Below are 71,686 nucleotides of genomic sequence, written 5' to 3'. Positions count from 1 at the left end.
CTTCGCAGTCAGCGAAGGATCTACACTGACGTGGGGACGGAGATGATGGATCTGATTGACAAGTGGTTCCGCGCCGGCTGGTTGCTCCCGTCATGGCGCACCCCACGCCCACCCAGTTCTCTATCACAGCACGCCTTGCACCAATCGCCCACCGATGCTTCCGTCTTGCCGTTGCCCCGCATCCGCTACTGCTCGCCTCGCTTTGGCCATCAGGAGGGATAGAGGGAGGAGAGGAGAGGGGATGAGAGATGAGGCGGAGGTGTAGGGATTAGGAAGAGAAGCCGAGAGAGAGAGGCACTGAGTGAGGGTGATTTAAAAAGGAAATAAAGCAAAGGATGTGTCCTTGAAAGGATTTTCGCATACAGATCTCTTACTAGACCTGACTAGAGACATGTATGTGAAAAATAGGTTCATTTTTGCTGATGAATTGTTACTGGACACGATCCAAATCATACTATAAACAAATGTTCTATTAGCCTCCCTGCAATCTATTAGAGGTGTCCGTAAAAATTGTTTTTCTAGTGTAGTAAGTATAGGAATAAGTTCACTTAAGGTCGCTTATCTTATTACAAACCACCTAATTAAGATTGGTGTTCTTTTTCTCAAATACATACTATACCTTACTTTTCTTTAGCATGTTTTTCATACTAAACGTGTTTCGTGTGAAAATATGATGCATAGAAATTGTTTTAAAATATTAGATAATTTTATTTTTCAATTTTATAAAAATTAAAATTTAATTAATCATGTGCTAATGACTTTTTCTTTTCGTTTATGCCCTCTTTTTTTATTAAAGAGGAACACTTGCTAATGCAAGCAAGATTTTACGAACCGACAGCTTAGATAGCGTCCACCCATATTTAAGTATGCTTCATAATATAATAATTTTTAAAGTTCTAAATTAATATGTACGGAGTAGTACTCAGTTTCTTCGTTTATCAATTATTGCGCTTCAGATTATTAGCCTGAAGTTTGCCACCAGCAGTATAGCCAACCCTACCCTTATCTTGTGTGTTTTTGCTAACATTAAAATGTCTAGTAATCATATGCAAAACTTTTTAGGTTTTACGATCGAAATCCTTACAATTTTCAGGAAAAATATCTTTTTTTCTTTTTTTCCATAATAGGATACACACCCATTTGTCAAAGTTAAATAATGCAGCTTCCACTCAACAAATTTATTAACAAATCATAAATTACCATCCTACTGTGGTTTGTCTTAAAAAACCGACAAGCACAACACTAAAATCCACTATAATATATATATGTTGCTTTGAAAGTATGGTTTCTGTTGGAATTAAATTAGCTAAGAATGTTTATAGTCAATCTATGTATTTATCTAACCATGATCGATCAAACAGGTACAAAATAGCCAAGGACATTGGATCGGGTCTGCTCTACCTACATCACGAGTGCGACCCACATATCCTGCATAGAGACATCAAACCAGGCAATGTACTCTTGGATGAAAATTTCAACGCCAAGCTCGTCGACTTTGGCCTATCGAGGATGGCAAACCAAGACAATGCGACGTTGCTGACAACTGCTATAGGCTCGGAAGGGTGCCTTGATCCACAGTGTCTGAAACATGGTAAGGTCCCGTTCAAGCGTAGCTCAGACGTGTACAGCTTCGGCATTGCCCTTCTCGAGATCGCCTGCGCAAGGAGGCACAGGGAGCAAATCTGGGACCTATACCGAAGAGGTGGCAATATCGTCGAGGCGGCGGATACAAGGTTAACCATGGGTGGTGGCCTTGATATGAGGGAGATAGAGCGTGTCATCGTTTTGGGGCTCTGGTGCTCTGCTTTGCAGACTCAACACCGACCTTCTATGCGGCAAGCTATGGATGTCCTGGAGCGTGACGGACCGTTGCCTGACCTTAACAGCTTGATCGTCGTCAACACTACTTTGGCATCAACGACAGAGGAAGACGCCTCCAGTGCGCCGGCGGCGGGCAATCGCTATGACTGTGATGAGGCACCACTGCTGATTCCAGGGTAGCAGGGTGAGTGTTATGCTTGTCACGATCGACTGAGTTGGGACACAATACAATGAGCCATGCATGACCAGCACTTCGACAATATCTCGTAAGAAAGCACGCATGCATGCTTGGTTCTTACAAGAGCTGCTGATCATCGAGTGCTGAGTGCACATTCTCATGTTGTCACTTTATCATGTAATTGCCTTTTTTTTAAAAGAAAAAAACTTGCCAAGTAACCTGTGCACTTAGGAGAATACTTCAGATCGGTACGGTTCAACTGATCCAATGCAAGTTGAAAAAAAATCGAACGCTCACCTACTCTACTCTCTGTTCTCTTTTTCTCTCTTCACACGTGCAGCGTGCGCTAGCTAGCGTGCTTCTCTCTTTCATGTTGCGTATGTTCTCTCTTTGCAGTTAAGCTATTTACAGTGCACTGAGGTGTCATTCAGCCTCAACCGGCCAACTCGTAGATGCCCCTCCACCTCAGCACATTTGGTTGCTTCACCAAACACGGAAAGCCAAAATATGCTACTTGTTCCTCGTCAAAACTACTGCTCTGGGCCCACACAATTTCGTGTCCCGTGTCCTCTGGGAAGAGAGAGAGGACTGAAGGAGGAGAGGAACAACAATTGATCTTCTCCCCTTTCCCCTTTCCCCTTGCTACAGTAAATCTCCAAAATCCTCCCCTCCGGCCCCTCTTCCACCTTCGATTCCAGCGGTTCGCCGCCGGAATCGGATGGAGGAGGGGTCTGGCCACCTTTACCTACTAGTATAGTGTTGTTAGATTAGTTCCTTGTTGTCAGGTTCTTCCTATAAGTAGGGTGTTTTCCATGTTAAGTTTTTGCCGGCTAGGTCCCATGGTTGCCGGAGTTGGTGATGGTGACTGTGCTGGTTGGGGCCAGGTTTCAGCTGACGTCAGCGTCGGCCTGAAGCTTGAGGACGAGGTTGACAAGTTAGATCCGAAGTCTGATGAGGAGTGGTGGTAGGAGCAGTCCTGCTGACACTGTTGTCACGCCCAGAAATTTAACCCAAATTTACAGACTATTATGTGTATTAAATCTCTATCCAGGACCAACCAGGGTACACAAAATGACAAGTGATAAACAGATCCAAATGTAAATAAAGCGTAAATACATACAGAAGAGGCACTGGTGACGGGGTGCTCGGGTGAGGGGGATGCGGGGCTGCGGTGAGGCGCTGCGATGCTATAGGTGGCGGTGGCGCGGTGCGGGGTCGACCGGAGAGGCGGCGTCGCGCGGCTGGAGGCAACGAACACGGCGGCGGCCTCGGGTGCACGGTGGAAACGGTGCTGCGAGGATAGTTTAGGGAGGCGGTGGGGCAGCCGGTGTGCGGCATGGAGTGGCGAACCCAGAGGTGGCCTCGGCGCAACGCGGGGGCGGCGGAAGCGGCGACGGCGCGCAGCTAGGGAGCTCCGGCGGGCGGCGGCGGCTCGGCTTGGTGAGGGGAGAGCGGGAGAGGGCGCGGGGAGGTTGGGAAAATTGGGGAAATGTGAGAGGAGAGCATGGGGAGGCCGGGGAGTGGCGGTTTTGGGGCGGCAACGGCCGGCAATGTGGGCGACATCGTGGGTGAAATGGAGCTCGATCCCGGCGCAATTTTTGGGGGAAACGTGGGGAGAGTGTGGAGGAGGTGGAGGGGTTGCGGTTGCTCTCGGTTTGGATGCGAGGGCGCGAGCGAGAGGTCGCGAAAACGGCGGCGTCGTGGGCGGCATGGCGGCATGGCGTGGTTGGGCTTGGGATGGCTGGGGATTGGGGATGATAGGTGGGGCCCACGGGTCCCACCTATCGGCCTGAGGAGAGGAGAGGCCGGTTTGAGGGGGGGAGGGAAATAGACTTGGAGGGGGGAGCGAGCTGGGCTGGCCCGAGAGAAGGAAGCGCGCGGGCCGCGGGAGAGAGAAGGAAGGCTTGGGCTGAAAATTGCCCAAGGGAGGAAGGAGAGATTTATTTGGTTTTCTTTATATTTTAATTGATTAAATAAACTTTGTGCTATTAAAATTACTTCTTGAGCTGCGAAAATTCGCGGGAAATTTCAGAGAGTATATTAGGGCACAAAGAATATTACAAAATATTCCCGGCCAATGATTTTTAAAGGAAATTTTAATTTCCTCAATAATTCACTTGATTAAATTGGTTTAATTTTTATTTAATTTCTAGAAAATGCATTATTAAATGATTTTTAATCCCGAACAAAAATCGGGGTGTTACAGCTGCCGGGGATGCAAGCTCTCGCGTACCTCAGAGACTAGCGTGGAGGATGAGAAGGAGGCCAAGCTATAGGAGGCCCGTGTGGAGGAGGTTTGATCCACTTGCGGTTCGGGCGGCTTGGGACGGTGGCGACGTTCTTGCAGCTCGCCGCCCCCTGTGACGATGCCTGTTGTGGCTCGGGTCGCCCTGTGCTGTGACGATGTCATTGTTGACCCCACCGCTGATACGCCCAGAGCTCAACCTCCGCCACCCATCTCCTCAAGATTTGGTGGTTGATAGTCCTCCCAAGCCAGATTCCTCAAGCCCTCTTTTGCAGGTCTCCTCTTCCCCAACCTTGCCCGTTGACCCAAGAAGACAACAGTTCTTTCACCATTGGTTGAACTTTTCACTTCCTTTGAGTGGCTGGATTTTGGTTCCTTCACTCGTTGTTTCTTTTTGTAGTAGTTTCCATGGAGGGTTTATTGTTCGGGTTGAGCTCAAGCTCCTCAGATTCAACCGCGAACTCCGTGGTGAATTCTGGTTGAGCCCGATGAAGCCTACACCAAAATCTATGACTCAACATCAAATCTCCAATTTGTGCAGTTTCTGTGGAGGCGACCGAAGGGGATTACAGGTTTGTCAAGCAGTCTGCACGCCAAAGGAAACCGAAGGTTGCAATCGTCACGGCTTTGCGCAGCTCCCTGTCGATTTGCACCTCCTCTGCTACTTAGTTTCAATAGGAAGTTTGTGATATTAATGCAGTCTTCTCTACTGCGGTTTTTGTTGGCGTTGTACAGGGGCTTGCCTCCTTGATACGTTGCTTTAATATATGTTTAAGTTTCAAAAAAAAAGATGGAGGAGAGGCATGCACACCACTGAGCTCATCGGAAAGAGAGAGAAAGAGGACCGGGCCAGCGCTGGCGATGGCGGCGCAGCCATCGCGGACGAGGATCGGACCGACGCCGGCGATGGCGATGCTGCCACCGCGGACGAGGACCGGAAAGGGTGAAGAAGGGGGGAGGGGGAGACGGGAGCTCGAGGTCGATCAGCGCCACCGCTTGGGCCACGCCGCCGCCGCGGTCATTGGGGATGAAGGAGAGGGTGTCGGCGAATATAGGAGAGGGGAGAGGGAGAGTAGCTCGAGGTCGAGGCTGCGCTCTCGATCGATCCACGGCACCGGAGGAGGAGGAGGAGGAGGAGGAGGGGAGGCACGGCGGAGGTGGTGCTCCGACCCAGACAGCCGCCGGCTGACCTCGCCGTCCAACGGTACTACGCCGCTGAGCTTCGGTTAGGGGAGGGGGAGGAGGAGGAGGAGGGGTGGTGTTCCAGCGAGTGCTAGGCCGCACCGCCGTCGCCGCTCGGCCCGGCGCCATCTCCGCCCGGCTCTTTGTGGTGGGGAAAATTTGGAAAGGAAGAGGGGAGAGAGAGGAAAGGGGAAAAGTGAGAAGTAAAGTAGTACTAGTGGGACCACTATAAGGAACTTGCACTGTGGAACATGTGGCTAACATTGTTCTTGGTCTAGGTGGCATGTGAAGTCCACCAAAACTTTGTGACATGCTATGAAAGCCCTTAGGACTTTGCTATGTGTAAAAGATAGTTTTATTAGCAAGTTTTAAATACTTTTTTCTCTGAAATTACTCATCCAATCTTCAATCTACTTACACCACCAAACTCATTGTAATAAAATCTCCACAACAATATCTTACATCATTATATTCCGACCAAAAGAATATATGTTTCAGTTGGAATCCACTTACGTTGCACATTTTAACTTTTTATGTTCTAATGAATTTTTATCAAATGTTGCATGTGGTGTGTTACGTGGATGTGACTTAGTCCGATGTTTTATTGATTCATTTGAAAATGTTGCACATTGTATTATATGAATGTTTCAGTAAATATTACGTAATGTTTCAACCATCGCACCTCGATGTTTTATATAGTATATAAAAGTATTTTACTTAAAAATATAAGCATTTTTATTCATAATATGATCACGCAGGATCTTGTTATAAGGATTTAATTACAATAAATATAATGGTATAATCGGATTGTAAATTAGATCAATAATTTAGGAGAAATATCATTTAAAAATTGATAAAAGAGATTGCAGGTATGTGCGTCAAACCTACGCATGAGAGAGAAGACAGGAGAGAGAGAGAACAAGGAGTGCAGCATGCATGCATGCAGAGACGGCTACACCAAATAGATATTGCAGCACGGAGAAGGGCACTCGAGTTTTTCAATTTTATCAGGCACCCGACCCGTAGTCTCGTCGGTACATTTATGCGGGTATTTGGGTATCATACTGTACGATGAGTTTTTGACATTTATAAATATGGTGTATTAACCAGACAACACCTACCACACTTCAAAAGTATTTGTCCACAATTATTTTTTATCAGGATTGTTTCTATAATTTTCTAACATATTACTTAGCTTTATAGTATATCGTACTTAATTCATCCTTATAACTTTAATTATTTATAATCTTTTTCCCTGCAAATTTTTTTTTTAATCTTTTCATCATCTAAAAAGGGGTAAAATATTTTTGTTTAAAAAGCATTTTATATCAGTAGTGGCAGAGTCCTTTCAAGCCCTAAAACAGGAACTCATTCTAGCTCCTGTACTAGCTATGCCCTAAGCCTTATTTTTCTCAGTTGTTTGTGGTTGAGACAGATGCATCCCATAAGGATATTGCAGCTGTGCTGATGCAAAACGACCATCTTATCGCCTTTCTGAGTCGCGCACTGGGTCCACGACATCAGGGCTTGTGTCTACTTATGAAAATAAGAGCTTAGCTATCATGTTGGTGATTGAACATTACCGTCTTTATCTCCAGCATGATGAGTCTATGAGCCAGAATGCATCGAGGAGGTCCAGGAGGAGTATTTTTGTCGATTTTTAGATCGGCAATAACAGAAGGGGTAGCACAGAGATAATGAGTTAGAGTATTCGGAGCAAGTGTGTGCCCTCAACCTCGCCGTCGAGCACATAGAGGCCTCCCAACGCGTGCCACTTCCCCAAACGAACGCCTTCTCTAGCTCGGCGTCGCACACATGCAAAATGGCTGCCCACCGCCCGGGGACAATGACACGCACTTCCACATTTATACCTTCCTGGCACATCCCACCGGCGCTGATGGTGACACCGCTATCGACAATAACTTCCTGCCCCACACCAAATTGGAGTTCCCGACGTACAACGGCAAGGGTGATTCGCTCCCGTCGCTCAACCGCTGCGATAGGTTCTTCCGCGGCCAACAAACACTGGAGAATCGCAAGGTTTGATACGTGTTGTTGTATCTAACTGGGGATGCCTAGTTGTGGTATTACAGGCTTGAGCTCAACTCCGGAGCCCCATCTTGGCGGCGATTTGTCCAATTGGTGCACACCCGTTTTGGCCTAGCGATGATAGATGCCCCCCTCAGCGAACTCATGGCGTTGTGGCGCACTGGCATGGTAGAGGATTACATCAATAGCTTCCTCGCGCTGGTGTACCGTGACGCTATGGTCTCGGAGAATCAACACGTTCAACTTTTCACGGCAGGCCTCGTGAACCCGCTCGAGACGGATGTCGCGCTCTACCGGCTTCGCTCCCTGGAATACGCCATCATGCTAGCCTGGGCCTATGAACAACGCGTCCACACTTATCCCATTCCCACACGGGTGGGCCGCGCACCACGCTTGCACTCCCTGCGGTGCCCGTGGCTGTGCCTGTGGCGATCGCGCCAACCGACGCATCGTCCTCTGCCCACATCGGCAAGCAACCCTTGGTGACTGCCCTCCCTCATAAGCGTCTCTCCCTAGCAGGGATGGCCCAGTGCCGCTCTGAGGGCCTCTACTACAATTGCGTCAAGAAGTACGTTGCCAGACATCGCTGCTAGAAGTCCTTCGTCATCGAGTTCATCACGATGGGTGAACCGAGCATATCGTTGCATGCCTTGACTGGCATGCACTCGCCCAAGTTAAACACGATCAAGTTCCTTGCTCGCACTGGTGCGACGGATCTCGTTGCCCTCTTGGACTTCAGCTCCACCCACAACTTCATAAGCAACACCACGGCATGACGGGCGAACGTTCTGCTCCACCCCTATCTCAGCCTCAGTGTCGCCATGGTGAATGGAGACCACGTGACGTCGCCTGGTCGGTGTCCGTCCTAGCGCGTCAAAATTAACAGTTGTCCTAGGTGCACCTTCGACATCGATTTCTACGTGCTGCCACTAGGGGCTATGACAACGTTCTGGTTGCACAATGGTTCGGTACGCTCGGGTCATCTTGTGGGATTCTCCTGCTAATTGCTCGCCTTTAGCCCAGTCGACAACCGCGTCACATAGGTGAGCATCGACACTCTGCCACCACCCGTCCACTCCATGGCCATCGACGGCACCTCTGGCGAACTCATGAACAAACTACTCAATGACTTTATCAACATCTTCGCCGAACCACAAGGCCTAATGTTAGAACAACACATGTGCCACAGCATCCGCCTGGAGCACATGGAGTTCGCCGTCGTCGTGCACCCGTACCAGTACACCCACATCCAAAAGGACGATCTGGAGCGTCAATGCAACGAGATGCTCCTCCAACGTGTGATCCGTCCAAGTGCATCGGAGTTCTCTTTGCTGGCCATGATGATCAAGAAGTGCGACAATTCATGGCGATTTCGCGTCGACTACCGTGTGCTGAACGACAAGATGATCAAGGACAAGTTCCTGATCCCGGTGGCGCAAGAACTTTTCGACGAACTGCGCAGCACCAAATTCTTCACCAAGCTCAACATGCATGAGCTTCGGCTACCACCAGGTGGTCATGCACCCTGACAATGTCCACAAAACGATGTTCTGCATGCAACTGGGTCTCTTCGAGTTCTTGGTCATGGCGTTCAGCCTCACCAGTGCCTCTGCCACCATCTAGACGCTCATGAACGACATACTCCATCCGTTCCTTCGATGGTTCATGCTGGTTTTTTATGACATCCTAATCTACAGCTCGACATGGTCCAAACCCTACAGGATCATCATACCCACCTCGAACGCTCCAAGTACAAATTCGGCCTCACCTCCATTGCCTGCCTTGGCCATGTCATCTCAAGCTCCGGTGTGCCGATGGACCACCAGAAAATCCAGGCCTTCTAGGATTGGCTAATCCCCAAGATGGTGTGGGCGGTGCGCGGCTTCCTCAGGCTTGTAGGCTACTACCGTCACTTCATCCGCAACTTTGGCTCCATCGCCACGCAACTCACAACACTACTCCGCAAGGAGGTCTGTAGCTGGCAACAGGCGGCGGAACGGTGTTCCATGCACTACAGGAAGCCCAAATGGCCACCCTAGTGCTTCAACTACAAGACTTCAACATGGACTTCATCGTCGAGAGAGACTTCGAGAACATACATGGGCCCTGTGCTCCAGGAAGGTAGCAGACCAGTAGTGTTCTTCAGCAAGCCGATCGTCCGAAGGCGCGCCACTGGGTGTGTGGTTTCCACTTTACCAGCTCTCGCGCAAGCTGCTGTATATATATATTTCGTTGGACATATGTTGTCATTTAGTAACACTTTAGAGCGACACCTTCTAAAAATATATTGATAGCACGACAAGGTAGTTACAGTATGTTTTAAGTCAACTCTGAACTTAACTGAAATTTTGAGAAAAATATATTATACATAAGGATGACCTCTATAATACCCAATAAATATATTATCAAAACATATTCAATTATGGATTTTAATTAACCTAATTTAATGGTTTAGATGTTATTGTATTTTACTATACACTTAGTCAATTACCCTAAGTATGATTTAGGACATAACAAAAACATCTTACAATATAAAAATGGAGGGAGTACTTTATATATCCAGCCAAAAAATATTTAGCTTTTAAATCTTTGATAATTAATTTTGTATTATAACAAACTTATAACATTATGACAGTATTTTCAACTTAGATTCAAGCCTTTTTATTTATTAATAGAAAATTTTTAATAAATTATGGATTGACAAAGTTTTCAAATTTTAAGGAAATATTAATCTTTAGCGCTTGCATTCTCTTTTCAAACATCGCTCAGAGCTCACGAAACTTTATTTTGATTTGATTTAAAAAAAATTGCTACTAGAATGTTCCTCTTTCCTTTCAGGGAACAACAAGTGTTTTAGCTCCAAAAAAAAACGAGCATTTTAGCTAATGATGCAAGGCTGGCCGGTTCTAGATTCAGTATTTCATTAATGTGATGTTGTTTGCAGTTAAGCCGAGGTGCGATGGCTGCAGAACTAGCTAGCTTTGGAAAGAGTGGCAAATCCAAATACTAGTCATCCTAGGCTGCGCTCTACAAGTTATCGTCCTCCGCTTGTCATGTATCCGTCGGCGCAAAGGTTACACACTGCGAAGGATCCTCCTCTGGCTTTGCTATGTATCTGCTGCTCCACTGCAATCTGCATGCTTGGCCGGCTATCCATCACCACGAGCAGCAGCTCAGGTGAGAACCAGCTGATTGCATCCTGGACAACATTCCTATTGCTTCACCTGGGTGGCCCAGACAACACCACAGATTATTCCTAGAAGGACAATAGGCTCTGGTTGTGCCACCTGCTAACTTTCATTATGCAAGTTCTGGGTGCTGCTTGTGTTCTCTACCTTGGTCGAGGCCATCGTCCTCATGTTTGAGCGCTCAAGTGCTCGCCATCGTTATCTTGAGCTGGACAGAAAAGAGAAGCGGCACGCAGTCTGTGTCGTCCATTGACTCTTCTCTATTCGCAGATCTAGGGAATGTTCTGTTGGGCACTCATTACCTGTTCAATGTTTGCAAGAGCCTCTTCGTAGATGATCAAGCATAAGATATAATTCAAATCCCTAGGTGCATGCATTATTGTATTAGAAGATTGAACATACCCATTAACAAAGGGGATGGCCAAAAATTTTATAACCACCAGCATGGGGACCAATGTCAATAAATTAGCAACACACATTCTTTTCCTTCTAACCGGGTTAATCCAACTTTCGGTGTACTCACCTTATTGGTCTAGCACTTTTTATATATACGACTTCTTTGCCTACTAGATTCTATGCATGCCCATATTTGTTAACAGTTGCAAAGAACATAGATGATGAGCACCGACAGCGAGTACCCGAATATGTCCCTCTTTCATGGTACCAATAGCAATTAAACAAGTTACCTTTTTAAAATTGTCAGGCAGCGTGAAATCAGTAACTCAACGAATTAAATCAGACTTGTCTATATAAATAGAATTCAGCAGCAAACAAATCAAATAATCCAGAGCTACGCTTACAATAGTTGAACATCAAATCCTAGATAAAATAATCTTCTACCCGTGCTTTCTAACATGATCAGAAGAGAGGGCACTAACATTTACCAAGTAACAAGATCAAGGAAATATAGCTTCTTCTCGCACCTTCACGGCAACGGCAATAATCTCAATTCGTATATGGGATCACCATCAGCTTTTCTGGAGAACTCTCAACAGAATGACACCAAAAGAACCCTTCTGTTACACAGTCAATCAACCCTAATAAAGGGATCAGTTAGGGCCAGATGAAGTCTTTTTCGGACTCAACAAATAAAAAAATAAAATATACTAATTACTTTGATAATCTAGTCGCTAATAACCTTACTAATGACCTTTGGCTAGGTCATGTTCTTTTCTCCAACAAAAGTTGGATTAAATTTTGGATACTCGTGGCATGCTTTTCAAACTACTAAGCGGTACGTTTCGTACGAAAACTTTATATATGAAAGTTGTTCTAAAATATCAGATAAATCTATTTTTCAAGTTTAAAATAATTAAAACTCAATTAATCACACGTTATTACAACCTTGTTTTGCGTGAAACACTTAATCTTAATCTTCATCTTCATCTTCATCTTCAGGACATTCAAACACCACCAATGGTGGCCAGGCTAAGCTAACTCAACAAGAATAAATTAACCGACACAAATATACTTAACCTCCATGGTTTGCTTTTTACTGGGTTCTGTTCCACAGTTCTCGAAGTTTGACCATGTTCCATGCTTTGATGCACGACGACTGGTAAAACACCAACGAAACATATTAGTTTCTTCTTGCCCACGTTATCCTCCCTCCCTTGGAACAAAGCCATCCTTGGCTTTAGATTAATTTGAGGTAGTTCTTTCTTCTTCTTTTCAAAAGAAGTTCTTCTTCTTTACGATAGGAAATACTACTAACTTGATAGAACTATCATGTAATGGTTTCGGCAGATGTTTAACACAACTAGAAGAATAGTGATTACTTCGGCCCTCGAGTGCTGCATTATGATCAACATGCACGGTCTTCCTCTACTATATCAACATAGTTTCTGATAGAAAATGCAATTCTCAACTTATGAGTAATTTTCAGCGTGCCCTCTTGATTCGTCCATTGATTATAACACGGCATTGGAGGCCTCCACGTAGACAAAGATAAATTATGCACCAAATCTAAACTAATAGCATTAGTAAAACTACCACCATCAATTATTAATTTGCATATCTTCTGCTGAATTTTGCACTCTGACTGAAAAATATTGCAGTGTTGCCCTTTGCATCAATGTAAGAGCTATCTCATTGTATTGCACGTGCAGCCATAGATAAACCATTCTTCTGTTCAATACCATCATCCGTAGATAAATCATCAATATATCAATATATTGTAGTTAGAGTATGATCAAGCTATTCCCCTTTCTGAATTTTCTAATATACTGTAAAAAATATAACCTTCTCAAGTCATCAACACCCTTTTCTAATTAGGACAATCTCTCATATAATGTCCTCTTCTCCCACAAGCATAACACTTCACACATCGCGATTTAGAACCAAATGCAGTAGTAGATTCAATTTTAGATGTGGATTTACTCATCGAAATAGCAGAAGGTTTAGATACATCCCTAGATGGAGTAGTCGGCTTGAAATAGACCGACTTACTACCAACACATCCATTACTGTCCCACTGAAAATAACGGGAATGGCTAGTGTGACAACTTTTTAGTTGCTGCTTGCATCGTATTTTTTATATAATAATATGATATCTCACATCATCATTGAGACCATCAAGAAATAATAGCTTTGTCATTCTCTGTTACCAAAATACGGCTCATTAACAATTCCATCTCCTTATAATAAGCATCCACTCTAAAATCACCTTGTTTGAGTTGCTACAAGCGTGAATAAAATGATATAGTACAATGTTCAGGAACAAAATGGCGAGCCATAACCTCTTTCATATATTGCCAAGTATGTGGACAACCAACACGTACTAATAGATTCCACCAAGACAAAGCATAATATATGAATTCAATGGATGCATCACGTACCTGCTCATCCTCCGAAAGTTGTGACTATTAAAGATCTTATCGCAACGCATCTCCCATTCCAGACAATCCTTAGAATCACCAGAACCTGAGAAAGAAGACATGGAGATTTTCATCTTACAAAGCCCTTTATCTAATGGAACACGAGCAACATGATGATTCCGGTTGTCACGGTGAACATAACAAACCTTGTCCATAGAAGCGGGACCTTGGCAGAGAGGTTGTTGAGGACAGCGATGATAATCGTCTCCATCAGAATGGAGCCCCAAACTCTCATCCTCCGTATCATACCCATGATGTTCAGGTGGTGGACGCTGACCGTGTCTAGCATGTGCATGATGTCGTAGTGGGTGACGACCCACTCACATAGAAATCCTCCTCTCAAGCATCGTGAATTTGTGATTTATGCATTTATCCAAAATAATCACAAGCGCTTCCAATTCAACCTTATTTTCAGCAGGCAAATTAATATCAAAAACATGCATAGTAACTTTTTTCTCATCAGAACTATGGTGAAAACCATCAGTAATGTTAGAACATCAAGATGTAACTATGATATAAATTATGAAATTTTACAAAAAATAACTCAATAATAATGTGATAAACCACGCTCTGATACCACTTGGAGAGCACCCGGCAATGAGTACCTGAAACTGTCCCGATCTTTCATGCTACTAATAGCAATTAAACAAGTTAACTTTCTAAAATTGTCAGGCAGCGTGAAATCACCCCTAATTAATGCACACCTCCAGTAATAATCTCAATACTGGGTAACTTGATGCATTAAACCGGACTTGTATATATAAATTAAGTAGCAAAATAAACCAAATAATCAAGAGCTCGGCTTACAAATAGTTGAACACCGAACCCGAGATTCTACCCTGTTTTCTAACACGATCAGAAGAGAGGGCACTAACATTTACCAAGCAGCAAGAAAAAGAAAGTAATCTCCTGACCTAGTTTCCTCTCCAACCTTCGCAGATGGGATCACTCAACAGAACGACAAAAAAAAAAAAAGAACTCCGTTACACAGCCAATCAACCCTAATAAAGGGATCACGCAGGCCCACATGAAGTCTTTTTCGGACTCAACAAATAAAATAAATAAAATATACTAATTACTTTGATAATCTAGTCGCTAATAACTTTATTAATGACAGTTGGATAATTAACTCGAAACCAGGCTAATTTAACTCAGCTAGGATAAATTAATAACCGACACGAGGGGTTCTCCGGTGCTTGGAAGTTATATGGTCCATTAATCAACTAAAATCTAATGGTCCACAGAGAAAGGTATCTTCCGAGAAAGGTAGTAAAAAGTGGGCCAAGGTACTTAATCCGTAAATTAGGTGGAAGGTTAAATAGGTAATTATCTTGATTTGACAACGATCAGACTGAGAGAGGGTAATTAAATCATGGCGTGGCGTGATCGGCAGGGAGCCTAATGCGCCACTAACCTCGCGATTAGTAATTGTGTAATTAATGATAAAACTGAGAAACTAATTGATAATAATCGTGTACATATTTTCCTTTAATCTATATGGTCATATTCTCATAGTATCTCAAAAAAGGGAAAAAAGATTCTCATATTGTTGTATTCCTACCGTTTCATATTATAAGTTGTTTTGACTTTTTTTCTAGTTAAGTTTTGATAAATTTGAACAAATTTGCATGAAAAAATTAGTAACATTTAAATATTAAATTAGTTTTAAAAAATCTAATATTAAATATATTTTGATAATATATTTGTTTCGTGTTAAAAATGTTATTATGTTTTTATATAAATTTAGTCAAATTTAAATAAGTTTGATTAGAAAAAAATCGAAATGACTTATCTTTACCTATTATAAAAATTAAAGATATTTTTGCCACAAATTTTCGTACGTCTTTCTAATCCGATTCTGTTTCTATTTTGCGGCTTCGTTTATTTTGTTTAGCCGTTTCGTTTATTAGCGAGAAGAAAAAAAAAGGGATTAGACCGGTATTGCAGGCGAGATGGACAGCGAAGGGGCTGACGTCCTCAATGCCTGCCTGGGCCTCAGCCCAAGTAACGTATCAGCCCATAATCTTCTAATTGTGATTGGCCATAGAGTATGCTATTTGATATTTTCTCTGTCTCAAAATTTAATAATTTTAACCTTTAGAATTTGTTCCCATTTAATTTCACAAATTTTCTTAATACTTGTGTCCAACTATAAAAACTTTTATATTTTGATCAGTACGGATGTAGTAATAAATAAATTAAACTGAATTTAAATTTGGCTTCCGTAGAATTTTTCGTCCATCGTCGCACACGCTCACGCTGTCCGATTCCATCACCTGGCATCGAACGCGCGTCTTCCGCATCCTGTGTAAAACACGTAAGGCCGACAATCGCAAGCAATCAAACCCACAAACCAAATATGAAACCCCCGTTTCAAAAGTTCCCAAATTAGAACTCTAAACTTTCAAATTAAGATGATGAAAAACACCAAATCAACATGAAAGGAAGTTGGATAAAATATATATTCAAACGAGTTCTCACAGTAGATTTCACCTAAACTAAAACGTATAACAATAATAAGATTAAAATAGCCTTCACGCGTTGCAACGTATGGGTATTTTTCTAGTAATATAAAATGGAGAGAGAACGTGCCTAAGTCACAACAAAATAGGAATTAATGATTGATATGGAAATTGAATGAGTCCCACGAACATGTATCAGAAGCACTACAGAAGCCACAGAAACAGATTAGAGACGGAAGCAGATTAGGAAGTTACAGTACTATCCATGTTTACAATATTTTTATTTCTAAACTGTCCTTGTTGAATCAATGGTGCGTGTTTATCCGAGAGGAGGTACTGGAGGTACCTCTCAAGCACCTTAAAAGACCTCGACCGACACATATATACTTAGCCTCCATGGTTAATTTGCTTTTTACCGGATTCTGTTCGGCGGTTCTCGTAGTTTGGCCATGTTCCATGACTAGAAGCACGACGACGGGTAAAACTCTTAACAAAAAATATTAGTTGCTTCTTGATCACATCAATACATATGGTCTGATGATCACTTGAATTAAAGCAGCAGGCACATGTTGGCACATACAAAGCTCACTTGGACAGTCATCTAGCCTTGCCTTGCGGACCTCTTATAACAAAGAAAGGATAATAAAGTGAGCGCATGCAGAGACTTATTGAACGCTCAAAGTTAAATTAGCTACTCTCTCCGTTTCAGGTCGTTATAAGATATTTTGATTTTAATTAAAATTAAAACTGCTTTAAGTTTAACCAAATTTATAGAAAAAAGTAGTAACATTTTCAACCCAAGACAAATTTATTATGAAAATGTATTCAATTCTTGATTTAATGACACTAATTTAGTATTACAAATATTACTATATTTGTCTATAAACTTAGTCAAACTTAAAATAGTTTAGCTTTGATCAAAGTCAAAACATCTTATAACCTGAAACAAAGGGAGCACCGATTTAAAATTTATTAATCCACCACTCCAGTATTAAGCCAAACATACTACTCTTCTTGCTTCCTTAGTGTCCAGTAGTGCCACTCCACTCCAGTATAATAAGAGCTTAATTGGGAGACAGTCAGTCAGTTCAAGCCAGAGGGACCGGTAAATTCATCGATTATTTTGGTACGTGTATATATTGCCTTCTTCTCGCCTCTCTTAGTTTCGTTTCACTTGATTTTTTGTCGAATGAACATTATATTCTACGGTTCTACTGTATATCTATAGCATGTTTGCAGTGATCGTTTGTAATGCGCTTGTGATCGGTTCTCTTATATTGTTGGATTCCAATTGGTGTTTCTCTGAATGTGCGATTCACCAACGTACGGACGATTTCTGTTTGGTTAAATTCGGTTAATTAGACCGGTGTAAATTGGGGGCTGGGGGCTGTTCAGGCCATGGTGAAAGACGAGTACAAATCAATCCTTGGATTATTCCCCACTGTGGTCTCTCTGATATTAGTACACATCAAGAGTGTGAGACACATCGGGGCAGGAAGCAGGATCTATTCAGATTTTACAACAATCGTTATACTTCGCTTGGCTACTACCAATGTGTGCATGGATTTTTTTTCCTTTTGAAAATAAAAAAATCATAGTACAAACGTAACCATTCATAACACATGCACACTCACTTCTAGGAATCCATATACGCACACCCTACTTCTATAAACATCTCAAGAGATTAGACCAATATATCTTTGAGAAATTTTCATATATACCAGATTGTTAACTTAGAACACAATTGCTCACACCCTGCAGTTGCATTTAATTTAGGTACTGCGAATTCCGATATGCTTCTGAAAGTAGGATTTGACATTGTGTTTGTGGTTTCCACTTTATCAGCTCTCGTGCAAGCTGCTGCCGTGCAGTGCTTTGTTTACCCCTATATATATTTGGTTCGACATGTTATTTAGTAACACCTATAGAACGACAAGGTAGTCAGCAGTTTATCTTGATATACTCCTCGTTTGGCATTTTCGTTATCTTTTAAGTCAACTTAAAACTTCCATGAAATTTAGAGAAATATATATTATACATAAGAACGACCTCTGTAATGCCCAATAAATATATTATCAAGACATATATAATCGTGGATTTTAATTAACCTACTTTGATATTTTAGATGTTGGTGTATTTTTTAAACTTAGTCAATTATCCTAAGTATGATTTAGAACATAACTAAAATATCTTACAGTATGAAAAAGGAGGGAGTACTTTATATACCCAGACAAAAAATATTTAACTTATAAATCCTTGATAACTAAATTTATATTATAATAATAAGCTTTTAATATTATGATAGTATTTTTGAGTTAGATGTTATCTTTCGCAAAATATTTTTGACGAAATATTTATCTTTAGCGCTTAAAGCTCGTAAAAAAATATTTTTTTCTACTAGAATGTTACTGAGTAACCATATTCCTCTTTCCTTTCAAGGAATAGTGAGCATTTTATGGAAGGGTATAGGGCTGACTGGTTTTAGATGGAGTATTTCATTAATTGATGTTGTTTGCAGTTGAGCCGAGGAGCAATGGCCGGAGGACTAGTTCAACTCTGGAAAGAGTGGCAAATTCAAATACTAGTCATCCTCAGCTTCACTCTACAAGTTATCCTCCACCTCTTGTCATGGATCCGTCGACACAAAGGTTACAAAGTGTTAAGGATCATCCTATGGCTTTCCTATCTATCTGCTGACTCCACTGCCATCTACACGCTTGGCCAGCTATCCATGACCACAAGCAGCAGCTCACGTGAGCACCTGCTGAATGCGTTCTGGGCAACATTCCTCTTACTTCACCTGGGTGGCCCGGATAACATCACAGCTTATTCCTTGGAGGACAACCAGCTCTGGTTGCGCCACCTGTTAACTTTCACAGTGCGGGTGTTGGGTGTTGCTTATGTTCTCTACAGATACATTGCCGGCAGTAGGACTTTGGTCGAGGCCATCATCCTAATGTTTGCCGTCGGTGTTGTCAAGTATGGGGAGAGGGTATGGGCATTCATGTGTGCTAACATGGACAGCATCCGAAGCTCTCTTGATTTTTTAGATGATTCAAGTGCTAACAATCCTTACCTTGAGCAGGCCAGAAAAGAGAGGATGAACAGAGATCTAGAGCAGGCTCTGTTGGGTGCTCATTACATGTTCGATTTTTGCAAGAGCCTATTCGTTGATGCTCTTTCGATGTCAGAGCCCCAAAGAAGTGCTGTCGAGCAAGCCAAGCAAATTGATGGTGGAAAGCACATGTACAGGTTAATCGAGATGGAGCTATCCCTCATGTATGACATTTTATACAGCAAGGCAGCGGTTATACACACCTGGTATGGCCGTTGCATTCGAGTCTTTTCACTACCTGCCACAGTTGCTGCACTGCTGCTATTCCATTTCAGTAGGAGAGATGCTTATCACATAGTTGATTCTGCCGTCACTTATGCTTTGTTGATCGGGGCTATCCTCCTTGAGATCACAACATTGCTGAGGACTGTAGGGTCTTCTTGGACATGTGCGTTCTTGCATACTAGGAAATGGGATTGGCCCTGCAATCTTGTAATGTTTACTCGTCAGATTGTGAAAGCAGGACGAAGTAGATTGTGGCTGGATTCTATTGGACAATATAACTTGCTAGATTTCTGTACCCGTGATACGACGGATCTGAGAGGCAGGATTGCCATGAAAGTGGGGCTTGAGAACTTTAATAAACTGCATTACTCAAGCACAACCTCAATTTCAAGTGATATCAAGGAGTTTGTGCTAAAAGAGATACAAAAGAGAGGCCGAGGGGACATCAGGAATGCACGGGGTATGTGCATCCTCTATGAGAATAAAATGGATGAGGAACTCAGCTGGAGCACGGTAGACATTGACTTTGAAAAAAGCATCCTTGTGTGGCATGTCGCAACCGATGTCTACTTATGTTGTTTCAAAGAAGAGGTGGAACATACAGAGAAACCTGTTGTAAAGGTGATCAAGGAGATCTCCAACTACATGTTGTACCTCCTTGTGCAGCACCCGGATATGCTACCTGGGCCAACTCGCATAGGTCTATACCCAGAGGTATGTGCAAGTTTGGTTGAACTCTGGCAGGAGCACTCCACCAGTAGCTCGGAGGGTGGAGACAACAACCGCTCAAAAAGCAAGAAACTAGCAAGCTTGTTGTTCCAAAAATTTGGCAGTGAGAGCACAGCTAATGAACACGGCCAGGTTTACCTTGATGGGGCTGCAGTCGCTGGGGACCTGCTTCGCAACGAATGCAATGTGCCCAACATGCTGGGGTTGATTGCTGGGGTGTGGTTCGAGATGTTGTGCTATGCGGCGCACCACTGCAGCAAGGAGTCACATGCCAGGCAGCTGAGCACTGGTGGTGAGTTCCTCACTGCTGTGTGGCTTCTTGTGGAGCACATCAAATTTCCCAAATCTGAGGATGATGGGGGACCTAGTTATGTGTCAACCGAGATATCTCAACAGCAGTTAGATAACGTAGTTTAATTAGATATCTCTATCTTGTATTCAGTAATTGTCTCATGTGGTAGATGATATCATATACTGGCTGGTTGTTTTGATTGGTTGGTGTATGCTTTCCTTGTAAGTCACGATGGAGGCTATTTCCATCCTATATTAACATGCAGGTGAACCGAGGGCAAGTTACCGCTTTCCTCTTTATTTTTCTAAATAGATCAGAGCAGGAAATAGTTTCTACCGATCCCCTACCATCTAATCTGTCGAGCAACGCCACTATGGCGAGTTCGTTCAAATCCTTGATCGTAAATCCTAGTAAGCCAAGCGGTCTCGGAGAAACTCAGCAAAGAAAACTAAGCCCTACGTAGGGCGCAGGTTCTCGCCATCATCAGAGAGGAATGCCTTGAGGGTTACCTCCCCGGAGCAAGTAAAGCCTCCACCACATCATCAAGATCAAGGAGGGCGCAATAGAAATCATGGTTTCCAGTCTCGACTAGGAAGAGTAGATAGCCAAAGATCAACAGGTACTAGGTTAGCTACTTTCTTCCATGTCTAGAGATATTCTAGTCCAGATTGTAGTATCTCTAGCAGCAGCAGCCACATGGTATATTGAGGAGGAAATGTTCTCTTCCAGGACACGCGCCGTGCTTAAAAAGGGAGATATGTCAATCACGACATACTTCGGGGAAACTGCACGCCCTCATCGACGACATGATCGCCTCTAAAAAGCATATAGATGACAATGACATCATCTCCTACATCATCGCTAGCCTCGATGAGGAGTTTGAACCCACTACAAGGAATTGGCCCACTAGTGACGAACGCTAGTGATGAAACCTTACTTCCTCACTAATAAGTGGTTTTATAGTGACAAACTATCTTGTTGTCACTATTTTCATGTAGAACTAGTGGGAAACTGTTTTTCCATCACTATTTCACCTATAATTAGTGAGAAAATATTTTGTCATCACAAAACACAATGTCAGTGACATCTCAATCGTGATAAGTCATAGTGTTGTCGCTATTTTATTAAAAAATTGTGACAACCTGGTGGATAAACACTAATTATGCCAATAGTCACGAGTGAACTGTGATGAGTTAATCTGCTCTCACTACTACTGTGCTCAATCCGTGATAAAATGTTAAGTCACCAAAAAACCTAAAAACAGTGACGGGTTGATTGTGATGAATTTACATATTATCATTTTTTTAATTTTTTATTAGTGATGCCATATTTTATCATCACTAAAATTATTATTAGTGATGAGATGGTTATCACAAAAAATAATTACAATTTATAAGGCAACTAAAATAAAGAAAAAAATAGCAGTAGATTGGGCTCGGCAAGTTTCAAACTCCCGACCACCAGGATACATAGGTAAGGCTGTTGACCAACCGGCCAAGATAAATCTTCTAAATTTCTCTTAATCTTTTATAGTAGTACTGTAAACTGGGAGGTCAACAGCCCGGTTGTCCTCCACTAAGCTCCACGCCACCACCCCTGCAGTGCTGTGGTAGTATGTGGTGGGAGTTGGAGAGCGGCCAGTGAGCTCGGCCCCATGACCGGGAGTGCTGCAAGGAGCGCGGCGAGCTCGACCTGCAGCAGCGCGAGAATGGTTAAGTCCCATTTGTTCTCTCATCGAGATACCCGTGTTCCTCTTGGCTGAAGGCAACTATCCCATTGGTGGAAAAATGGGGAATAGTTACGCTGAGTTTGTTGATGGGAAAATGGGAAATAGTACTGCTAGTTTGTTGATCTCAGATGCATATGTTACTTGTCCTCTTTGTCTCAAATTTCATCTATGATTAGCAGGCAGTGAACCCGAACGGTCCAATTGCTTGAGGAGCAGTGACTACATCGATCTGAGCATCTCTTACAGATCTGCAATTTTTGTTTTTGGATCGCACATGCCCATCCAATGGTTAGTTCAACTTAATTTTTATACTAAACTTTGTTCTAATTTTCTTCAGTGCAAGTCAATTTGGCATATCTGAATTGTTTACGAGCCATCACACATATACATAATTACCGACTAGTGCAAAATTTGGTGATGGCTGATGAGCTGTAGCTCCTCCATAAAAAATACCACCTGTATATTGCTTACATATGGTACGAATGTACTGAGCAAAAGAGTATAAATATGTAATAAGAATTAATCAACTATTTTAGTAAGTTTAAATTTGCATGAACCTAAAAAAATTTGTATATTAACTATCATCTGTATCTTCATCACTTTCTGTGCTATTGTCGTCATCTGTATCCATATACTCAGCACCGTCACTTTCAGAATCTTCTTCATCTTTATCAGAATCTTCTTCCTCTTCTTCATTATTTTGTTCTTCAGAATGTGTTATCGGATCTGCTTCGATAGTATCACTCTCAACTTCATTTCTGTCCAAAACCATGACAATATCATCATCGATTCTACTTTCATTAAGTGCCACTGTGATATCTTCGTTCTCTTGGCATGCTTCAGAAGTAGACTTTTTTTTGTTAACGATGGATCATTTTCTTCTTCTTCTGTAGGAGGAAAGTCGTACAGATCACGTGGCTTTGTCTTCACCACGACAAGCCATTTAGGATCTCGAGTATCTTTGACATAATATATTTGCTCAGCTTGTGTGGCCAAAATATATGGATCATCAATTCGCAAGGTGCGAGAAGTATCTATCAAGGTAAATCTGTACTTGTCCTGTTTTACTCCCCTTCCTTGGGCGTGTACATCCCACCATTCACATTTGAACAGTACAAAATTGAAAGTACCATATGTGAGCTTGATAATATCTGTCAAGACACCAAAATAATCTTTGCTTCCACTGGCTTCATCACCTTTAACAAACACTCCACTATTTTGTGATTGAACTAGCATGTCTCGGTCTTTGGTGTTGAATCTCCACCCGTTAATCATATAACTTGTGAAATGGTTTACTCGAGCATCAGGTCCTCTTGCTAGAGCAAATAATTCATCTGTAACAGATGGAGATCCTTTGGAATACAACTCAAATATCTGGGTAAAATTCAGGGTCAAAAAAATATTTGGGTAAAATAATATAATTATTTGTAAAATTTAATATGGAAGTAATATGATGTGGTATATTAGAATACATACATGATTCTTGAACCATTGAAAAAACTCTTTGTCGTGGCGCTTATCCACACCTATATTGCTCTGGTTGCTTAGTTGGTCCTTGTGAATGCTGCAACATAATTAAATATATGTTAATTTTCTGTAATATTACCATCTTAGAAAAAAAAAGACAGTGAGTTGCATCGCTTACTTTGCATATTCTGATATTTCTTCACAGTTGTTAAGTACATATATCCGAGCTTTCTCCAACTCATTCAATGCCATATGACAGTACTTGTTTCCAAGTAGAGGCCTTCCAACAGCACTAAATATTTGTAGTTTTATAGTACCATTGTCATTTGGCACATCTTCATTCCGACTTGGCCGGTTGTTTCTTGTTTCAACTCCTTGCAAATACATTGAACAAAAATGCACACATTCTTGCAAAATATATGCCTCAGCTATCTATCCTTCGGGGCGAGCCTTGTTTTTTACAAATGACTTCAATCTACGTAAAAATCTTTCAATGGGATACATCCATCGGTACTGAACTGGTCCACCAGCAATAGCTTCCTGGGCTAAATGAATTGGTAGATGCATCATTACATCAAAGAACGAAGGAGGAAATATTTTCTCCAATTTACATAGAGTAATAACAACTGAGGATTCAAGCTTCTTTATGTTTTTAACATCTAACTTCTTGGAGCAAATTTCTCTGAAAAAGTTGCATAGCTCAATTATAGCCTCACAAACATGTGGAGGTAGCACTCCACGAATGGATAATGGAAGGTATCTGTGCAAAAATACATGACAATCATGGCATTTCATCCCTGATATTTTACCATTTGTTGCATCCACATAATGTGACACTTTTGAAGAGTACCCATCCGGCACTTTGATTTCCCTAAGGAATTCACAAAATGCTCTCTTTTCTGCTAGTGTCATTGTATAGCATGCCGGACGAAATAAATACTTGCCATCACCAGCTGGAGGTGCATGAAGTTCAGGCCGTATTTTCATGAGTTCCAAATCAAAGCGGGATTTAATGTTATCCTTTGTCTTTCCTTCCAGATTTAACAAGGTACCCACAATACTATCACAAACATTCTTTTCTATGTGCATGACATCTAGATTATGTCTTATTGATAACGTACTCCAATAGGGCAGCTGAAAAAAGATACTCTTTTTCTTCCAAATTCCATATAAAGTGCTCGAACGCTTTCTATTCTTGCTATGTTTCCCAAATTTGACCTAACCAAAATAAAGTGCAAACACAATGGTTAAGAATTATATAAAGTTCAATATGTTCTTTACAAGTAATAAGTGCTCATAATTGGCTTGGATACAATTTACAAAAACACAAAAGTACCTCAAATTAGTAGGATACCTGATTGAACTGCTCATATTGAGCAGTAATGTCATCTCCTGACAATGGTTTTGGAGTAGAACGCCTTTCCTTTTGGCCATCAAAGGACTTTGTGTCGTTTCTCCATGAATGTCTTGTTGGCAAAAAGCGACGATGTCCCATGTAGCAATATTTGTGTCCATTGACAAGCTTATGTGACCATGTATCAATGTGACATGAAGGGCATGCATATTTCCCTTTTGTGCTCATGCCCGATAAGTTACCATATGCTGGGAAATCATTGATTGTCCAAAGCAATGCTGCCTGGAGCTTAAAAGAGGACTTTGTGTGTGCATCATAAGCTGGTACACCCGACCATAACTGTACCAATTCATCGATTAATGGTTGTAAGTAAACATCTATGTCATTTCCAGGTGCTTTAGGGCCTGGAATCAACATTGACATTATCATATAAGAATCTTTCATGCACATCCAAGGCGGTAAGTTATATATAACAATAACAACTGGCCATATGCTATATGATGAGCTCATATTTCCAAAAGGGTTAAATCCATCACTAGCTAGACCAAACCTAATATTTCGTGTCTCTGATGCAAATGATGAAAATTTCTTGTCAAACTTCTTCCATTCCATGGAATTTGCAGGGTGTCTCATATAGCCATCATCAACTAGCTTCTCTTTATGCCATCGCATATGAACTGCTATTTTTGAACACATGTACATACGCTTTAATCTTGGAATCAATGGGAAATAACGTAGCACCTTTTGTGGAACTTTTTTAGCTTTTTTTCTTCTTGATTTACGAGTATTTCCTTGTCCCTCATCTTTCCATCTTGAAATTCCACAAACAGGACAAAATTCAGCTTTGGCGTATTCACCTCTGAAAAGAATGCAGTCATTGAAACATGCATCAATCTTTACATAGTCCAACCCCAAATTTGACATAATCTTCTTAGCATCATCATAGGACTTAGGGACTTTATTGCCGCTTGGAAAAGCTCTACACAACATGGCAAACAGAGCATTTATTGCATTTCCACTAAGATCATAAAGGCATTTGAGGTTCAACATTTGGACGATAAAAGATAATATTGAAAAATTATCACATCCTGGGTATAGCTCTTGTTCTGCATCATCTAGCAGTCTATGGAATTTGCTAGTCTCCTCATTGGTTGCAGCATCGCAAAAAACATTATCTTGCACATCTGGTGTTGTACTGTTTTCTGATATATTATTTGCACTGGAAGCATTCAAAAAATCATTTGTCATCTCATGCATATAGAACCCAGGTTGATCTTCCATATCTGTATTTAAATCTGCCTCAGAATCATGTATGGTTTCTCCATGATGAACCCATATTTTGTAGTCTTTGTTTGCTCTATTAATCAATAGATGCTCAAACATTACACCCTGATTAGTAAAGTAATTGTTTCTGCATTTTCTTCATGGGCAACGAAGCAATTTTTTGGCACTGTGATCTTTAAATGCATAATCAATAAATTGCTTAACTCCCTCTTCATATTGAGGAAGACTTCTATTCATATCCATCCAACTTTTGTCCATGGTAATAAAAGACTTGTGAATATGGGGGATCAAACAAGATAATTTAATCGCTACCAAATTTATGAAAGTAAATTTTCAACCATGAGATTTGTTAAAGCAATGATGAATTTCCACTGCATACTTATATTAAAGGAGGGTTTAAGCCCAAAGGAGATCAATTAATGCTTATATTATTGCGTAAGGAAGGACGAGAAGAAAGTATACCTACTCGATCACCACCTGACGATAGTACTCGAGTTGTCAATGTATTCTTGTGTGTTGTCTCCGATATTGGCAAAACTAATACACGGTAGTCGCACTGGTTGCTTTTATTAATGGTGTTGAGGAAGATGCATCTAGGGATATGTAGATATTTGTGATTTAAAAATTCTGACGTAGAGATATAACTGAGATGCAGATAAGGACTCCAAAATAAGTGCATCTAATATATAACAAACTAAGATAGATCGATCAGGGGTCATCTATCAAAGCTGAACATAGGAAATCCTAACAAACAGTCCAACTAGATAACATGAAATCTAAAACCATTAGGATAACATAGACTGAGGTTGGGTGATAGGGTACTAATAATCAAATCGTTCAAAAATAGGGAAATACAGCTTTCTTAATTCAGATATAAAGGCTTTCGTGCTTTCATCGACTTGGTAGATGTCCTTCTCTGGTGCTGCTTCATCGTGTGGTGCAAAATCAGTCTTCATCTCCTCTTCGTCCGGTTCCTCAAGCTTAACATTCAAGTCAAAGTTTCTGGCAACTTTCTTTCTTGTCTGCCTTGATCCATCATCTCCATCTGAACGCATGACAGTCAAGTCAAAGTTCTTGGCTGTCACTGCTTTCTTTGGTGTATCCCTTGATCCATCATCTTCATCAGTAGGCACCACATTCAAGTCAATGCCCATGGTAGATTTCTTGGCCAACTCCTCCTTCTCCATGGTGTTCCGGCACGACGTAGCCAGGTGTTTCTTGGTGGATTCCCCCTCTCTCGTCTCGCTCTTTTGGTGGATCTTCCCTCTCTTGTGCTCTCTTGCGGCCTTGTGTTTCTCCCTAACCTATTGCTTCTCAAGTCTCTCCCAGTAGTATTTATAACTCGTTGTACATGAAATTTTTTGCGCGAAGGGATGAAAAAAGAAGAGGGAATTTCCAATATTTTGCTCCGCAGGACGCACTGAGTGGGGAAATCAGATTTTTCTATTGTAATTTCGTTGACCAAAATGGTTTGTTAGTTCCGTGATACTAGCATACTCATCGCATAGGTTTAGGCGATTTGTAAATTATCATATCAGACTTTTAATTAATAATAAAGCTCAAAAACAATTACAAAATATGAAATTGTACCGGTAGCATGCTAGCAACTAGATATTTTTAGTAATTAAATATTCGTCGAAGTGACATCTCTTTAAATAATTATGGATTTTTTTTCAAAAATATATACAAAGTAAAATTTTGAAGATGAATAATGTCCAACGACAATTATTTAAAAATGAAATGAGTAATTAATGGGTCTTTTCTTATAATATAAATTTCTATAGTTTATAAAAATATTCGATGTTCTAAAAATGAAATGAGTAACTAATGGGTTAGCTATAAACACACGTGGAGGAGATATGGTGAGAGCAAAGATAAAGATAATAGTATAGCTCACTTCCTACTATTAGCACATCTTAAAGCCAATATATATAATAGATTAGCTATAAGGTTGGATACATTTAATGTATTTGTCTAGCTCTTGCATGAGAGCCAACATCTTTGATTTTTTTGTTATCTCTCTCCTCCACGTAAGTTTATAGTAGCTTATAGCTCACTATTATTCTTGCTCCGAGAAGACGGAAGAGAGGCAGCTGCAGCACGGACTCCAAAATGTTGTGTGCGTATGACATGTGAGACCAATTATTAATGATGTATTTACCAAATTTGGCAACAAACTAAACATTGACATTTTTTGGCAACTTTGTCAAAAAATGATATGGTTGAAAATGACATCAATACAGCCCCTGACTATAGTTGATCTGGAGCTAGTAGTTGGATGATGTAAAAACTATGTGTAAAAACTATATGAAATAAGCATTATAAATTTTAAGACAAGCCTTGCAAACTAAAACAATGTTTATGATTTTTTTAATTCGTCATTAGCAAATGTTAATTGTAGCACCACATTGTTAGATCATGGAGCAATTAGGCCTAAAAGATCCATCTCGCAATTTACTCGTAATATGTGTATTTTTTTTGCCTATATTTAATACTCCATACATATGTCCAAATATTCAATGTGACAGAGTGAAAAATTTTGTCGGGTTCTAAACAGGCCATTTATTTATTAATTTCATTTTAATGGATTTTAAAAAAATTGGAATGCACCCTGCACGTTGACGATGTCAGTGAACAACTACTTGGCTCAACAGTCAACAGATTCAAACTTGGATGATTATCTACCTAGTCGAATATATCTCGCGCAGTTACGCTGTGGCGCCAAATAAAAATGGGAATTCCCTCCAAAAGTTAGTGGCAAACAATTTTTACTCTTGCCCTTTTGACGTTTTTACTTGGCTATAAAAGGCTACCCATCTACCCCTACCACCTACACAGAACACAGTAAACACACAACCAGAACCCAAGCACCTACATTTACTGCGCATACCCAGTTTCTAGGTGAAGGTAAATATTCCTGTTCCCTAGATCGATACTCCTACTCCAACCCTCCAGAAGTCCACAATCTTTGACTACTCTGTAGAGTATATTCATTCTTTAATAATTCCACACAGCCCTAGTCCCTAAACCCCTAGAGTAGATCGATTCCACACAGTCCAGTCCCTAGAGTAGATCGATTCCATCTCTTATTATGTGGGAGACTTCATGCCGCCGGCGTTCAGGTGGTGTCGTGGTGCCATGGTGCGGTGGTGGTGCCTTGCAGCCTGCTCGTGCTGCAGTCGCTTGATCGCTTACTTTTTTCCCCACTTGTGTTCTTATAAATCTTTTACCGCATTTGCAATTTGTTATGTCTTCTTATCCATAGATTAATGTTCTTTAATTTTTCTTTCCTCATCTGTGCCTTCTTTGATCTCCATTGGGACAGACTGCATGCTTCTGTTTATAGTCGACATTTAATTCCACAGGACATTCTTTTAGATCTGTTTATATTCAGTATTTAATTTCATAGGACATTCCTTTGAATATGTTTATACTCATTTTTGCATTCCGTAGGATAACATGGTTTCCCAAGTTCGCCAACCCACCAATCAGTTGGAGAACTCGAATGATGTCACACGACAACCTGCGGATCAGGCCGGAAATGGAAGGATTCGACTCATCAACACAGGTTTCGATCTAATATTTGAGTTGTTTTATGGTATCCATTTATTTTTGTTTTCTTCACATGTACGTTTGTAAATGTACAAAAACTCAAACTATCTTTTTCTTTTTCCTTTAAATAGGTATTAATCGTCGGAGACCTTGCGGTGTTACAGTTAACACGGCACTTACAAAACTCAGAGCAAGAGGCATACCGCTAGATATTCACTTTCCTAGACAATTTGGCAAAGTATGTGGTAGGCATGCTAGCATCTTTAAAAGTGAGGTCACTGTTTGCGTAAGGCAGGAAGCTCCTCTCAAGGTGAAGAAGTGGAAAAACATTGAAAAAGCTTTTCCTGGAACTTTGTCTTCAATCTGGACTTTGTTGAAGGTCTGTCACAAACATAGCTTAGTTTTTTTCATATAATTTGTTGTCTCTTCTAGCATGACATGATGATGTAGGGGAAGTTCCCTGAGATCTCACTAGATGACTATGAATGCGTCATGGCACAAGTTGAGAGGCAGTACAATATCAGACGCTACAATTTGTACAGGACCTACCGCACAACAAAAGTGCGCCCAATTCATGTTGCACCTGAAGATTGGCAGTGGTTGATTGATAACTTATGGAGTGATGAGCAATTTCAGGTACATATTTATATTTTTACACTGTTTCATATGTTTCAATATTAATAGTTAATCAACTTTTTCATAGAAGCGAAGCAAGCAAAATTCTATAAACAAATCAAAGCAAGAGATGAAGTCACTTGTTGGAACAAAGTCTATAGTGCAAATAGCATCTGAATTGGTGAGAAACTTTGACCAATCATATTTTCTATAGTTAAACTATTTTTGGCATCAAACATGTGTAATATATACTTAATTTATATGCACTGTAATTGTAGACAAACCCTGAGACTGGTGCATGGCCTAGTGCTGTTGATGTTTGCAGAGCAATATACAATTGGACATGGTCTATTCCTAATGGAGCAGAAATAATGGTATATATTAATATTAGTTCATTTGGCTTTCTATACACAAGATTTAGAATTATTCGCTTACCTCTTACTCTTCAATGTGCATAGAACAATCTTGAGGAAGCAGCTGAAACACACAAGGAAAGGATTGCTGCTGCTCCAATCCCATTGGCTGAGCATTTTGCACTGGTTCTTGGTAGAAAGCCAAACCATTCGCGTGGTGTTGGCATTGGTGCAGTCAACCAAGGGGCTCAAGAAAGGTATAGGATTCATGCACGAGCTGAGGCTGCTGACCAACGTGCTAGTGATGCACAAAACCAAGCAGCTGCATTGGCTGAAGAAGTTGAGAGATTGACAGAGGCGAAAAATCAATTGCGTGATGAGCTGCGGTTTCAACGTGAAGAGCTAAATTCTCAGAAGAAAACTGTTGAGGAACAAAGTGTTGATATGGAACGTTTGATGGACCAGAAGCTGGAGGAAACGATGAATAGAATGATGGCTCGCATGGGCGCTGCTGGTGCTGCTTCTTCCATTCCTTCATCCTCTGCAAGTACACCAACCAACTAGGTAAGGTTACCATAAAACATTACTATTAATAGTGTTAGTTTACTTATTCAATAGATTACAATAGTCATCTCTTTGATGTTTTTGTAAATGCAGGATGTGGGAAATTGACAACATATCACTTTCATCTAGGCGAGCATCCGATGAGTCAGCATCGACATTATCTTCAATTCTACATTTAGATTTCATTTTGATTTATATTTACATCAAAGTGCTCTTTCTGTTTGAGCACATTTTTCTTTCTACAATAAAGGGTATTTTTTTAGAGTTATAAAGGGTAGTTGGAGTACTGCTAGTGCTCATTTATGTGTACTGCATTTTGCTCTGCACTTTTCTTATAGCATTGTAATCTTTCATCAATAAAGGATGCTCTGAAATGGATATTTCAACATGTTCTATTATTATAGTTATAGATTTGCAAGAATATATATAGTTTTCCTCGAAAATGCTTCGAGCTGTTTACTTGGTTTCTCAGATAAAATAAAATAAATGTAAATTGATATATAAAACATGAAAAAAAATCAAATTGGTTAATTTGGCAAAGAGTTAATTAATTATATGAAAAATGTCACTATTTACACACACTATAGTGATAAGAATGCTTTGCCATACCTACATTTTTTTAACCACGAATATGTCATCCAATTTGTGGCAAAAACTAATGCAATATGCTAATATTATCTGGTGAAAAGATTGCCACAATAAAATGCATTTTCCTCACAATAAATGTATTATTCAGGTTAAAATTTCCTCACAATGTTACGTAATCTCGTCACTATAACAAATTAACTTGTGAGAAATTGTTTTCACATGTATATCAATAATATGTGATGAAAATTTATCATTATTGAATCATACAACTGTGACCATGATTCTCACTAATTACTAACAAAACATGAGGAAATAATCCATCACAATCTTGTACATCTGTAATGTCGTTGCGGTCACCAGTACATCTTGTATTTGTTACCACAAACTATCACTGTTGTTATGATCATTAGTTACAAGACTTTTGGTCACAAATATAATTAGTATTTGTGGTGAAAAAAAATTCATCACTTTGTTATTTGTGACGCCAATTTCAGTGATGACATAGTGACGAATCATAAGTTCGTCACAAGGTAGTAACTGTGATGAAAAATATAGTTATAGTGATGATTTTTGTCATCACTAAAAAGCCAATCCCTTGTGGTGACCCATGGTCTCCTCTATTGTGGGGTGGCAAGATCGGGTTACACTAGGCGAACCTTTTGCTCAGCTCTTAAGCTTTGAGCAGAGGCTTTCATTGCATCACGGAAATGATGCTCAAGGATCTGTCAACATGGCAACAGGGGCTGTGGAACGCAGCACGCGGGCGTAGCAATGCTCGTGGACACGCTGGCTTCAACAACAATAAGCAAGGATGTGGCCGTGACAACTCTAGAGGCTGCAACAATGGTGGCAATAGCGACAACCATCCCAAATGTCAACTATGCTACAAACAAGGCCATGCAGTAAAGGACTGTTGGTATAGATATATGATAAATTGTTTGTGCCGGATGAATGTTTTTGCAGGGACAGCAGCATCATATGGTGTAGATACTAACTGATATCTTGATATGGGTGCTACGGATCATGTAACCAGTGAACTTGAAAAATTGACAGTCCGTGAGAAGTACATTGGCACTGAACAAATCCAAATGGCAAGTGGTGCAGGTATGGAGATTAGTCATATTGGATGTTTTGTTGTTAAGACCCACAATCATAATCTCTATTTGAATAATGTTCATTACGTTCCTAGAGCCAAAAAAAAACATGTTTCAGCCCATAGGTATGCTTATGATAATTTTGCCTTCCTCGAATTATACTCTAACTTTTCTTTATCAAGGATCATACCATGAGGAGAATTCCGCTTAGTTGTCACGGTTATAAAGGACTTTATCCTCTACCTGCTTTTTCACCACACCAATCGTCGATCAAACATGTTTATGGAGTCACCAAGTCGTCCTTCCAAAGATGGCATAACCATCCAGGCCATCCTTCCTCAGTACTTGTCGACAAAGTCAACAGAAGTTATAAATTGCCATGTTCTAGTGAGTCTGGTAATCAGTCAGTCCATGATATGTGTTAAAAGGCAAAAAGTCATCAATTACCTTATCCTAAGTCTTATAGTGTATGTCTGGGGTCCTACCCTCTAGTCAGTTGGGGGGAAGGAAGTATTATGTGAGTTTCATTGATGATTATAGTAAGTTTACATGGGTTTACTTGCTTAAATTTAAATCTGAAGTTTTTCATAAGTTTCTTGGATTCCAAAAACTAGTTGAATGCATGTTCGTTAGGAAAATTATAGCTATGCAGACTGATTGGGGAGGACAGTATAAAAAAAATACATTCCTTTGGAAAAGCCAGCATCTCTTATCATGTATCTTGCCCACATACATATCCGCGAAATGGTTCTACTGAAGGAAAACACCATCATATTGAAGAAGTTGGTCTAGCCCTTCTAGCCCAAGCATCTATACCCTTAAAGTTTTGGGATGAAACTTTTGTTTCTACAGTCTACCTAATTAATCGTACTCCTAGTAGAATTTCCAGTATGTCTCTCCCTTCGAACATCTCTTTGATCAGCAGCCTGATTATAATTCCTTGCAAATCTTTGGGTGTCCTTGTTGGTCCAACTTACGCCCCTATATATAATGCACATAAGCTACAGTTCCGTTCGAAACAATGCACTTTCCTATGGCACAGTATTCTTCATAAAGAGTTTAAGTGTTTAGATCCTGCCACTGGTAGTGTTTATATCTCGTGCTGTGGTTTTTGATTAATCAAAATTTCCCTTTACCAAGCTTTCTCCAAATGCCAGTGCACGCCTACGCTCAGAAATACAATTACTTCATGCATCTTTCTTACCCTTGTCTAGGGGTCTACAACAGTCTGACAATATGCAATACTCTGGTTATTTTTACTAATAAATCTTGTGAAGAATCACAGTGTGAACAGGTTAATTTGTCCGGAAATAATTTGTGAAACCATGTGTTGTTTTAGTTTATTTGTGATGGAAAATTGGCAAGGAAGTTAGGAACCCTAGGTTAGTTTTTGTGATAAATTTGATTTGGAATGTTGGCGATTGTCGGTGTGAGTTCGTATGACTAATGTGGGTCAAGTTGCAATATCTATACCTAGAAACGGTTGTTTGGTCTATAAGTGTGCAGGTGATTGAAGTCAACCTTAATCAATAGAGAGGATCAGGACTATACTCAGGGAGAAGTAGAGGTCTGGCACGGTCGAGGCGCCATGTGACAGGGTGGGACTGAAGTTAAGATCCTTGGAGTCTATCTATGTCAGCAGCGGGATCGGGATATATTTGACTCAGGAAGGAGTTGAGATACAGAATGATCAAGGATGTTGGGTCACGTGATTGGATACAAGGTGACACTCAGTGGATAGACATCATATCGGGAGATCTTTGTAATGGGCTTCACAAGGTCAAATGCACAAGCGCTAGAGTTCACGGAGGAGAAGAAAAAGGGGCTTGCACAGGGGCTGTGCATGGCTGCATGTGGGCTGGCAGGCCTCGGTAGGCAGGGAGCCCAACTCGAGCTGGCCTGAGCAAACGGATGGCAACCTGGCTTGGTGGGCCGAGACAAGACATGGCCCAATATGGAGACAGGCAAGGTAGCTGGCCCAGCTTGGCATGGAGGTGGCCCAGTGTGAGTCCATACGGACGCGGACAACGTGGCGGCGGGAGGCGTGGCATCTCCGGATTCGGGGCGAGGGTGGAGACGTGGATCAATGGTCCCGTGCGCCGGCAGGGGAGCGGTATTGCGCGCGTGCTACACTACAAAAATACTCCACCCTAGTCTCTCCTCTCTGTATACTGTATACACATATATAAAATTTATGTACGTACTATATATATTTGTATACATGTGTATACTTTATATACCTACATATTACAAAAATAGAAAAAATCAGAAAAAAATTCACGTATATACAAAGTTTGTATAAAAAACGAAAAAAACCTAAAAATAAACGGGAAAAGAAAATAAACAGAAAACCGGACCGTCCGCCACCCCTCGTCCCCCTCTCCACACGCGCCAAGTGTCGAATCACGTGGGCGGGGGTGCGACTGGTCGTGTATTAGCTTTTCTCGTGTGCGACGCATGGTGATTAGCTCGCAGGGAGGCAATACGGATCGCGTGCGAGGCGACTGATTTGTCCCACTGTCAGTGGGCCCGGCAAGACGATGCGGGCTCAGGGAAGCGACATCGATGCACGATCGCGACGCCCATGTGGAGTGCGATGCGGTATTCCGCTACACCTAATTAGAGAAGACGTGTTAGCGATCTGGCGCGTGTTTCAGCCCACGTCATCGTGAGTCGTCGCGCGCGGTTCCTGTTCCGGCCCACTTACGTTTTTCTGAATGCAAGGAAATGCTGGGGAGGCATGCACATGTGCGCCGCTGTGCTGGATTTGGAGAAAAAAATCACGATTAATTTAACATTTACGTAACTAGTTTCCAATAATCATGATTTTAATTAATCTTTTCCTTTTTCATGATGTTGTTTCTTTTTATATTAAGATTTATAAAAATCTACACGTGAAGTTTGAAAAACTTTCTATAGAAGAGAGGGGAGAAAAGGAGTGGGGGAGGACATGGAGAGAATGGAACTTGAAGAGACTTAAGTGGGCCAAAAAAAAAAGAGTGGGTCGCATGCAGTCATCTTAAGACTCTTGCATGTAAAAATAGGCTTATTTTCGCATGTGAACTTTAAAACGCCCATATACATGCGGACCAGACTCTTGCATGTAAAAATAGGCTTATTTTCACTTTAAAACGCCCACATACATGCGGACCTTGAACGGTTCTCGCTAGAGCAATTTTTGCATATGAGACATGTTCCACCTACAACCTGGAGGGGGTCTTGTCTGGAAATATGGATTATGTAGCAGTGACAACTAGTCACAACAATTGAGTGTACACAGAATAATATCAGGAAGAGAAAAGACCATTTGTAGGCCTATGACTTAATTTTTGTGTCTTTTTGTTTCATTTATATGTTCAAGCATTAGCCATACAACCGTCGTAAACTCGCCACCGACGTTGAGCATCTCGGCATGTGACTTCCTGTTGCATCGGTTGGCTGCATAAATGAGAAAGTCCATCCACAAGTCATGCAGCACCTTCACTGGGTCTGTATCCTTCCGTTCATCTGAATACTTGCAATTTAGAACTATATCAGCTATGTTGCGTGCATACGTCAGGCGAGGAATTGAGCTGTCAAATTTTTCTGTGGGATTATATTTCTCGAGTATGATTTTAGCGAGTTCGTTGGTCTGGTTGAGCCGAACAGACGCTGTGTTATCATTATGGCCTCTGAACAGCTGCCTGAGCACCCTGAAGATGATGTTATTAGTCTTGCCAGCTGAAGAAAGGAGTTGATAACGCCGATCTTCGCATATTTCGTCGAGGTTGTTGCAGGTCTGTTGGAATAACCAATTTTGGGGAAGTCCAGGTACCATGTCGGGGCGAGTCACAACAAGGAACATGAGATAGTTGGACAGTGCCCTGATTGAACGCACACGTTCAACTTCCTTGTCGTTTTTACTGTCACCGGAGTAGTTGTTTTTTCTCTCTAGGAGAATGAGATCAGTGGCGATGTGCCAGATAATGATGCTCTCATGGAAGTCGATGCCGCGAAGATCGTCCAGTTTTTGAAGCAGTTCAGACGGGCAGGTATCTTCATTGAGTGCCAGGTCGCCCCACTTATATCTGAGCAACCCCATTGTATTCATGAGATGAGGCTTAGAGACCAAACCCACCGATCTAGTCTTCACCTTGTCTGGAATCATGATAGTCCACGAGTAACAAGTGTTGTTCCACCAATTGCCAATGCTGAACCCCAATTTCATAGCACACTTGCCGAGCCAGTAGTTGGTCCGGTTGACCTGCGCGGCGCGGAAGTAGAGCAGATTGAACTGGCCAATGCTATCTGACTGTTGATTAATTTCAGCTGTGGCCCAATGCAAGCCGATTCTCTCGGAGCTGAACGGGAGGATGAATTAGTCTAGCAGGAGTTTGTTAGAGATGCAAATAAGTCGCGAATCAGTTGATCGTGACCGAGTCTAGCGCTGGCAGTGGCGCGGGTGTGTGCATGGAGTTCAGAGAAAAGCGGATCGTGGGATGGCGCGATTTTGCCTCGGATTCCTATTTTTTTGTGTTGAGTATAAGTAGTTCTCTTAGCTCTTTATTCTTTTTGTAAGGTTTACATTCAGTTGAATGAGAAAAACCCCAAAAAATTGCCCCATACATTCTCGCAAGAATTCTTTCTCTGAAACTTCTCCTCTGCTCTGTTTGCTGCTCTGTTCGTTGTTGCCGCTGTAGTTCTTGCCGTGCCGGACGTGAATAGTCTGCCAGCAAGGTGTTTGATCGGAGTTTTTTGCTATCGCCAACAAGTGGTATCAGAGCACTCAGGTTGAGGGCTGATCTGACACCATGGCGTTGGTTCCGGCGGGAGCGGGAGCGGATCCGGCGAGGGGGAGCTCAGGGAGTGCTTTCTCCTACCCACAACTCACGGCAACGAACTACACCAGCTGGTGCATTCGGGTTCAGGCGATGATGGAGGACCAGGGCGTCTGGGACGCCATCGAGCCGGCGGCCGGGGTGGCCATCGACCCAACAAGGGACAAGAAGGCGAGGTCCCATCTACTGCAGTCCTTGCCGGAGGACTTGCTGATGCAGGTGGCGAAGAAGAGATCGGCGAAGGAAGTGTGGGATTGCTTGAAGACAAGGTTCGTGGGCGCGGACCGCGTTCGCGAAGCGCGCTTGCAGACGTTGAAGGGTGAATTTGGTGCCATGGTGATGGAGCCAGGGGAAACTCTGGATCAGTACGCGGGCCGCATCACCGCGATGAGCGTGCGTCACTCGGCGTTGGGCTCGACGCTGGGTGATTCCGCGATGGTGAAGAAGCTGTTCGACACGGTGCCGGAAAAATTCGTCAGCCTCGTCGCAGGTATTGAGCAATTTTATGACATTGATACTATGCCATTTGAGGAGGCAGTGGGTCGACTGAAGGCCTATGAGGAGCACGTGCGGAAGAAGAAGGCTACTGCCGGCGGGGTCATCGCCGACGGGCAGGTGCTCCTCACTCAAGCGGAGTGGGAAGCTCGCTTCAAGAAGAACGGCGGGGAATCCTCGTCACCACAGAAGAACAAACCTTCAGGTGAAGGTGCTGGGCGCGGCCAGGGCGGTCGCGGTCGCGGCAGAGGCCGTGGCGCAGGCGGACGCGGCGGGACGCCGCGGGGCGACTCAGGTGCAGGCTCTGGCAGCGGTGGCCGTGACAAGAGTCACATCAAGTGCTTCAATTGTGAGGAGTACGGGCACTACTCTAACCAATGCCCACATCCGAAGAAGAAGAAGGGAGAAGCACATCTTGCACAGACGGAGGACGCCGGGCCTGCCCTGTTGCTTGCGGTGACGGAGGATGTGCCAGAGCGCGCGTCGTGCGGCTTGGTCGTACGCGAGCAGCGCGTGTAGCCCAAGCTGCTGCTGGCAGACGCTGGTGGACATGCTGGCGATGTCTGGTTCCTGGACAACGGGGCCAGCAACCACATGACCGGCGATCGAAGCAAATTCCGGGAGTTGGACGAGTCGATCACCGGACGGGTGAAGTTCGGCGATGCTTCCACACTGCAGATCAAGGGGAAGGGGTCGATTCTTTTTTCATGCAAGAACGGTGATCAATGGCTGCTACAGGATGTCTACTACATCCCCAGTCTGCAATGTAACATGGTGAGTTTGGGCCAACTAACAGAGACCGGGCATCGCGTGGTCATGGATGAGGATGTACTCGAAGTGTTCGACAAAAGTCCATGGCGGCTGGTGATGAAGGTGAGGCGCACTGTAAATCGTCTTTACCGAATTGAGTTGAAGCTGGCGCATCCCGTGTCCCTGCTGTCCAGCCTCGACGACCCGGCTTGGCTGTGGCATGCGCGGCTGGGACACGTAAATTTTCAAGCAATGAAACTGCTGGTGGACAAGGAGATGGCGGGGGGTGTTCCGGCAATCGTCCACCCGAATCAGCTGTGCCAATCTTGCCTGGTGGCGAAACAGGCCAGGGCGCCGTTCCCGGCGGCGGCGCACTTCAGGGCGGAGGAGCTGCTTGAGCTGCTGCACATGGATCTGTGCGGCCCGATTACACCGAGTACGATGTCTGGTAATCGCTATTTTTTTCTGATAGTTGATGATTATTCCCGGTGGATGTGGGTGTTCGTGCTCAAGACGAAGGATCAATCGCTCGATGCTTTCGTAAAGTTCAAGCCACTGGCCGAGAACACAGCTGGGCGGCGCGTGAAGACGTTGCGGTCAGACCGGGGTGGTGAATTCCTGTCAGGCAAGTTTGCACAGGTGTGCGAGGAGGCGGGGATTCAGCGTCACCTGACAGCGCCGTACTCGCCCCAGCAAAACGGGGTGGTGGAGAGGCGCAACCGCACGGTGATGGCCATGGCACGCTCACTGCTGAAGGGGATGCGCGTACCGGGCAGGTTTTGGGGGGAGGCGGTGCGCCACGCGGTGCATCTCCTTAACCGGCTCCCGACGAAGGCAATGGGTGATCGTACTCCGTTCGAGGCATGGACGGGGAGGAAGCCGCAGCTGGGACATCTCAAGGTGTTCGGCTGCACGGCACACGCGAAAAACACGCAGCCGCACCTCAAGAAGCTGGACGACAGGAGTGCACCGTACCTGTATCTCGGCGTGGAGGAAGGGAGCAAGGCTCATCGTCTGTTCGATCCGCGTCGTGGGCGCATACATGTAAGTCGTGACGTTGTATTTGAGGAAAATGTGCCTTGGGAGTGGACATCAGCTGCAGGACAGGAGCCAACGGATTTCGCGGTGGAGGAGGAGCCTGGTGAGCAGCTGCCGAGCCCGGCAACAGCGGCCGGCGCGGTACCGTCGTACCGGGCACCGTCTCCTGGCAGGCGCGTCGGGAAGGAAGCAGTGGTGGCGGCAGAAGAAGTACCGTCGCCGACAACCCCGGTGGCAGCATCACCGACTCTGCCTGGAACGCCCACGCCCGGTTCTCCATCGACAAACTCTGCCGGGGTGGTGCCGTCACCGGGCACAGATGACAACATCGATACTGATGATGGGCCTAGGCGGTATAGATCGCTGGCAGATGTCCTGCGTGAGGCCCCGCGTGTGGATTTGGTGGAGGACGAATGTGATGGAGAGGCGCTCCTAGCTAAGTCAGAAGAGCCATCAAGCTATCGAGAAGCTGCCGGCCAACCTGCGTGGGAAGAAGCAATGCAGAGGGAGATGGAGGCAATCGAGAAGAACAAAACGTGGGAGTTGGCCATGTTGCCAGCCGGGCACCGAGCGATTGGGCTGAAATGGGTGTATAAGCTCAAGAAGAACACGGCAGGGGAGATAATCAAGCACAAGGCACGGTTGGTTGCAAAAGGATATGTGCAGAAACAAGGGGTCGATTTTGAAGAGGTGTTTGCTCCGGTAGCGAGGCTTGATACCGTTCGTGTTGTGCTTGCAGTGGCGGCTGATCGCCGCTGGCAGGTTCATCATCTTGATGTCAAATCGGCATTCCTTAATGGTGAACTTGAAGAAGAGGTGTATGTTGCACAGCCGGAAGGGTTTGCTAGATCAGGAAAAGAGCATCTTGTGCTCAAGCTGCATAAGGCATTGTATGGACTCAGGCAGGCACCGCGAGCCTGGAATATACGCCTGGACAGAAGCTTGAGGGAGCTCGGCTTTGATCGGTGTACGCAGGAGCAGGCAGTATACACCCGAGGCAGAGGGAGTGATGGCATAATTGTCGGCGTTTACGTTGATGATCTCATTGTCACCGGAGAAAATCCCTCTGAATTGAAGGTTTTCAAGGAACAAATGATGGGGGAGTTTGAGATGAGTGATCTCGGTTTGCTCACATATTATCTCGGGATAGAGGTTGATCAGGATGAGAGTGCTACCACATTGAAACAGACTGCATATGCCAAGAAATTACTGTCTCAGTTTGGGATGATGGAGTGCAACTCAGTTTCAATTCCAATCGATCCGAGATCGCAGCTGAGCAAGGATCCAGAAGGTCACCCGGTGGATGCAACTGAGTATCGGCGGATCATTGGTTGTCTTCGGTATTTGCTTCACACGAGGCCGGATCTGTCATATGCTGTCGGGGTGGCAAGCAGGTTCATGGAGAGGCCAACCGTGATGCATTTCAAGGCTGTAAAACAAATTCTCAGATACATCAAGGGAACGATGGATTATGGTCTCGTGTATGCTGCAGGCACTGGGGCACTGGAGATTACAGGGTACACTGACAGTGACCTCGCCGGGGACTTAGATGATCGGCGCAGCACAGGTGGAATGGCGTTCTACATCAATCAGAGTCTGGTGGCGTGGAGCTCGCAAAAGCAGAAAACTGTGGCACTATCGTCGTGTGAAGCCGAGTTCATGGCAGCCACGACGGCGGCCTGTCAAGCGCTCTGGTTAAGAGTGTTGCTAGCAGAAGTGGCGGGAGTGGAGGAGAAAGCAGTGAAGCTCTTCGTCGACAATAGGTCAGCAATTGCATTGATGAAGAACCCGGTGTTTCATGGGAGAAGTAAGCATATTGACACCCGTTATCACTTCATACGGGAGTGTGTGGATGGCGGGCAAATTGTTGTGGAGTTCGTCCGGACTGAGGAGCAGCGGGCGGATGCACTGACGAAAGGGTTGCCGGCGGCGAAGCTGGCGACGGCGAGACACCTTCTTGGTGTTCGTTCACTAGGGCCACGGCAGAATTAAGGGGGAGATTGTTGATTAATTTCAGCTGTGGCCCAATGCAAGCCGATTCTCTCGGAGCTGAACGGGAGGATGAATTAGTCTAGCAGGAGTTTGTTAGAGATGCAAATAAGTCGCGAATCAGTTGATCGTGACCGAGTCTAGCGCTGGCAGTGGCGCGGGTGTGTGCATGGAGTTCAGAGAAAAGCGGATCGTGGGATGGCGCGATTTTGCCTCGGATTCCTATTTTTTTGCGTTGAGTATAAGTAGTTCTCTTAGCTCTTTATTCTTTTTGTAAGGTTTACATTCAGTTGAATGAGAAAAACCCCAAAAAATTGCCCCATACATTCTCGCAAGAATTCTTTCTCTGAAACTTCTCCTCTGCTCTGTTTGCTGCTCTGTTCGTTGTTGCCGCTGCAGTTCTTGCCGTGTCGGACATGAATAGTCTGCCAGCAAGGTGTTTGATCGGAGTTTTTTGCTATCGCCAACACTGACCACATCCTTGATCTTCCCCAGAAACCTCTTGTCTTCGCTTTGACATACTGGCGAAGAGCCAAGACTGATCGCCGGAGTCGGTGCCACCATTTAATACGAAATGTCCATCGCATGCCACATAAGAAGCCAAGTGCCCAGCTCGATGCTAGAGCGCTTATCAGGGATGTCGTCTCCATCAGGAAAGCACCAACCAACAAGAGATATGTGACAGCGATGTCAATCCCGTGCTGCTGGCCGGCTTTGCTGCAGCAACTGCTGCCACCCCTCCCACTGACGATGAACAAGAGGAAGGAGGCAAAGATGGTGACCGGAGACAAGACCCGGATGGAGTAGCCAAACCAGCTGTGGATCACGCCCGCCTTGGTGTAGAGGATGTCGTACATCAGGGACAGCTCCATCTCTATCACCTTCCACATTTTTATGCGCGTCTTCCTGTCCTTCTCCTGGAGCATCTTCTCGATTAATATCTTGGTTTCGGACCGCTCGGATTTCTCCACATCCAATGGTTCCTCAATCACAAAGTCGACTATCCCACGCTTGCAGATGTGGTGCAGGGAGTGAGCATACTGTAGAGATAATTCTTCTTCTTCTCTAATCCTATGATCTTCATCCTGCAGGTAGCAAAGAAGTTGGTTATTACGATATACTTCCTTAGGGGAGCTCCAGATGTTGCTCAGCTTGTTACATCTGAGCGCATGTATCCTCTCGCCGTACTTGAAAAGGCCGACGACAAACATCAAGACGTTGGCCAGCAAAAAGGGCTCGTGCCCTCTCGTAGTCACGTCACCGATGATGATATGTTTGTAGAGAACATAGCTAGCTCCAAGGAGCTGGAGAAGAAGGATCTGCAGGTGGCGAAGCCAGAGCTCGCTGTCCTGGAGGGCGTAGGCGGTGATGTTATCCGGGCCACTGAGATGAAGCAGAAGGAATGGTGCCCAAAAGGATGCCAGCCGGTGATCGCTCGCCACGGAGCCGAGGGAGAGGTGGCCAAGGGCGTATATCGCGGTGGAGTCAGCCAGCAGGTATGCTAGCCAGAGGAGGAACCTAAGCATGGCGGGGGCGTGACGGCGGCGTGTCCCCGCGAGGAGGAGGAGGATGACCTGCAGCATGAGGCTCCAGGTGACAAGAATTTGGATACCCCATTTTTTCCAAACATCCATCAGATAATGGAAGAAATCCATTGCCATTTGGGTACGAGCTGGTGGCTACTGTGATTTCTGAGCTTAGCTGCTTAAAGCCAGCCAAGGGCAGAGATTGATGCCTCATGTATATATGCATGTTGTTGCTGCTATTAGTAGTTCCGAACCCTCGACCATGCTGCATCTCTGTGAAGTCAAATATAGCCTCGCCCTTAGCTAGCCTATTCTTTTTCCATTCTCTCTCCCGAGTGTAGCTCGACTGATTTGATTTATGATGATGAAACCTTTTCACCAGAGTTTAAGTCCTAAACTTGAAATGGGGGTTTGAAATGGGGTTTGCATTTACGGCTAATTACTGTTTTAATGATATGCCACATATACTGGCCTGTCGATAGCTAGACGTCTATAATAACTTTATAAATCTTAAGATATACCAATCCAATATTCAGAAGCGATCATAGGGATAGGATGTGCTTGTGTGCGTTCAAAGGGAGTAGCTAGCGTACGCATGATTATATGAGTTGACTACGTTGTATTGTGTTTCAAAAGAAATTTTTTTGTCAACTGGATCGTTTGTGTTTCTCTAGATCAGATCCATGGGTATATTTGCATCTGGAAGCGCTCTTTGAATAATGAAGTCCAAAGATGAGCAACGCAAATTGTTATATACTATGGATCCGCATGGAAACAAACATGTTATAAGGAGGGAAATAACAAAATAATATTTCTATAATATAAGCCTATTTGAAAACATAACTATATTCCGGTCAAAAAAAAAAAGCATAACTATATTGCATACGTAGTAAGCCTATATTTATATTTTACTGATTGAAGACGCCGCAGTTTCCAATGGCTTTTTATCCCATTATGAGTGACCGTTTACTAGAATCTATATAATATTTTTTGCAGATATTAAGTTGGTTATCATTTTAGTAGGGGAGTTGGGGTTTGTCCCATCACCCTATCTCCTTTTATTTCAGGAATAAAACTCAATAGCTACGTGTTAATGGTAGAAACCAGATATCTAAACTATTTTCATTACTGGAAAAAACCTGAAAGATATCTTTGAACCCAATGCTAATCACACAACAATGTATATAGTGAAATGGTCCCTTGAGGATCATAGATATCGCCTAGAGAGGTGAATACGTGTTTCCTATAATTAAAAAAAAATTACATTGGATGTTAGATCAGAGAGTTCAACTGGACCAATTCGATCGAACACAGAGTAAATAGGAACCACCTATACAAGCAATCCAGTACCATACAAACAATTAATATGATACCCTTCGATGAGATAGAGCAGATTGTACACTATATAAACTATAAACTAGAAGTAGTGGGTCATCAACCAGAGAAAAGCAAGCAATACTTTTTGATGTGGAATGGTGGCAAGAGCTCTGTCGGAATATATTAGCAAGGAGAAAAAGGTTTAGCATACTGGAATAAAGAAACCAAAACAAAAGAAGAAAAAGAAATAGAGTAAATTGTATCAGCGGTATACGAACTTGTCAGGTGAGAGCAATCTAGTGCACGAATTTATAAAATGCTCGTTTTGGTGCATAAACTTGTCCTGTGCGTGTGGACCAAGGCCAAAATGACACTATATGGCTAATTCTGTTGATTACGTAAACACATATCTGAGAAGATTTATATTTAGACATACACATGTTCAATGAAAAGATAAAATGAGATATAGTGATAGCAGAGACATATATGAAAACCCGATTAGGAGGCTCTGTGTAGAGGATTCATGACTTCACATGAAGCTTTGAAAATCCAAGTCTGATTGAAAATCCATTTTCAAAGCTTCGAAGGATTGGGTGTAGAGGCTGCGGGTCCAATTACATGGCCAATGAGGTTTTCGACTATGAGAGATTTTTATGCAGGGTTAGCAAATAAAAAAAGATGCTTTGGTTCAGTTGGTCTTTCAAATATGAATGAAAGATTTATTTGGCATTGAACCCAAAAAATGGAGATTGTAGGCACTTGATGAGGAATAAGCAACAGGGACATTGAATTTCCAGGTTATGTCATTTTGGATGGTCGTCGACAACTGGATGCCTTGCATCAAATATCCCAGATGAACAAGTTCTTCAATTGAGGAAATTTGTCAGAAGGAAAAGATCCAGTTGTTTTAGGAAAGTTCATTGTGAACACTCCTGTTCTTTCCTTTTTTTGTAAGTTTTGAAATGGGTGGTGTCTTCGGGCATGTATTGTTCAACCAATTGTCATTCCAAAAACTAGTTTTGGCACCATCACCAAGGGTAATTTCAAGGGCAGCTTGAATGAGTTGTGAGTTGTTTGTCCACCATAGTGCAAGATAAGTTGAGGCCGACCCAAGGCAGAATGTCATCTTTCTAGCTGAACTAGAGCCATCGAATCCTAAGGGCTCTTGCAAATTTCTAGAGATCAAGATTCAAGAATACCCAAACACCCCAAACATTTAGGATGGCATACTGTTTACCAATTTACTCGACTGCTACCCTCTCTCACATTGTCTGGTTCATCCCCTTCCTACAAGAACGCTCTCCTGAACCAGTCTATTCTTTGAATACCTGTTTCAAAGTATGCAAAACTGTTAAATGGTAAATGGGCATCGCCAAATGTACAGATTTAACTAGAGTGTTTCATCCCGTTGAACTGAAGAAACGTCGTTTCCAACATGGCATTCTCCCTCCCAATTTATCAATCAGGGGTATGGAATCAACCTTCGCGGTAGTGATGATGACCACTAGTGGCCTCCACCCTAGATACAAGACAACCAATAGTAAGTGTTAAAATAAGAATCAAATTATATATTAAATAATGTCGAATTAGAATTTGTTTAATTTTATAATGTTGGGGATTTTTTTATCTCTCAGCAAGGAAACCAGATAGAGTCACGCACAACCAGTCCCACCCGTTGACGTGCGTGATTAATTAACCCGATTGAATCACGATTATTTCCTTCATAAAAATATGCAATGATCGGAAGCGCCAATAACTTCCTTTTATTTGGATTGCCCACGATCTCCCGCGACGCTAGATAAAAAGGGGAGTCCAGCCGTGAAACGGGATACTGGTTCATGATTCATTCTCCCCTAAAACCCTAACTCTACTCGATCACTAAGGCATTGGAGAGAAAACATGCGGCTATGCTAGGGCAGTGTAAGTGGTGACCAGAAGGCTGTCGCTACCCCGCTGCTCATCACCGACGAACCCTTCGGGATCAAGCCAGTGATTTCATTAGCTCGACTACTATGACTACTTCCACTATGACATCCATGGCGTCAAATTACGGTCAGTTACCTTAATTTTCCGTATTAAGGTGATGATAGATGGCTAAGCACTAAAGTTAATAGACCACAAAATCTACATATAATACATGGTTTGCATTATGAACAAAGCTTATATTTTGTTATCCAAAGTGCTAGACAAAAATTAATGTTGACGGTACAAGGTGTACAATACTATTAAAGCAATACTCCGGTTGTTGTTCGAGCCATGGGCAGAGTGTGCCCATAAAGACAAGTGTTCTTGGTAGATGTTGTCATGAAAGCAACCAAGCAGCTTGAGCCATGGGTAAAATCAAGGGAGACAGAGGCAAGGACTGCGCCCATTAATGCGACGGTATGGCGCGCCCCTGGATGCCACTATTATCTAGGTAATAGCATGCTTCCGGTAATAGCTAGCTCCGGCTCCCGCCTCTCCAACTGAGCCATGATAGTGTGATACTCCCTCCATTTTTAACAGATAACACCGTTGAATCTTGAACGACTCTTATTAAAAAAAATTTGCAAATCAGTGATAAAATTATGTCAAACATATAATAAAGAATCAACTATATCATCTATTTAAAAAAACGAAGGTAGTAGTATTAAACTAGGACAGTTGGCAATGTGATTATAACTTAAGCAGTGGCTGTAGATCCGTTCTCGGACCACAACAGCGCTGGCATTCTTGTACATTAACTTACCACGGATGCTGCAGCTAACAATCAAGTCAGTTCCTCCTGAAACAATAAGGATGGTATCATGGGATTATACGAAGTACTCCATCTGTCCTGAAACAATAATGCTGGTATGGTCGTCCCTAGTCCAGACCATATGCATGTGTGTGATAGTGCTCGAGAGGCAAGCTCTTCGGAGGTTTCCAAGTTGACCTTGTGCTGGCCATGAGTTGAGTATTCGAGTATGTCAAACTGTGTTACAATGGGGACCACGTATGGAAACCAAGGCCCTAATTAATTTAAGAAGCTTAAAAAATATAAGAATCTGCTAGTTGGTTGCCAGCTTCTAATTAAGAATTTAAAGAAGATATTTCTAAACTCAAGCTTCTAGCTTCTAATTTATTTTTTGAATTCTATACCTACGTATTCAGATATTCTCATAATCTGTATGACAATCTGAACCGTTTGAAACAGTTTTGATTTAAAAAAAACTACAGCCCTCCAAATAGACTCCAAATTAGGTTAGTTGTCAGCTCTAGTGCCTCTACAGCTCGATCAGCAATCCGGTTCAGGGTTCAGACTTTAGAGTACGACGGATTGTTGTGTCCAATGCCGTACCAAATATCAGACGTATGTACGTACTCCCTTCATCCCAAAATAAGTCAACCTCGTACTAGTACAATGAATATGGATTTATTGTATTATGATATGTCATATTCTAGGATGGGATTGGTTTAAAAGATTGGTTTATTTTAAGATAGAAGAAGTAGGATTGGTTCTTTTTAATGTTTGTTTGGTCATGGCCCAAGGCGCAAGCACTGAAGCCAACTTGCCACGAGGAGAGGGAGGCCAGCGCTAGATCAACGTGACAACTGAACAATTGACAGCGTGATCGGCCGGGGCGATTCGATCCATTACACAATATGTAATAACGCTCGATCCACTGCTAGGCCAGGTTGAGAACATTGTTGCATGAGCAATTAATTTGTGTGCATCTACGTTTTGTTTAGGAAGCTTGAGACTCTGATAAACAAATGATGGATGCTCTGCTGATGAGAATTAAAAAAATAGATTTTTCAGCTTCTCACTTCACTTCTAGTTTGATTTTATAAAAAATTATGGAAAGAGGATGTAATATAAATGACATTATATTAGGAAAAAATTAACTTCTAATTTGATGATATATAAATATGCGGAAGAGTAAGTAATATACGGGTACGTTGCCTATCACTGAAAGCTCAACGCCATTAAATCCTAAAAAGTTCATACCCATGGGGAGTCAAACCAAGAAATCAAGTGCTACTGAGGCTCTTATAACCACTAGGCTACATGCCCTTTCACGACACATATTTTCTTTCTGTTTAACAGTTAGTCAAAATGTTTAAATTTTAATTTTTCAAAAAATTAAGGAATGAAGAGAATAGTACTTAAAAGTAGTTTTTCGATCATAGTTTTTTTTAGATAATGGAATAGAATCATAGCCTTTGCTCACAGAGGTACAACCATTATTACAAAAATTTGATCCAAACACAATCGCACCTCAAACAAGTCATAAAAAACGCATCCAAATCGATAAAGGCACACACCACTACTAACACCAATAGAAAAAAATAAAACAAACTTATTAAATTCTATTTTTAAACCTCCAACCATAATTAATGAAAAATTGCATGATCGTTGACTCCAGTTTGCAACGTGCAATTTTTATTAACTTGTTTTTATAACACTAGTCGGTCGTAGCGGAGACTTTCCTTACTGTCATCCGGCTTGTCTTGGATCATATCGAGTTGTGAGAATCTTTGGTTTTTTTTTTCTTATCATTGGATGATTTTGTTTTCTTATATTTTTACTTGGCATGAATCTTTGGTTTTCTGTACGTTTTACTTGCATCAATTGCACCTCCAGGGACTTCTCATCATCTGAAAAACACTCGGACTTGTGGTAACAAAACTCATAAACTGAAACACCTCTTTTCTTTATGGAGTCCTTCAGATTATGCTAGATTATGCACATTTATCTGATTGCAAGCGATTGCCAAAATTGATTACAGTTTGTCACTCAGGATTATATTTACCGTGGTAATGTCAACCCAAACTTGAAAACAGAGCCCACCAAACTAATCACAGAAGCACCGAACAGATTCACAAACATGAAAACACAACATGAACGTCGTCTTTATTTTTGCTGTAATTCAACTGGTTGGTCGACATCTCATTATTGAAACAAAATAGTGTTTACAATAGGCACAAAATGAATAACAATTTCAAAGGGTAAATGCTCCGAGTAGCACTCCCATGTTGCATGGGCATAACCAGTTCTCATCGCCTATCTGACGCCACTGATTCAGCGGAAAATAGGTACTTCACGCGAGAAAGGACAGAATCGTGTGCTGGGTCATAAGGATGATCCTTCGATGGAATCTCCAATATAGCAGGAACCGGTCTGTTGTAGCTATCCACAAGAAATCTAATCATGTTTGCAACCTGCCAAATGAAAAATAGAAAACCATCAGGTTGTGTGATTGTGTCGAACACGAAGAACCATTTTAGACTGCACATAATTTGTTAACGATTTCAGCTATTATAAATGTATAATGCAAAGCTGCAGGAACCTTAGGCCAGTAAATTGGTAGATAAATCACATAAGAATTAAAAAAAATTCACATCATTTTGATGGGTTTTTGTATTGAAATTCATTGATCATATGCTCCTGGGACATGCCATTTTGAAAACTCAGGAGAACGCTCCAAAGAAACAAGGCTGACTATGGCCAGGAGACTTAGTGACAAGCGGAAATAGTTTAGAATTGAAACAGTTTTGTTTTCAGTCACTAACTTTCTGAGGCCAGGAAACTTAGTGACAAGCTGACTTAATTTAGAATTGAATAGTTTTGTTTTCAATCATTGTGACTTTCTGAGGCCAGGAGACTTAGTGACAAGCTGATCAGTTATCACTTCATTATATAAACAAAGAAATAACCTGATGTATACAATCAAGCTACTTACATATTGACTGATGAGTACAATTGCAATGTCCTCCCTTGTAGTGAACTCCTTAAACGCATCTTCAATTTGTTTGACTGTTGTTTCTGTAACATGTCAGAGTAAAATTCAGCCGTGTGAAGTCTATGGACTACTAAAGCATTAGGAAGTCTGCTAACATAATAAAATGCATAAGGGTAACATAAAGATGAAACCATAAGCTCAGGGATGAAATTCACGTCCTACAATAATGAAGAAATTAATTGTCTCTGACATGTGACTGGGTGAGATCCACTTTCTTATTTTATTTCAAATAATATGCCAGCTACCAAGTGGAAATACGGAACATGTCAATAACTCTATTAAGCAGGAAATTATCAAGATTAATACAACCATTCAAGAAGATTGAACACCCCCTACCAAAATAAGCCTTGGGATTCAATGAGCATATGCAGCATTATAGTAAAAAAATTGGCAGAACTCAACAAATTAGGTCTTATCATGAAGAAGGCACTGATTTGTAGCTATCAAGTTAGAAGAAAGGATTTGGCAGTCAGGTAATGGAACATGTAAATGGGTAAAGATAATATAACTTGTGCACATGAGATGATCAACAGGATATCATGCAATGTCCCTATTGTAAGAGGCAGAAATCAGGACAAAACAAACAACAAGATATTGATAGAGAAATTAAGCATATTAGCAAGTGAAAGTTATTACTGTTATCAACAATAAGATAATTTGTCTTTTTCCTCAGATCAACATTGCCAACTCCAGCCAACAAAAACCCAGTCACCGTGTCCTGCAAACACAGGGCAGGAAACAAAACACTCCTGTCAGATACTCCAATCATGGCTAAATTACTGGGGAACCTGGAAACACTTAGAGGGAGTTATATATGTTTTATATTGATAAAGATAATATGAGGTTTTATGCCCGTTGTTAATTAAGAGGATTCAGTTTAGTCATCCAGTTCTCATCAAATTATGCTGGTTAGCTACTACTGGTTGCTACCTTGACTTAACCCATCAGGAGTATATTTTAAGCAAGCGAGAATGAAATTGCGAAGGGTCCTTGATGTAATTTTTCTTGAGCATCAGCTAGCTTTCATTCCTCGTATTAGGCATCAGCAAGCTCTTACCAAACAGTATGTAATAGCATTACATTTTTATATTTGTTTCCTGCTTGAAACCTTACATGTTACTCAAATTCAATAAGCTAGCAAATGCCACCAAAATTATTAATCATGAGCAATTTGACAAGCCGTAAATTCATATTTGGCAAAGAGTTTAGAAACCACAGAATGATTATGCGCAAATCTGATGTTGAAAACAGTTTTCCTCATCACACACATGTAACAGAAGGCACTGGTTTGTAGCTACCTAATTACTCCTTCCATCCCATGATAAGGTCATTTTTGTCTCTCCCCCATTTGTCCCAAAATAAGTTCATTTTTAAGCAACCATTACATCAGAGTTTGTAAAAGTAGTGGATACATTGGGACTAAATAAAGAGATGAATATTTGATTGGATTTGATAAAGTGGAGGTATTATACTCTCTTTTATTTTATATTGGTATGGATGGGATGGATGAAAAATGACAGTCAGGTACACAGGTAAAAGAAAACACACTGAGCCGGACTCAGGCATTACTACAATTCGCTGGATCATCAGTAGGCTTAACAAAATTGAGTATGTATCCTCAATCAACAAGAGCATTTTTTAGATAATGGAATATAACATCCCGGCCTTTGCTCAAGTGGAGCTACAGCCCATTATTACAAACTAGCACTCCACATGAGTGTAGTTCAAATAAGAAAGCAAACATCGCGGAAAGATAAAAACGAACCAATAAAAGCAAATAACAAGAGCATGTTAGAACACAATTCGCTGAATCATCAGTAGGCTTATGACATAATTGAGTATTTATCCTCAATCAACAAGAGCATGTTAGAACACCGGTAACTACTAGATGTAGAAAAAGAGCAGCGGTAGAGGCGGCACAATCAGCCAATCCAAGCAAAGGCAAAAAGCAAGGCGGAAAGGGGAGGAGGTGGGGGGTGGCTGTAACTACCTCGTCGGCGATGATGGCGATGAGCGCAGAGCTGTTGGTCGGGATGCTGGGCCTCCCCGCCATGGCGACCTCCTAGCTTGGGATCAGAGAGGAAGAAATCAAGAAATCGCGTGCGATTAGGGTAGGGGGTCGGAAGAATTCCGATCTGGATCGGGACCGGATCAGAGATAGTAGTACTTACGACCAAGGTGAGGTGAAATCGGCGGCGGCTTGGGCAGGATGGGATCGATCGATTCCGGCGAAGGAAGCGGCGGAGGGGTCGCCGGCGAGAGGAGGAGAGGGAGGGGGGGGGGGGGGGGGGGGGGGGATCGAGACGGTGTCGTGGTGTGCGGGGTGGGTCCCACCTGAAACTGAAAGGCTTCGTATATGTATGTACTTCTAAAGAATACGTGTATGTATGTACGTATGTATTGTACAGAAATTGTACTCGTATTTCAGTTGGTGTATTAATACGACTGCGCGTCGAAAAAGACAACTCGTTAAAAGAAAATCAAAAAGAGGATTGGTACAGGCAGAGGCAGCACAGAGTGTAAGGGCCAGAAAAAACGGCCCATGAGTTGGCCCTTGTGCTGCTGTGGAATAAGTCTACTTGGGCTCCCTCAATATATAGCTCATCTTTAATATGTATATCCCTGAATCGCAATACTGGATATTTAGACCTCCCAACTATTGAAATCGATGTAATTTGACTTCTTTTTTAAAGATGTGGGTCCCACATGCTGAGTCAGCCTGTTGAACTGGGTCAAAGCGCCATGTCAGTAAAACCGTACTCTAAAACCGCTTAGAGAATCAAATTACACCGGTTTTAATAGTTGAGAGGTCAAAATATCTGGTATTGTGGTTTAGGGTTGCGAGTTAGATTTGAGCTATATTGAAGGAGTTAAAGTGGACTTATTCCTGCAGCTGTTGCTGCTTATGGATTGTTTTCGATTTCAATGGACCAACCGAGTAGTGTTGCATAAGCAAAACGATGAGTTTTTGATGAACTTTTTTAATTCACATGAAGTTTTTTTAATGAACTTTCTATAATACCTTACACTTCCCTTAGATGGCTCAGATGCTCCTCCAAGTTCTTGCTATAGAACAAAATATCATCCACAGAGACTAGCACATAATTCCTGATCAAGTGAGCAAAAATGATATTCATTAACCCTTGAATGTATATAGCTATGGCATTGTTTAGCCTAAAAGGCATCACCTTGAATTCAAAATTATTAAATAGTCCCACATTAGTTGTAGAAGGACAAAGAATCTAAGGACCTAAGTTACATGTGGGAGAGCCCCTCACCTCAATGGCTAACTTTTAGGGTGGGAAAGGCCCTTTACAATCCTACAATAATGACCCTGGTGAGTTTAAAAGACAGTTTTATGTTTATCATGGTCCAACAATCTTATTTGATGATACACTGATCGGAGATCTAATTTGGTGAACCCCTGCTGTCTTACTACTACTAGTTCATCATCCAGAAGAAGCCTAGGCACATATGCACGTCGATGCTTGATTAAGTGCCCACTTCAGTCTCTTTCCAATTTCTGTCTCTTACATATCAGACTAAAATGACATGGACAGGCTAATAGCTGGCTGCTAGTGTGGGTGTGATTTATGTGCGTCCATATTCACTTAAAACAAAAATAACACAGATCTAATGATTTGTGTGCTCTTCTTTCTGACAAATTTTTCTCCTAGCTCTAGTGCTAACTAAACAGTTTATCCACCTTTCTACGTCCATTTCTCTCACAAACAATTATATGTATGCTTGCAGCAATTAATTTATCCTCTAGTATTTTTTTTTCTAAAGCAACCCTATCAGTGGTGACAACTGAACCTACTCCCTTACCATTAATTTATTTATATATGTAATAATACGATTCTTTCTTAAACCAAACATTTCATGCATCTTGGTTGATTTTTTATCTTCATGATGCATTATTGATTGGGCTCAGGTGCAGCATTCCTGCAGCTTTGGTCCAATACTCTGATAATTTTAAATTTAGCTCGAGATCGACCCTCTAATTATTTTGCTACAACGGCCTTTATATTCTCAAGTTGGATCCTCCTACTGTTCTAAATTTGGCACAAATTAATCACATCAACACGCACTAATCCTCTCAAAAGTCAAGGGGTCTACCTCTAGAATGCATGTACATCATGGTAGGAAGAACCCTAATTTATTCCAAGTAATAATGGGGATCCAAGGTGTCATTATCCATCATACTGGTGAGATGGGGAATACATACTTGGATCATGCAGAAGGAGGCCTCACTTTTCTTGCACTCTCCTTTTTCTTTTTCCTGATGAACAAGACGTGAGAAATTAAATTAAGAGGGAGCTGCATCATATCCTGCTGGGATGAGCTGGGTGATTAGAAACAAAAGATTGTGAAGAGTTCATCAGTAAGCTTGCAATTGCATGCATGCAGCACAAAGATATGCCACGTATAAATACTTTTACACATGTTCATATATAGCAGCTTGATTATTAACTGGACTCCTCTAATATTAAAGCTGGCTAGCTATTGCACCTAGTATAGGAGTGGAATATGCTTGGCTATTTTTAGATTAATTGCAGTCTGAATCATGCATCAAGATAATCCAACAAACACATGATAAATGATCAGAGAAAGACGGTTCATGCATTTTGGTGATTATAATGTTAGTGGAGGTACAAGCTAATTAGCATGGATGTTCTTATATGCTTCATGAACACTAAATTACAAAAACTAGTCCTTTCATGATTCTCTAATGGGAGTACACAAGCACATTTCTGCTAGAGGTATATAGCAATGCTAGAATACATGTTGAAACAGCTGTCCAGATGGAAAAATGCTGTATGGATGGATGATGGTGGTGCACACCTTCCAGCCTCTTCTCTAGGTCAGTTGTACCTAACAAAATGTTTTGGATTCTTGCATGAATTTTGCAGGATTTGCTATGGTGCTTTGCTGTCTCATGTATGTCGTAGGAATTCCAGTGTGAGCACACAACCTGCAATCTTTAAGCATGCTATTTCTGCTACTGCCTCTATCTTTATCTGATTCAGAACAGAAGCTTAACTACAGCACAAATAATCTCTATTAACAACGAAAATAATTTACTGATGACCACATGTCAGTGATGAGTCATAGGTTTGTAATTAAGCTGTTACATTATGGTCATTGTCAAGTGCACAACATGACCATGCTGACCTGATCAACTGAGTTCTGAACGAGTCTCACACGAGTCCAGGGCCCTAGCAGAAATTTTCTTTGCCCTGCTAAATAAGCACAACATAAACAGCTACGAAAGCGTGAAATAAACGGGAAACTATTCTAATCCCTCGAGGGGATGTTCCCTCGTTTACCTAAAAACCATTTAAACGGTTATGAAAAATTCTGAAAAAATTTGACAACATTCATACAACACATATATACAACTCCACAAAATCTTAAGTCCAAACTCAACTCACACGTCGAGATATAAAAAAGACAAATTCAACATATGAATAGTAGCGTACTGTTTATATCTAAATTTGTCTTTTTTTTGTTTCTCGATGTATAGATCGAATTTGAACTTGAATTTTGGTGGATTAGTAGGTATCATTATACTCTACATTGTCAATTTTTTTCAGATTTTTTCATAACTATTTGTATCGAATTTAGAAGAAAAAGATATACGAGGGGATATCCCCTCGAGGGATTAGAATCCATTCCCGAAATAAACCGAATGGATGCGCTATATTGTCAACAAAACCACCACCATTTTTCCAAGGTTGAAGCTCTAGGATCTACATAATCTGACCATGTCCATGTTAGACAAGGGGACTTTAGTGTCAACATGCATGTGCCAATGGACATCTGAAGCTCAGCATGACAAGTACCCTTGCAAGCTACCAACTCACAACTACACATGCAGGTAAGGACATTCTTCTAGTCAGAGACTGTATAATATCTAGTGTGTTTAGTGGCCTGTACTATACTACTATGCAGGGTGACATGAATGCAGCTTTAGTTTGGCATATCTTTTTCTCTGTCAAGCTGGTACCTGTGAAAATGATATGAGGATGTAATCAATGGAAACATGCCCAGGGATAGCCCCTTTCTAGTTGCTACAGGTTTCAAAGTTCACATTTGAGCCACTTGCAAAGCTCTGCCTTCCCTAGATACCAAACAGGTAAAAACAACTATTTTTTTTTGTAGATGCAGTATATATTTATTTATGTAAGCTAAAGTTGGGCAAGAATGAAAGATGACTTGCCATGCAGTGATGATGATTAGGGAGAGATAGGGACAGAAGGCAGAACCTAGGACCAAGATGCATTATTGGCTAGGGCTTTGAGTGATGGTATGGTAGTTCCTATCTTGGATTCCCTTGTTGTGCAAAACAAAGGACTCATGCACAAAAAGGAAAAAAGAAAAGGTGAAATGAAAGCAATGTTGTCATACAAATCACAGTAAAATGGACAACTCTGTTCTCTTTAGTAATTTGCACATATATATGTATCATGTGTGTGCTCACATGTCACAAACAAGCATATTGGTTTTGAACCTAGTTTCAAGCCTCATGAGCTTAATCAACAACTCAAATAGCATGCCAAATGGTGTATTGGTTAATTATCAAGTAACATCAAGCTTACGCTCGTTGAACTAATTAAACTAACTGAAGCAAATTTGCACATATAGATAATTAAACGCTCTCAAAGGACATATAAAAGGATTATACTGCAGTCTACCGTTTTTCATACGTCTTCAGTAAATATGATACAGGCTGAATTAGATGTTTCTGGTGGTCTCTATTCCGTTGTTGACTTCACTTGTGATTTGGATGGCTCAAGCTAAGTGACAGGTCAGAGTGAGTTCATTTGCATACTTTTAGTTGTTAATTATCATGAGAAGCTTCGGCAGATGACTGGTCATCACCACATAGATGAGATCAGTGTCTGAGGGTGACAAGCAGCAACCATGTGCAAAAGTCCATATTGAGTTATCTGCAAACACAAAAGTTTAATCAGAAGGACCAGCAATTCACTTATAATTAACAGTCCTTTAGGTTTAAAAAACGGGTTATATGTTTTTATCGTGTAAACAAACAGTTATACTCTGCTCCACTAGTTCTGGTATTATATGGATTCAAATGGACCAATCAGTTCAAATCAAAAGATTAAACAGGGTGGACAATTTACAATATACTTGAACAAAGACTTTTACGTACTATACATTATATAGTAAATAGCTGATGATGAGTTCATCATTCATATCTTAGTTCTTATATATGAGTAAGCACCGTACACCTATGACATTATACAAGTTCATTTTGTCAAACTTTCCGCTGTACGATCGACGATTACGAGCAACATTCAGGTATTATAAAAACAAGTTGCTATCGTTGTTAATTAACTAAGATCTAAGGAAAGAAGAGCAACAGAAGCAAGTAGTCTATATTAACTATATCGTCCTCAGAAGGCAATGCGAACTCATGTTTGTTTACTTCAAACAGGTTGGCGCAAATATGTATTTTATTTTTTAAAAATCATTTATTCCAGAACATCAAAATATATTGATTTTCACAACTATGATATTTTAGATGGCTCATATGAAAAAGGGAAAGTGCATATCGATTTTTAAAGACAACCAACACTACTACCCTCATAGGTATCGACTCATAGGTACCAGTTCATTTAAAACCGGTACCTATGAACCGTTTCTCACCTTCCTGCGATGAAAAATATAGAATCAACACTTTTGAGCACTATAGATGCTGGTTCTAGAGAAAAAACGGATACCAATACTATATGTATTGATTAATTAAGAAACCGACACTTATAATATATTATAGGTACTGGTACCATAAAAATCTAGTAGAGCCGAGCCAGCAGGTTGGGAGCAATATATTTTTAGTGAGGAGAGAAGTGTGTCTTATCCTCTCCTCCTCCTCCTCTCCCTCTCTCTCTCTCACACACACAACTTTGCATCACTCCATCCACCGCCCACGCCTTGCCTCCTCCTCCCTCCCCGTTCATCGCCCCTCCTCCTACCTCTTCCTCATCCTCCTCCTCCTCTCCTTGGTGACGCCCTCTCCTCCATGCCATTCCCAGAAGCATCAGATTCAACCGTCGGATCCGGCTGCATGGAGGTCGGGGGCCACACGATCTGGGCTCTTTTAAGTCGGGGCTCACTAGATCTAGCCACATCTGACCTAAACGCGCACATGCTCAAGGCCTAGAAGGAGATGATAGCAGCGGCGGTGGCTCGAGGAATCGATGACGGCGGTGGCTGATCCATTTGGACCGTGAGTCCAAAATGTTGAACATGTAATGGTTGGACATGGTGGAACATATATCGGTGAATTGTTCTTATCTGTAATGTACTTATTCTTGTCTACTTGGTCCGTGATGTGCTTCTTTGTTGTTAATGTGTGCATATGCTCTTGTGTTCTTGTTGATCTGTAATGTGGATGGGGAAATTGCAAATGGGGTTAGGAATTGGATCCGACCTATAATACAATTGTTTTTTTTATTATTTTTTGAATATCATAGGTGTCGTTCTGTCCATAGAACTAGCACCTATAATAATGGGTAAAAGTTCATCAAAATTGGTACCAGGCAGGAAATTGGCAAATATAAGGGGTTCCCAACCAGTAGTAGTAGTGATATCAAAACAAGTAAAATAAGACACATATCACCAAAGTCAGATGGTAAACCTCCTTGAAAAATGGAATTAACTACTACCAAAACAATTTTCACATACAGCTAAAACTTTCCTCACGTATAGCTAAAACTCATTTTTCACAGGTGGTGGAGCCACCTTCCTGGATGCATGCGTATGTGAAAATTCATGATTTTCACGTACGGGCGTACCACAGCATGCAAAAATTGATTTTCGCAAGCGGCTCATAGGCAAGTTCTCCCTTCGTCCAAAAAGAGTGTTTTTTTTTATCTTTCAGACTTGTCTAGCTATGGGGTCCACTGGACCTCTTAATACCACTTCATTATTTTCTTCTCATTTTAGCTATCCAAACATTAGTACTCCCTTCCTCTCTTCTTCTCCCCCTCATTATTTTTTCTCTGCATTTAGTGGGCATAATAGTTTTGTAACCTCTTTCTTCATATGTTTTCGACTTTCAAAAACAATGTCTTTGGGAAAATGGAGTATGTTTTGATTATCAACTTCAAAAGATTTTTTGCCAAAAAAATAGAAGTTCCAAAAAGAATTCCAGAAATACAAAATCCCTAACAAAACTCCACAAAATTCAAGAGTCTAGCGCCGTCATCGTCACCGTTGTGGCCACATCAGTCATCACTAGATCTGGAGATCCACCATTTGGACATGTGACCGGATCCGGCACGACTTGGGAAGGAGAGACCTGCGGCTTGGGAGAGAAGCTCGCGGTTGCCGAATCAAGACAAAAACGATATATCATGGCTAATTTTGTAGGGGTCTAACTAGAATGTTAAGTAGGCACGTACATGAGGAGGATGGCATGTAAGCATATACGTATACGTTGGGTTCTAACCAGTTAGAATGCTACATACGCACATACGTGAGGAGGATGGCACGTAAGCATATACGTATACATTAGGTTCTAACCAGCTAGAATGCTACATACGCACATACGTGAGGAGGATGGCACGTAAGCATACACGTATACATTAGGTTCTAACCAGCTAGAATGCTACATACGCACATACGTGAGGAGGATGGCATGTAGGCATATACATGCCATCGGGGGTGGAACTAGGAGTAGGGCAGCTATGAGCTAGAGCCCTACTCCTAGTCCTAAATCTCCATTGAAATAACACTCCAAAAACTAAAAATTTAGAAGAGGAAACACAAGCATATGAAAACTAATTAATTGAGCCCTAGGCTTGAGAAATTTTTGTCTCCGCCACTGCGTGCCATCCTCCTCACGTATGTTCATATGTAACATTCTAGTTAGAACCCTGCAAAATTAGCTATGAAATATCGTGTTGGTCCTTGATTCGTATGGATAACACAAATTTATGATATATCGTGTTGGTCTTGATTCGCATGGATAACACAAGTACGTTTATGTACAAGAATGAACATTTTATAAGGTCGTGTATTAAATTATACTCACTTTGCAATTTTGTGTATCAGCGGCAAAATTTACTAAAAAATATATAAAAGTATATATGGTGAGGAAATGGCGTAAAGTGTCTATGAAAAATATATGGGATTATGTGGCCTATTGATTATTAAAATGAATAGTCCAACTTCGAGGGACTGAAAATTGTAGCCGCTTTTCTCGTCCCTTCACAAAACCTGACCAATGTCGTCTCTTTCATTTCACCCAAAGAATTTCCACTTTGAGTTATGGCCGTGCTGATTAGTCCCACGTAACACAATAAGCATGATTAACATATAACTAATCGAGTATTTATTATTAAAAACTTTAAAAATAAGTTTCTTTAAATTTTTAAAGCAGCATCTATGTATATTTTCTTGCATAAAACACACAGTTTAGCTATTTGAAAAATATCATAACAAATATTGTTGAAGAGTGGCCCAACTACTTCGATACTCTTCCGCCCTCCGTTATTTGCTAAAAAGATATTGTGTTCTTGCCAACCAATAAATTGCTGCATGAAAAGGAAAGAACCAATGGACAAATTAATTACCCTTCCAAAACTACATGTCATAAATAGGATTTTCTTGCTGGTTGTATTTTGATTTTTTTTTGGCAAAAGATTGTTATTTGAATCTAATATCTAAATAGACACCAAGTAAATGGATTCATATGTCCAGACTTAATTCAAGATTATTTCATTATGTAAGTAAAAAAACAAAGATGTTTTCTTTAATTTGTCTGAATATATACATTACAATATCAAATTGGAAAATAATTTGTGATATTCTCTAATATTTGACCTTAGATTGTACTACATCTGATGATCTGAAACTTACTAGTAATACATAGTATTTTTCACCGATATGATTTTTTTATATTGTAATAAAAATTTATGAATATAGCATGTGAGATTATTTCACTAATACTTGCCTAATGAACAACCATATTTCCAAATAACAATTTGTTTCCTTATTTATGGTGTATGAAACGTGAGAGCACCACAAAAATATCTGATAAATACACATACCCCACAACACTTTGTTCTAATCACAACATGAACCAATAAAACCCACCAGCATCCAAGAAAGAAATCAATAAGAAACCCAGAAAAAGATCCTCTATATATACCCTACCACACAACACACAACACAACCAAGATCCACACACACTCACACAATTCACACTCATATCATATCGTCACCACATCAATCTCTTTAATTTCCTCCATCTTTCTTCTAAACCCAACCACAAAAAAAGGCCAAAAACCCAACAAGATCGACCATGGAAGGCCACCCTCTTCTTCACCACCTCCAGCAGCCCACCCTCGCTTACACGTGGGACCCACAGCTCGCGCCGTTCGACCACGCCGCCGGCGCCGGCGACCAGGTGGCCTTCTCCACGGCGTCGGAGCTCCGGCACGCGCTGCTCCGGGCGCTGGCCGAGCTGGACGCGGCGCGCGCGGCGCACCAGGCGGAGCTCCGGCGGATGGAGTCCGAGGCGGCGCGCCTCGCCGCGCTCGTCGCGTCCGCCGCCGCCGAGCGCGACGAGCTCCGGCGGCACTGCCACTCCCTCCTGCTGCTCCTCCACCACCAGAGCCAGCCCGCTGCGCCGCCGCCGCCGACGCCGCAGGTCAGCAGCCTCCCCGCCGCGCACGTCGTCGCCGTCCCGGCCGTGGCGGACGAGCTGGCGGCGCTCGACGCCGCCGACGAGGCGGAGCTGGAAATGGCGCTGGCGCGGCGGCTGCCGGAGAAGGGCCGGCTAGTGGAGGCCGTCGTGTCGGCGGGGCCGCTGCTCCAGACGCTCCTCCTCGCCGGCCCGCTCCCCCGGTGGCGCCACCCGCCGCCGCCCGCGCCGGCCGACATCCCGCCGTTCAACCCGACCAAGGCCGCCGACGCCGACAACAACTCCTCCTCCTCGGCGTCGGCCACGTCGTCCTCGCCGGAGAGCAACTGCAGCGGCGGCGGCGGGCACGCGCCGCTGGTGTCCCCGGCGCTGCCCTACCACATGATCCCCTTCTGCATGTAGCGGCGTCGCCGACTCGCCGCCGCCGCCGTCGTCGTGGGTGAAGGTGCATGCTAGCTCCCGTGCCTCCTGGGCGGGCACATGCGCGCCACCATTCGATCGCCACCAACGGCTTAATCGTGTCATTAGTGCTAAGCTTAATTACGCCTACGTAAGCAGCAGCTAGTCATTACATAAATAAATTAAGGCTTGGTTTTGATTAGTGGGGGGGATTAATTAGCTTAGTGATTAGAAGTGGGCAGAGATTGGGACATGCGAGACAAAGAATTACATGAATGCCACTACCTACACTAGTATCATCATGTACATGTGTGTATGATAGTATCTAATTTATCTATGGGTTGTGTGTTTCTTTCTGAGACCACTGCAGAATGCACTGGTTTCATATATGTTGCTGTCAGTAATTAAGTCTTTTGTTGAGAAATCTTAGCAAGCATGGTCTTTCCCAAATTAAATTTATGTGGAAAAGTAGTACATTTTACAACTGTGGTCTTTTATGAAACAAAACCTTGAAAAGTCTTGAACTTCAGACTGGACATTGTTTCGGGTCGTGTTTTCAGCTTTTTGAATAGGTATGTGACCTAGGTTGAAACACTGTTTGACTTTTTAATTAGTAAATTGTTTGAAATAAATAAAGGGTGAAATACATGGTTGGTATTTAAACTTGGATCATATATCACTTAGATATGTGATGTTGTATATCACACATTTAGACCTATAATCGTAGTTCAATTTATCATAACAAGTCCAAGTCACATTTCACCAATCTCGATCGGACACCGACGTGGCTGTCCATATGGGCCAAAATTTTACATTCAACCCCTTTTGAAATTCAGTGTGACAAAAATATTGTCGAAGTGGTGAATTGGAGTGGAAGGAGGGACGACCACCCTGAATGGATATTTGGATGTCCACGGTAGGAATGAGGGGCTATATGCATTATTTTTGTCACGGTGAGGGGGCCAAATGCAAAGCGTGGACAGCCAAGTCGGGTTCATGAGATCTGTCAAACACACTTTGAATCTAAGGTGATAATTAAGCCATGATTACATATCTAAACGTATGAACTGCAAGATTTCACAGACCTAAGTAGCATTTGGCCTGTCAAAGTTTAAAAGAACCGATCATGTATTTCACTCGTAAATAAATATGCCCATTTCACTATGAACTATTTATAACCAATAGTTTTAATAGTAAAATATTATTTCTGCATACTAAAAATTCATTGCGAGTTATAAATTATTAATTGTAAAATTTTCATTTCGTTGTGATGGCAATAAAACCTAAGAGAAGTGAGGCATGCGTGGCATTATTTTTTGCGAGGTACCAATTTTTATTTATACCTCCTTTGATAATATCTTAAAATTACTCTGCAAAACCTTAGTTCTAAAGCAAAACCTTTGAGTTACACCACTTTGCTAGGCGTGGCATTTAAGTTGCATTGCACCATTGATTATTGTGGCATGGGAAGAGAATTATGTACAAAATTTGCAACTCAAATTTTGCCTAATTGCCGAAAACAAATTATGTTCAAAACTAAATAAAATCATTTTACAAGACTATAAAGTTTTATTCACCAGATACCAAAATTTAGTGGGCTCCTAATACTCCAATATGCAACTCAGTTCACTAATCCCTAAAATTCTGAAACACACCCCCAACGTTGAAATCATTTCGAATTATACAAGTAGCGGGTGGCTTAAAAAGCTTCTTGGAAAACTCTTTGTTGTCTATTCGTATATTTCAACCTAAATCAATGTTTTGTATGTATAGTGGAGTAAAGTTTACTCTACCTGTCCAAAATAGTTTTATATAGTTTCACAAATTATTTTTTTCGGGGCAATTAATTGTATGTATATAGGTTATAAGATGCATTTAAAGATATCTCTAATTCTTTGTAGGACACTATCTCACCTGTGAAATAATCTTGCAATTTCTGTTTATTTTGATAAATCACATTTATGCGGATTGTTCGCATAAAGTTGTTGTCTAAAATGTGAAAGGAGCCCCTCTTCTTCTAGCAACATCTGTCACATGAGCCATGACCCACCAACAAGTTGGTTTTCCTCGATGATCATGCCATGTTTCTCACCTATTGGTAACACTCAACGATGGCATTTTCATCGTGAAAAAGAATCTTCGTCGGTGACCGCAAAATTAAAGCCTAACATGAAGTGAAATGGAGTATTTGTTTTTGTTTAACCCCTATGTTGACTGTTATCTTGAAATTATAAGATTAAAATGTGAAGTAGCTATAATTAATTCCAATCGCTCCAATTTTGTTTAAATCATCTCTGCAGCTCTCTCACAGATAGATTAAGCATGTACATGATAGATGGCTATATTATTGAGCCCTAACATTTCACATTATTGCATTAAAATAAAATACCATCAATTCCCCATTAGGTTCCCTCCCTCCATCGTTCTGGTCATCAGCAAATAACTCTATGCCACCCTCTCTATTTCCCGCATCAAGCGTTGCCAGGCAAGCTTGTGTGTCGATCTCGGCGCTTCCAGCTGGGTTCATGATTCATCCACGTTGTACCAGCCACTGCACTGCCTCTTGAGCTTGAGTTTTTTTTCCTAGCTAGATCTGGTCGCCATGGCCTCGATCTCATGCTCCAGCTTGAGCTCCTCCGCACTGATGACCTCGAGCTTCATAGGTGAGGTAAGTAATTGCAAGTGAGGACGCTATCTCCGAGCACCGAATTGAACAAGCCAAGCGAGAGTGGCACGACAAGAGTGGGCGGGCAAGGAGAACTATGGGAGATAACAGGCATTCGCCAAGGACAATCACCTCAACCTTCAACCGCTGTGAGAGATGATAGCCATGCGCAGAGGGTTGTCTTACCATGGATCTCGGCGACATTGTCATTGTCATTTCCATTGGCAATCTTTACCTCTCTCTCCCTGTTCATCTATGCTTTTATCTCGACAGTGGTATAGCTGGGAATTCTATCTACTCTCCTCCCTCTCCTCAAGCTCAACGCCAGTACTGTACAATATGCCAATCCACCTGTACTATATCGTACCTACTATGATTCACACTTGAGTTTTGCTAATCCTAGAAAGTGACACCATGATATATCCAGGGTTTACACTTTCATTTTCAGCCAAAATTTTGGAATTTAAGTGGCAACCGAAATTTCGAGAATTTTGACTTTAACTTTTGACCAAAATTATTTGAAAATTTAAAAAAAATTGATTTTTGAATAAACTTTGATCAAATTTCAAAAAATATGGAAAAACCGATAATTTCTGTCGATATTGTGTTTGCCGGTTGGTGGTCAAATTACCAAAAATTTAGAACTTTTGTTCTGAAATTGCAATCACCAGATATTTTATAATATTAATTTATCATATCTTTTTATAGTGTCGAGATACTCTAAAATAATATTAGGATGGTAACATATATTGCTTTTGCCGCATTGTTTCTACTCTCTCCGTTCTAAAATATAGGATTTTAAGTGAATGTGACGTATCCTAGTATAATGAATCTGAACAGATATAATACTAGAATATGTTACATCTCAAAATCATTTATATTTTAGCACGGAGGGGAGTACTGTCCCTGTGAATTTTGGGGACTACACAATCACATCTGGGTTTCGTATCCCAGTTGCTGTGCCCTGGGACCCAGCATTTTTTTCCTCACACCTCACTTCAAAGTTCAAACAGGCTTTGCAGCTTGTTTTGTCAGGCACTGTCCACCAATGGCCAACGGGCCATCTCTGTTTTGACAGCTTGTGGCCCCTCTCTTTCCATGACAGAAAGTGGGCCTTCTCCTTTCACATATACAGGGGTAGTGGAGGCCCACTTGCTAGTGGGGCACAATACTCGATACACACCCAGCTGATCACCACCGTCCATTTTCCCTTTTACTCTGATCAAACAAGTCAAAGTGCTATAACAGATAGGTATGCATATTTGTTCTTCTAATAGTAGGAACTCATGGTCCTAACTAAATTTGGTGTTCTTTTCATAATGGAGATTAAACTAGCCTGAATATATTTATTAGTAATCTACCAGTAAGCTGAAAGAACTGGAGCCAAACTAAGCTTGGATGGTGATTGGTGAGAACTAAACTTTGACAAATTATAACTTAAGCCAAAAGTGTGGCTAAGAAATAGATAGGCACAATTACGATATGGTTGGCTTTAAATTTAAAAGACATGTGGTTTCTAAGGCTAAAAAAGTGGCATGACTCAATTGTGATAAGAAACAAACACATACCTAAACATAACTAAGTGTGGCATGATAAAGTGAGACAACTAACCAAACAGAGTCCCTTAAAACATTACGATAGGTTTATTGACCCCTCTTAAGTTAAACAACATAGTTTAGTGCCCTAATTATTTAAGTGAGACATGCATATTGCTCGAGTGCACCTATCACATGGGCAAGGTATATAGATATGGCGGCAGCATAAGATCATCCATACGTCTAGGACCAAGAAAAAAGAAAGTACAAAAGTGTATTTTTTTTTTCTAGATAGGAGTATATCTTTCTAACGTTCTGGACTTTGTCCATGGCTCCAACATGAGGTCCACCCATTGTGCAGCACATGGTGCAAGCTTTGTAGCTCCAAGATAGCTTTGAATATCACAAGATAAACTAATGTGTGCATTACAACTCCTCCCAACATGCATTTTTTCCTTAGAAACAAAAAAAGAGGATTGGCATCATCCATGAAAATGATTTGTCTTAAACTTTTTTTTTTGACATTGTCTAAATTTGATTCCTGCAGGAATCATAAATTAGTTCTTGCTTGGTTTCTTGATATGAATATGCCTATGGTTATCTAGAGAAGGCCATTCAAAAGGTGAGTTGCTAGCTAGTGTGGTAGTGGGAATGGCAACTAAAATTGTTCAAGATATGAAGGATGGTTTGATGAATGTAATATGGATGTGCAACACGTGGAAACTAAGTTTACGATATAGTAGGCCGACAATAGCCGTGATGTTGATAGCATTCCATAAATCCATAAATCCATAGTCCAATAGGTAATTGAAAACTATTAAAAAAATATCAATTTTGCAAATATATAAGATTCTCTTTTGCTATCGAATGCCAATCCTATGCGCATTTAGAGTGATTGATGGGTAGTTAATATTGAACCATCACATAGTTGGTTCGCACAAGCAAGTTTGCAAACAACGCGTGATCGATGCATTACTTTCGACACGTATCCCATGTACTACTAGTGGTCACCATTTTATTAATGTCTATGCAATTAATAATGTCACACTTTGCATACTGGCAAAGTGGTTGATGCACAACTTACATCTTATATCTTTCAGGACCACAAAGTCCACTAAATTTGTAGTGCTCGGATTGAGCTTACACTAACTTCCTTTTGTAAAACCATAAGTAAAAGGAATTTTTGGCACTATGCTAGCCTCCAAATGGTGTCATAGGTATCATGTGAGTAGCAACACTCCACATGCAAGCCTTCCCTCCCTTCTATCTTGCACACTGAACAACCAGCCCCCATTGTTGTATATTGCCTTCCCTTAGCCTCTTTTGGACCGGTCCATAGCAACAAGTAAGGACATAATGCTACACTCCGGCACAATCTCTATCCACAAATGAGCCCTAAAACCACATCAAGATTTTGCATTCTAAATTGCCCATGAAGCACTGTTACCAGTCACATCCTGGATCAAATAAGGGGGAGCAGCATGGTGAGAAATTGACTAGTGATACTCTAGACATAGATAGCAATGAGAGCTACTCTTGCTTTCCCAAAAGAAGGATGAAGAGAGGAAGAAGTTATAATAAATCTTTCAATCATAGTAGCAGAGGCTACATAGTTTTATACAATAGGCACTTCTTTCTGTCTCAGTCTGCAATCACTGCTTTGCTTGTCTCTGTCCTTTGCTGCCCAACTTTATCTTGAATTTTTGTGTATTTGTTTGCCATCAAAAAGAAAGTAAGATCTCTCAATCAAGTGCTGCAAGACTGCACGGTTATGCATGGTACGTGCATCAGTGGGATGGTTATCATCATACAAATTTTCCTGTTCTCCTCATATATTTTATATATGGACAAAATGCTATATGTTCAGGCAATGTCTAGTTGAAAAAAAAATGAGATGGTTCTATGAATGTTTATTTCATATCAATGTTGTAACACACTTACTAACAAGCGATTTTCATATCAATCTTTTAGCACGTATAAATAAACCAAAATGCAATGTTGACCATGGTATTTATAAATTTCCAAAAAAAAACTAATACCTCCGTATTAAATATATTGTAAAAGTATTAATAAAGATAAATCTATCCATATAATTTTTATCTTAGCAAACTAAATATTTTGAGAGCCACACTGATTGTCAAAGTTTTAGAAGTTCGATCAAATATTGACGAATGTCAATAGAGTCATATATTTAAATACGTAGTGAGTATTATATTAGGGAACTAATTTTTCAGGCATGTCTATATGTATTATTTTTGTGGTTCCAACCTAAATATTCCAAAATGTATTATTACATAATTGTTTGATCATTTAACTATATGCATGTAGTACAAATGATCACATTAATATCAAAATGTACTGTTACATAAAGCATGATCATTTGATCAAAACATAACGGCCAACCTATTTTTTTTAGGAAGCACTGATGTTGTACAAATTACTACCTTGATTAAAATTATATTAAAACAGATCGATCTAGTGGAAAGCAAAAACAGTGCAAAAAGAGCACATAAAGTTGCATGCATGGTTGGGATTTGGGAGCACTTGGACAATGCCGATTGCGGAGTATACACAAGTGATGTTTGTTGGGTGAGATTACAGGTGTAAAATATGGAGGGAGAAAAAAAAAAGAAATAATTGTAGTGGTGTCATGTACATGTATTGCCATGAGTTGATGGGGAAAGAAAACAAACACACCTGCTGGTGTCACCAATGTGCAGTGCAGCTGAACACCAATGGTACATCTTCAAAGCTTTGTTTAGCAAAAAACTAAAAGAGATTGAAGCATGTTTTGCAATGATTCTAGCAGTGTCTATAAGCTGATAATAGTATCAAACACAAAACATTTTATAGTATTTCTGTTGATTTCCTATCTTGTTGGCAGGCCAAGAATAGAATGCAAGTTGACGAAGTAGCTAGCTAATTAAAGATTAGTTATTGCTAGCTAGAAAAGAACAAAAGTTTTAGATCCATGTTTGGTCCATTGCGTTGTATAATGTGACCAATTATCCTATCATTGCTAGGTCGGCAAACAATTATATCATCATTGTCAGTCAAGTTTTGGGGAGTAGTAATGGATTGCATCAGGGAAAAATATAGTTAAAATTTGCTACAGGACACCGAAAAATTGCGGCATTTGCTGTGGGACACCCGAAGATCGTGTGTTTGCTCGTGTACACTCGAAAAATGTGGTAATTAGCTGGCGGATACCGACCGTATTATTTTATTATTTTCGGTGGAAACGGAGAGAGAAACTTTAGTTAAAAGACAAGTTTGCCCACAGGCCCACTTGTCAATATCTCTTTCTCGGGTTCGCCGGCTGGAACACGCCGTCCTCGCTGAGCCACCGCTCCGGCCTGTACTCCAAGCAGTCCTCGCCCCATACGGCGGCGAGCTGCCCCATGGCATACGCGTTGTACGTCACGGACCAGTCGGCGTGGACGAGCGTGCCGTCGGGGAGCGTGTCGTCCGCCGCGCACGCCTGACGCCTCCCGGAGCGCGTCGAACCCGAACGGCTCGTCGGGGCATGTGCCGGTCGCCTTCCTCACCGCGCGGACCTCGTCGGTGATGCACGCCATGACGTCCGGCTGAGACGACAAGAGCCAAAAGAACCAGCTCAGCCCCGACGACGTCGTCTCGCGGCCGGCGATGAGGAAGCTGAGGACGATGTCACGGAGGACCTCGTCATTGTGCTCGTCACTCGCCACGAACCTCGACAGGAGGTCGTCTCTGTCTTGCACGGACGAGCTCTGGCGCTGGGCACGGACGATGTCCATGGCGAAGGCGTGGACGTCGGCGATGGCCTTCCACAGGCGGTGCTCAGTGCCGACGTTGAGCCACTTCTTGACCTCTATGGGATCAAAGAAGCGGCCGACGACGAGGTCCTGCGCCTCGCTGAAGGAGACGGCCTCCTCGATTTGAGGCACTCGCCATCGCCGCCGTATCCCTGCCGGACCAGTCGCCATTGCGCCGCTGCCAAGCTCCCCGAGAGCTTGGTGCCACCGTGCATCGCCACGTCGTGCGTTGTGCGCCGGGATGCCGCCATGTGTCGTCGCCGTCGGCGGTGAGCCCCGGCAATGCGCCGCCACCACCGCCCCACCGTGGCTGAGCCGTCCCGGCTCGGGCCGGCGGCGTTGGCCGCACACGTCACGCCTTTGCTCGGCTCAAAAGCAAGAACGAGGAAGAAGAAGGGGAAAAGAAAAGAAGAGACAACAGGGGCATTTTGGTACTTATACAACTCTTTCTCTCTCCATTTTGACTAGAAATAATAAAATAATGGGAGGAGTATCCAGTAGCTAATTACCACTTTTTTAAGTGTCCACGTACAAACACACGATCTTCGAGTGTTTCACAGCAAAGACCGCAATTTTTCGGTGTCCTATAGTAAATTTTGCCAAAAATATAGCACCCACGAGACACAATTAAGTAGCCATATATTAGAACACCTTGAAAATTCAAACAGGTACTAAAAGTAATGCTCGATAATTAGTCACAATTACAGTCCAACAATTTTTTTGTACTCCTTCTAATAATTTCATTGGAGACGAACTTGCCTCTGAAAGTACTTCCTTTTCATTTTAATTCCCTCCTGAGCTAATTGAAACAACTTATTATTTAAATTAGCCCTAATAATATGTATCCATTTTTCTTTATATACACGTCTTATTGTAAGTAAAAAATTTTAAAAGACACATATGACGAAAAAAAACTATTTTGAAAATTCACGATAGTTCGCGTGTACTTTTAAACCT

At 41.9% G+C, this 71,686-nt stretch overlaps 7 protein-coding genes across 8 annotated transcripts in view; 4 read left to right on the top strand and 3 right to left on the bottom strand.

Moving 5' to 3' along the window:
- Positions 1 to 2,055, top strand: part of LOC127772113 (L-type lectin-domain containing receptor kinase IX.1-like) — a 6,325-nt gene extending 4,270 nt beyond the window's left edge. The window contains exon 4 of the mRNA XM_052298100.1: positions 1,362 to 2,055. Within this exon, the coding sequence (XP_052154060.1) occupies positions 1,362 to 2,001 (640 nt within the window). The 3' untranslated portion in view covers positions 2,002 to 2,055. The remainder of the gene's footprint in view (positions 1 to 1,361) is intronic.
- A 16,479-nt stretch (positions 2,056 to 18,534) lies between these two features.
- Positions 18,535 to 20,487, top strand: LOC127770172 (uncharacterized). Its single transcript, XM_052295838.1, has one exon. The coding sequence runs from the start codon at positions 18,535 to 18,537 to the stop codon at positions 20,485 to 20,487; it is 1,953 nt and encodes a 650-aa protein (XP_052151798.1).
- Positions 20,488 to 30,493: 10,006 nt separating this feature from the next.
- LOC127770171 (uncharacterized) lies at positions 30,494 to 31,280 on the top strand. Its single transcript, XM_052295837.1, has 3 exons — positions 30,494 to 30,544; positions 30,642 to 30,737; positions 30,822 to 31,280. Exons 1-3 carry the CDS (start codon positions 30,494 to 30,496, stop codon positions 31,278 to 31,280), a joined length of 606 nt encoding a protein of 201 aa, XP_052151797.1.
- Positions 31,281 to 36,284: 5,004 nt separating this feature from the next.
- LOC127770170 (uncharacterized) lies at positions 36,285 to 43,685 on the bottom strand. The gene is made up of 2 exons (XM_052295836.1): positions 42,522 to 43,685; positions 36,285 to 37,253 (listed from the first exon to the last, which is right to left on the bottom strand). The coding sequence occupies exons 1-2, from the start codon at positions 43,683 to 43,685 to the stop codon at positions 36,285 to 36,287; spliced, it is 2,133 nt and encodes a 710-aa protein (XP_052151796.1).
- Positions 43,686 to 49,745: 6,060 nt separating this feature from the next.
- LOC127771333 (V-type proton ATPase subunit F) lies at positions 49,746 to 52,952 on the bottom strand. 2 transcript variants are annotated; one of them, XM_052297225.1, is made up of 5 exons: positions 52,831 to 52,952; positions 52,650 to 52,725; positions 51,296 to 51,377; positions 50,600 to 50,682; positions 49,746 to 50,078 (listed from the first exon to the last, which is right to left on the bottom strand). In XM_052297225.1, exons 2-5 carry the CDS (start codon positions 52,710 to 52,712, stop codon positions 49,914 to 49,916), a joined length of 393 nt encoding a protein of 130 aa, XP_052153185.1. In that variant the 5' UTR covers positions 52,713 to 52,725; positions 52,831 to 52,952; the 3' UTR covers positions 49,746 to 49,913. The 2 variants fall into 2 exon arrangements, with proteins under 2 accessions (XP_052153185.1, XP_052153184.1); XM_052297224.1 differs by having other exon boundaries at positions 52,650 to 52,721; positions 52,831 to 52,948.
- An 8,810-nt stretch (positions 52,953 to 61,762) lies between these two features.
- Positions 61,763 to 64,127, top strand: LOC127770001 (uncharacterized). Its single transcript, XM_052295669.1, has one exon. It carries the CDS (start codon positions 61,995 to 61,997, stop codon positions 62,736 to 62,738), a length of 744 nt encoding a protein of 247 aa, XP_052151629.1. The 5' UTR covers positions 61,763 to 61,994; the 3' UTR covers positions 62,739 to 64,127.
- A 6,100-nt stretch (positions 64,128 to 70,227) lies between these two features.
- On the bottom strand, positions 70,228 to 70,900 carry LOC127770169 (cytochrome P450 CYP94D108-like). Its single transcript, XM_052295835.1, has 2 exons — positions 70,415 to 70,900; positions 70,228 to 70,329 (listed from the first exon to the last, which is right to left on the bottom strand). Exons 1-2 carry the CDS (start codon positions 70,898 to 70,900, stop codon positions 70,228 to 70,230), a joined length of 588 nt encoding a protein of 195 aa, XP_052151795.1.
- Positions 70,901 to 71,686: the final 786 nt, after the last annotated feature.

The sequence above is a fragment of the Oryza glaberrima genome, chromosome 4 (genome assembly GCF_000147395.1).
Source record: "Oryza glaberrima chromosome 4, OglaRS2, whole genome shotgun sequence".
Lineage (NCBI taxonomy): Eukaryota > Viridiplantae > Streptophyta > Magnoliopsida > Poales > Poaceae > Oryza > Oryza glaberrima.
The sequence above is the reverse complement of the archived record's forward strand: the minus strand, read 5'-3'. Positions and strand labels throughout refer to the sequence as shown.

Bases quoted from the DNA above. Each gene is read 5' to 3' on its own strand.
- LOC127770172 (XM_052295838.1), top strand. From the start codon at position 18,535: ATGGCCGGAGGACTAGTTCAACTCTGGAAAGAGTGGCAAATTCAAATA.
- LOC127770171 (XM_052295837.1), top strand. From the start codon at position 30,494: ATGAAGTCACTTGTTGGAACAAAGTCTATAGTGCAAATAGCATCTGAA. The intron at 30,545-30,641 runs GTGAGAAACTTT...CTGTAATTGTAG, and splicing joins TGCAAATAGCATCTGAATTG to ACAAACCCTGAGACTGGTGC. The intron at 30,738-30,821 runs GTATATATTAAT...CAATGTGCATAG, and splicing joins CTAATGGAGCAGAAATAATG to AACAATCTTGAGGAAGCAGC.
- LOC127770170 (XM_052295836.1), bottom strand. From the start codon at position 43,685: ATGGATGTTTGGAAAAAATGGGGTATCCAAATTCTTGTCACCTGGAGC. The intron at 37,254-42,521 runs GTGTTGGCGATA...ATTAATCAACAG, and splicing joins GAAGATCAAGGATGTGGTCA to TCAGATAGCATTGGCCAGTT.
- LOC127771333 (XM_052297225.1), bottom strand. From the start codon at position 52,712: ATGGCGGGGAGGCCCAGCATCCCGACCAACAGCTCTGCGCTCATCGCC. The intron at 51,378-52,649 runs GTAGTTACAGCC...CTGTGTTTGCAG, and splicing joins TCGCCATCATCGCCGACGAG to GACACGGTGACTGGGTTTTT. The intron at 50,079-50,599 runs GTAAGTAGCTTG...TTCATTTGGCAG, and splicing joins TTGTACTCATCAGTCAATAT to GTTGCAAACATGATTAGATT.
- LOC127770001 (XM_052295669.1), top strand. From the start codon at position 61,995: ATGGAAGGCCACCCTCTTCTTCACCACCTCCAGCAGCCCACCCTCGCT.
- LOC127770169 (XM_052295835.1), bottom strand. From the start codon at position 70,900: ATGGCGACTGGTCCGGCAGGGATACGGCGGCGATGGCGAGTGCCTCAA. The intron at 70,330-70,414 runs GTGCGCGGCGGA...GCCATGGGGCAG, and splicing joins CGCTCCGGGAGGCGTCAGGC to CTCGCCGCCGTATGGGGCGA.